Source organism: Rhinolophus ferrumequinum, chromosome 5 (assembly GCF_004115265.2).
Source record: "Rhinolophus ferrumequinum isolate MPI-CBG mRhiFer1 chromosome 5, mRhiFer1_v1.p, whole genome shotgun sequence".
Classification (NCBI taxonomy): domain Eukaryota; kingdom Metazoa; phylum Chordata; class Mammalia; order Chiroptera; family Rhinolophidae; genus Rhinolophus; species Rhinolophus ferrumequinum.
In genome coordinates, this window is record NC_046288.1 from 18397665 (window position 1) to 18469753 (window position 72089).

Sequence of the window (72089 nt, forward strand, 5' to 3'; positions counted from 1 at the left end):
GAGGTGTTTTTGGGTTTACCTTATACTTGGACAGATGACTTATTCTTTAACATTTCTAGTCCCTTCTTTTGAAAATAAACACATCACTGAAACTGTACCACTTCTACTCTGCTCTACCATACCGTCATGGCCGTGAAAATTAGCTGAAAGCACTCCTCAGGGATTGAGAGAGGTTCCCGCCACTTTTTTTTTTAACCTCTTAGTATAATAATGATTAAAAAAACAAACAAGAGGGGGGGTTGCCAAAAACTGGGTTATAAAAATGCTGATATATTGTATTTAAAAGATATCACATTTAACAACTTAATGCTGTAAATACACACACACCCACAAATACACTAAAACAGCACTACACAAAAAGCACTAATAGTTGTGTTCACAATATAATTACAGAATTTATAAAAATAATGACTTATAATGCACTTCAGCAGACATTATGCCCTGTCATGAGACACAAGTTGTAGACGACTGTATTTTTCTTTTAATACTGTCAATGCTTTTTTTGTGACTGTCTGTAGAACTTCATGTGGAGATAAAGTAAAAAAATAAATAAAATTGAGACTTCTCCCGAATGTTAAGATCGGAGCAAATGTCATTCTGGTGTCGCCCTATTCCATCGTTCTTATTGCTGTCTCGGTGACGGAGGGCCTTAGAAGAGTCCATCTTGGCATCCCCTCGGAGTATGATTAGGGGACAAAAGCATATGGAGAGCCTGTGCCAGGGAACCTAACAGACCTAGCTCAGGTGTCTAAGTGGCACTGTAACTAGACTGGACGTTGGTGCATTCTAGCCCAGAGCCTCGGCAACCTAAAGCATGCGAAAGTACTCGCCCTTGACTCAGGAAACAGCTGGTTACCCGTCTCCGAGGACACGCCTCTCTGGCTCCTCCTTCTCTGCCCACCTGTGAGTCCCTGGAGAGCGTCTCGTTGCCTTGGCAACCGGAGACTGTGCAGGGAGGGGACTGGGGCGGGGCTTGTCCCGTCCGGGCTATGTCCCGCGGGGCAGAGGGCGGGCTAGAGCCAGTGCGGGGGAACCTCCATCCCCCTCCCATCGTGCAGAAGGCCACTAGCTCCCTGGCGGCCCGCAGCGCGGGTCGGCGCCCCACGCAGCCGGAGTTTTCCGGGCACCCATGGAGAGCCAAGAGTGTTGGGGTTCATCCCTGCTGTCCGATTTTCACGACACGACAGAAAGATCCGCTTACCCCAAAGCCCTCCACAAGCCCTTGGTAGTCAGGATCTACAACGTGCACAAGCCTGAGGAGGAGCCTGACGAAGCCGAAGAACATGGCCAGCGAGACGAGTGCGAGGGAACCCGGGAGCTCCACGAAGCCTATGAGCCCCACAAACCCTCCGAGCCCCGCACTCATACGCCCCAGGAGCCCTACGCACCCTAGCCCCAAGCCCCCCAGCGAGCCGCACAAGCTTCATGCGTCGCGTGAGCCCCAGGTGCCCCATGCTGCCCACAAGGCCCACAAGGCCCACAAAGCCAAGCTGCTTCCCCACGCCGTGGTCCTCTCCCCATCTCTGATGACCAGATTTCTGCCACGGATTCCTCAGTGTTCCCTGAGCGGTAGGTGTTGGGGCCCCTCCGAGGCACCGAGTAACCCCGCCCCACCTAAAACTGGGGACCTAATGTGAAGGTTTGTATGCAAGGGTTCACTTTGTTTTAAAGGAAGGTAACTCCTGTGTCATTTACCTGCTGCCTTACAGTCACCTGTCTTTGGACCGCAAGGGAGTCTGACGGGAAACTGAGATGCTAGTAATGAGAGAAATTGAATCTCTTCACTGTCTCCTCTCTCCACCCAGTGACCTCTCTGCCCTTGATTATTCACTGTCACTTCTTTCTGAAGCCCTTCTTCATTCTTCTCTGCAGTGAGTCCCTGCATTCCTCTGGGTTGCCACTTTGAACATCACCTCTGAACATTACAGCACTTAAGAGTTTGTATTTCATCGTCATGTTTCTCCCCAACTAAAGGGAGAGATCCTTGAAGGGGAGATATTTTGGTCAGTGTTTGGCACATGGTGGCACTCAAGAAATGCTAGCTGTTGTTCAAGTTGTAGCAGCAAAACACTCATTGAGCAAGTATTCATTTACATTTATTAAGTGCTTCCTACATGCTCCGTCCTCACCAGGTTCACAGGGTAACAGGGCTGATGGGACTTGAGTATGAACATCCTTTGCTCTGACTGCCCCTGCTCACATCTAACCCCTCATCGATGACCCCACCCCAAATAACAAGAGAAAAACAAACAACATATTGACTGGTTCTTAAATTCACAACCTTGAACTTCAAGTGGGCTCTCAGTGCTGCTTAGCAATCGTACTAAATTTCCTTAGTCAACTCATTTTCCAACATGGAAGCTACCAAACTACTTTCATCTCTCTCTCTCTCTCTCTGTCTCTGATCTACCTTTTCTCCTGTTAAAAATGAAAACTGTCCTTGTTCCTATTAAAGGCCATTCTTTCAACCTGTATGTTGGATCTCATCCCATCTAACTTTAAGCTCTTTGCTCTTAAAAATTAACCCTGTTTCTACTGCATCATTTTATTCCACTCTCTACTGATCATTCCCATCTGTACATGAACATGCAGCAATAATGTCTACCTTAAACAAACAAACAAACAAAATGTCCCTTAACTCCATGTACCCCTCCAGGTACCTCTCCTACTTCTCTGCTCCTTTTTATACAAAAATTCCTCAAAATAGTTGTCTATAAGTCATTATCTTCATATCTGTTCTTCCCATTCTCTTGAGAACCCACTGAAGCTTTCATCTCCTCTACTTAGCTGAAGTTGCTCTTGTTGAGGTCACAATGACCTCTATCTTGCCAAATTCAATGGTTAATTCTTCACCCTCATCTTACTCATTTGACACACTCCTTTCCTGGAAGTCTTTCTTCACTTGACTACTGGGACATGTCATCCTACCTCATCAATTGTTCCTGACTCATTTCCCTTTTCTAGATCCTACTTCTCTTCTCAGCCTCTAGGTTGAAGTGAGTGATGGCTCAGTTCTCTCAGATTCTTCAGAACTTTCTTTGTTCCCTGGGTCATATTCAGCAGATCCATGGCTTTAATTGTATGCTGGTAACTTCCCAAATTGTCTATAGCCTGAAGTTCTCCCTTAAGTTCCAGAGTTTTGTAACCAACTATCTATTAAATATCTCTACCTGAACATCTAGTAGGCATGTAAAATATATGTGTCTTTAGGTGAACTCTTACTTCCGCACACAAACTTGTTCTACTCTCGTTGGTCCCCATTTCAGCAAATGTCATTCATTTATCCAGATGCTCAGGTCAAAAGACTTGAAGTCATTCTTGACACTTGTTTTTTTTTCTTCCACACTGCCTCCAAACCATTAGCAAACCCTAATTTTGAAATATATTACGACTATGGCTATTTCTTAACATCTAAACCTCCATCATCTTTGTAAGCCACTATCACCCTTTGCTTGGTACACTTTTAATAGCTCCCACTCTTGCTCCATTCCACATCCTGGCCCCCAGTTCATCATTCATATAGTCACAGGGATCCTTTAGCACATAAAGCATGTTCAACTCTCCTGCTCTCAACGCAACAGAGGGGGTTCTCATCTCACATAGTTTGTAGTCTAAAGTCCTTGGCAGGCCGACAAGGCCCCCACGTGACCTGGCCCCTGACTGCCTCCCCAGCGTCATGGCCTACCTCTCTCCCTACCATCGCAGCTCTCCAGCCACGTGGGCTTCCATCAGCCCACCTCACAAGCATTTCACTTGCTTTTCCCTCTGCCAAGATATTCTTCCTTCAAGTATTTGTCACCTCCTTATAAAGGTGTACCAGATCACTCTGTCAAAAAGAACACGCTTTGGCCTGCTCATGTTCTTTAAAGCGCTCGTCTAATTGACTGTATTACATATCCGTTTTTGAGTTTACTGTTTACATGAAGCTCTCAGAGGGCAGGACCTTTGTCTTCTCCACTATTTCATCCTCAATGCTGCAAGCAGTGCCTGGAACAAGTCAGGACTTAGCAATTATTATTGAGTAAAAGATTTCTTCCTTCAGCCTCTAAGTCACCAAATCCAGTGGTTCCTTCTCTACCTTAGGGTTGTAAAGATTAAATGCGTTACTATCTGTAAACCATTTAGAACAGATTGTGATATGTGATAAGTGCTGAGTAGATATTAGCCATTATTATATAGTGTTAGCATCACGGTCTTATGTGACCTCTTGGCAGCATTTGATACAATGGACCTTCTTGAAACATACACCTACTTTCTCTTGGCCTCTATGACACCACACTCTCCCAGTTTATCACCTACCTGACTGGCTGCTGCTTCTTCACCTCACTTGCTGAGTCCTCTCTGTTCTCCTGAACTCTGAAGAGTGGAATCCTGACCCTTTTTCATTTCTTTTTACACTTTCCCCCCCTAAGGTGGTCATATCTATACTCATGGCTTTAAATAGCATCTCTGTGCTGCTGCCTCCTAAACTTATATATTCTAGCTCTGCTCTTGGCTTCTGAGTCCTACACTCATATACTCAACTGCCTACGGGCCATCTCCATTGGAGATACCACAGGTCTCTCAAATATAATGTATTTTGAGATAGAAGTCTTGATTTTTCTTCCATTCTTATTTCTTCCTCAGTCTTCCAAGGGGATGCTTGCAGAAAATAGCATCCAATTACTTAAGCTAAAAAAAAAAATTCCGCTATTTCTCCCTGATTCCTCTTTCTTCACCCTCAAATCCAATGCATCCAATACAAGTTCTGTGTTTTTCTTTCCAGAACATTTCCTGAATTTATTCATTTCCCCTGTTAACAACCTCACCCCAATTAGGGTCGTGTCTCATTACGATTGATTACGACCTGGATTTCTACATTAGCTTCCTGAGTAGTCTCCCTGCTTCTACTCTTTTCCCCTGCAATCTCTTTGCTATTGCAGCCAGACTGGTTATTTTAAAAACTGAATCAGATCACATCTTTCCCTCACTGGATAGTCCTTCCTATGGCTTGCCATTGCTGTCAGGATAAACCTAAACTTTTTGCAGTGGTCTCTAGAGCTCTCTGACTTCACTTTTCACTACTTGTCCTTCTGCTCACTCGGCCCCACCCATAACTGGCTTCTTTTCTGTTCCTCTAAAAAGCCAATCCCATACTTCCCCCTGCTTCAGAATCTGCATGTGTGGTTTCCTCTCTCTAGATGCATTTTGTTTTCCCAGGATCAGTTCATGGTTAATTTCTGAGGTCATATTTTTAAAAGGTGGGAAAACCTACCATTTGGAGGGCCTTCTCTGTCATGCTGTCCCCCTGAAGTAGCTTGATGATGAGACGTTCTCTCAAAAGTTTTCAGACTCTGTTTTAGAAAATACCACTTGAAAGCTTCCTATCGTCCCAATTTTGTCTCCTAGATTTTCCTTGTTAAAAATTCCAAACACTCTAGCCTTTATGTTAATTGTCTTATTAAAGCTCAAATAAACATCAAGCGCATTTATATAATATTTACATAAGACAGTGTGAACATGAAACAATAGTTAGTCATCATGTCACCGGCCTCTGCTCACTCAATAAAGATTTCTTCACCCAACAAACATTTTCTGAGCATCTACTAAGGCACTCTTCTGTGTCCTCTGGGGGTGTAAAGACGACTGAGACATGGCAGTTTGGTTGTGTGCAAGTTTTAAACATTTATATTATAGAATAGGTCCCATCATTCTATCACCTTACCAATGTATCATCCATTACCTCTTCATCACTGTCACTGTTAGATTTTGTTGAGCACTTACTATGTTCAGGTTGTAGACCCTGAGCTGTAGGTGAGGAAGACGTAGATCCCATCCTGCAAGGGCTGTCAGTGTGGTTGGGGAGGCTGAACACTTCCATACCAATAACACATCCACTGCATGTGAAGTAAAGTGGACTGAGGTACCTGACAAGACATTTACTTCATTTTTCTGAGTTAAATGGGAACACCAACCTTTTTTTTTTTTAAAGGGAAGAAAGGCTAAGAAAAAAATATATATACCCAAAGTACTCGTTAAAGCTACTTACCTAAAATAGACTGAAATAGAGCTTAAATATTTCATCTCAACTATACAGAGTCCAGAATACTTAATCTGGATTTATAAGGAATTAGGAAAGTGATGTAAAAGAAATAGGATCTCTGGCAAGTGTGGGAGTAGGGAGAGAAATCATATTGAGTGAAATTTTTTAAAAGTTAAAAACTTTTTGTAATTTCTAAGATATTCACATGATTAAAAAATCAAAACAATATTAAAAGACTACAAGGAAATGTCTCAGTTCCCACCCTGTCCCCTCTCTTGCCTTTTACGGGAAACCGCTTTTATTTGTTTCTATGTATCTTTATATAAATACAAGAAACTATCGGACAAGCTTATGTGTGATCCCCCTTTCTTACTCAAAGTGTAGTAGCATACACTATACTGTTCTTCACTCTTTCTATTTGACAGTATATCTTTCTGTATAAACATATACTGAGTTCCCTCCTTTTTAAAAACAACAGCTGCCTCATGTTCCATTATATAATTGTCCCACTCCGGATTTAATACCTCTTGTTTGTTTCCAGGATGTTGCTATAACAAGAAATGCATGTATAGGTAAACCTATACATCGTGTCACTTAGTACACGTGCCAGTATCTCCGTAGAACAAATTTCCACAAGTGGAATTACCAGAGGGTAAATGCATTCATAACTTCGGTTTAGCAAAACTGCCCTCCATGGGAGTTAATTTTGTGTGCTCACCAGCAACTGAAGTTTCTAATTCTTTATAGCCTCACCATTGGAGTGTGTGGTCAAACTTTTGGCTTTTTGAAAATCTAACACCTGACATACTACTAGTTTTTCATGTAAGTTTTAATTTGCATTTATCTTATAAGTGATATTAAGCATCTTTTTCAATATACATTTTTTCATGCCCTTTGCCTGTTTTCCTTTTGACCTGCTAGGTTTTTTTCTTATTTAGAGGGAGATTTCCCCTTTGTCTGGGATATGATGACATATTTTTCCAGTTGGTTAGTGGTCTCTTTGTTTTTGCTTATCTTTTTGTTGTTGTTGTTTTACTATAAAAACATTTTATAGTAAAATGTATCAATCATTTCTTTTATGGCTTCTTACTGGATCAGAATTAGAAAGGCCTTTTTCTACTTCTAGGTTATGAAGGATTTCACCCATGTGTGTTCTTTCATGATATTTTTTTCAATATTTAAATCTTGGATCTATTTGGAATTTATCCTGTTGTATGGTGTGAGTCATAAATCCACCTTTCTTAGTGGCTACTCAGTTGCCAGTGCCATCTTCATACAGATGAAATTGGATGAAAATAAAAATGAAAAATGGATTTGAAATTAGAAAAACAAAAAAAGAAAAAAGGCACAAAGGTGCATACTCCGGGGTGTCACAGGAGGCACAGCTTAATAGTTAGCTTGAAGATGTGGTATTTTTGAGGTTTAGTTTGTTGTTTAACCAGATGGAAGGGCTTGCCCTTTCCTGCCTCTGACTTCTCACCCACATGCAAAACCCTTCCCCACACTCTCCCATCTCTTGCCCCTGTGACCCTAAACTAAGGCTGTGGAGAGCGCAGTGCTAGGTAGCTATGTCTAGGAGAGGAGCCAGCGAGAATAAATAGTATAATAGTATCCGATCATACAGCAGAATACGTCCTATCGAAGACCATCCTAATGTTTGTTTACATAGTCATACCCAATATAGAACTGAGCTGCTTTACGACCAGCCTTCCAAACAATACTGCACCTAAAACAATGCATTTTACTTCAAAAAGCCTCGAAAAGGAACCCAGGTCTTACTGAAGTGTCTTCAAGGAAATTATACCGTCTAACTCAGAGCAAACCCTGCTAACAACGTTCTTCGGGCACTTTCCTTCCCCAGGCCCTGACACCCTGACAGTTACTCCCCGCAAATGCCTTTCCTATTTCAAGTCCCGGCTTGCTTCTCTTTTAACCCTCTCCTCCTGTGCCCCCTAGATCTGTTCTGAGAGGTGTTCCCTGCCTTTTTCTTGTAGGTCAGCGGTACCCCATTCGGTACAACCCAGGACTGGAGGCTCCTTAGGAGGCAGGGCAGAGGGCCAGGTGGAGAAGAGTTAGTTATACTTTGATATTCCTATCATGTTACAAAACGCTTTCTTTCTTTAAATACAAAGAAAGTATTTTTATTTGTATAACAAAGACTAAGCAATGATGACATAATAAAGTCAACGGAGTTGATGTCAAAACACAACTAGGTTTGAAAAGCTGTAGGTAAAATGCTTTAATTTCCACTTGCCACGGAACTCCCAGGGTGGGAGAGCCTTATCACCATCGGGGCCCAGCAGCTTTCCCATCACGCTGTCTCCCAGCAGATGGCAGCCTTCTCCATCCTTGGAGCACAGGCTCCCTCATCCCATTTGTTAGCTGGAGACAAGGCAAAATGAGCAATGTGGTGATGTGTTATAGAATAAAATACAAACACGTAAAGGGCATGATAGAGCCATGTGTTCGGATTATCTCTTAGAGGGAGATGCTATTCATCATTTTGCTCAAAATCCTTTAGGGGCTTCTTCCTGTTATTTATTTTACTAAATACTTAAGTTTCCCTAATTGTCTCAAAATGTATTTTTTACAGTTGGTTAATTTGAATTAGGCATCAAACAAGGGCCACACATTGCATTTCAGAGTTATGTCTTTTCTGTTATTCTTCACCACTAACCTTTATCTTCTCTTCCTTTTTAAAACACCATTTGTTCGTTAGAAAAATTGGGTAAAATATCCCATATTCTGAATTTGATTTGTTTTTCATGATGTCTTTAAGTTGTTCTTCTAGCTCCTCTATTTCTTGCAAACTATATAGATTAAAAGAAGTCCTGCTTAGATTCAGAGCAAATCGTTTAGTACAAGAATTTTTCATAGGTGGTGCGTGCAGTTCTTCTTACATCACGATTCGAGGCACATGTTGTCTGGCTCTCCCATTTGTCCCATTTCTAAGATTGATGAGTGGGTCCGGGTTAGGTCAGCTTGATCCCTCTGTTAGAAAGTTCCCCATCCAACTTTCATCACGTGATTTTAGCAGGCAGTCTCATTCATTGCCTAGATTCCATTATTTTATTAGGGGTAAGCTAGGGCCTCTTTTGAACCTACGTTTGATGCTGTCACTGGAAATTATGTTACAAGCCATCAGAACCCATTCATGTAATATAACAGTAAGTACTTGTTTAAAAAATTTCATGCTGTATGTGTACTTTTGTCTTCACAATACAATCATTTTTGTTTTGTTTTGTATTTCTTTTTTGCTTTTTGAAATGATGTTCAAAGCTTGTTTACAGCAACATCCGACACTTGGGATTATACAATCATATCCCCCATAATTACTAAACCTGTTATAATTTTTTTCACCTCTCCCCTCTACTTAAATACTAATTTTTGTAGGGAGAGCTCTATAATTATTTTATTCTAACATTTTTTAAACTTTGTTTCAAGCTAATATGTTTTCCTTGACTAGTTCTTTGTTGGGAAAATCAAGTAATTGAGAAAATGCCTCATAAGATGAATTCTTGTAAGAACTTGTACAGAAGGTAACCTCCTTTTTTCTGAGGAATAATTTTTGGGGAAAATTTTGCCTTATATTCAGTCATTTGTGGTACGTTACTGGAAACTTTCTTATTATTTTTTAAATTTAACTTGGTTTTATGAGATATATATCAAGAGTAAAGTTTGAAAAAGGAAAAAAAGTAAGAAAATAGGATTCTCTTCACCCTTCCATTATCAAGTCTGATAATTTATTTTATGCCTGTATAACACCACTGAGACTTCACAAGAAATTTCTTTCAGATTTCAATATTAGGGAAAGTTGGTGATTTTTGCTTTCAATAATAGAATGCTCAGATACAACTGTACTGGGCTTTATTATACATTTTTCTTTGTTTCATTTTATTTTTCTTTCCCTCCTCTCTCCACTATTTTTCTACTTCTGTCTTTGAATTTTTCATCTTCAAACAGATAATACCCTATTGCAGTGTATGTGTTTATGTAAGGAAACAAATATTTTTTTAGAAATGATGGGAGGGTATAAATACATAAATAAACCAATGAAAATACATATGAGTACGTGTTTACAATTGAGTTCTCATTTCACTAACTTTCATAGTTGGAACCCTTAGTAGTTAATGCTTCCTTAATAATTGCTTAAACTTAACAGTTATGTAAACAAATGTTTTCTTCTTCAAAAAATTTAAGCAGAATCTTAATTCTTGAATTTCTAGGATTAATACTAGCCAGCATGTATTGTGTATGTCCTATGTTTGGGGCACTATGCAGCGTGCTTTCCATGTATTGTCTTATTTAACTTTCACACAACAACCTTTTGAGGTAAGACTATGAGAAAACTAAGACACAGAATACTCAGTAAACTTGCCCAAGATCAGAGGTTACAGCCAGGATTTGGTTCCAGGAGGTCTGATTCCATCCTTGTTGCCCATAGGAGAAACCTGATTGCTGTTTCCTACAGCACTGAATTGAAGCCATTGATACACTGAAGTTGTAACTACTAATTGTAATGCAATCATTCATATACCATTTGCATCTACTACATGCAAGGTGTTTTACAGATACATCACTATCTTTACAAACACCTACCTACCTGAGAAGGGGAAACTGAGTCACAGAAAAGTTAAGTAATTTGCCCAAGATTGTACAACTGAGTAAGTAACAAAACTGGGGTTCGAGCCATGTCTGTCTGATGCTAGAGCACAGCCATCTTTCCTTTACCCAAAACACTCCAGAGGGTAGAAAATATTTCAAAACTCTCAGATGTGATTAAAAACTCCTGAGAAGAAACTGTCAGGAACAATCTGTCATTAGGTGGCCTGTTATAATAGGCACTTGGATAAGTTGGCCTGTATGATCTCCTACATTTTCCCAAATTAAAAAAAAACTCCTTCTAAACATAATTTTTAATTGGCTTAACCATTTCTTCTCTTTGAGACCTTTCAGATGTACCCAGTTTTCCACTGTTAAAGATGAACATTTTTGTGCATAAATCTTCCAACACTTGGAATTATTTCTTTAGGGTACATTTCTAGAAGTAGAATTGTATTAAGGAATATAAGCATTGCTGTCTTATATTGCCAAACTATTTTTCATAAAGTGTACTAATTTAAAATTTTTTCACCCACAGTACATAAGAGTACTCATCTCATCTTACTCTTCCAGCATCATTTTTTGCAAAAAATGTTTGCTCATTTGATAGTTTACAAAATATCTCATTTTTATTTGCCTTGTTTTGATTACAAGCAAGTGTGAACTTTTTCTTATATTTATGAGCCTTTTATATGTATTCATATATGAACTCAGTTGCTATCCTTTGTCCATTTAACTTTTGATACCTATCTTAGTGTTTTTCTTATTCATCTATACTTTTACACTCTTCAAATATTAAGACTATTAAACCTTTATCATATTTGTTGCCAAATATTTTTCCAAATTTTTATTTCCTCTTCAAGTTTTAACTTTTGACACACAGAAGTTTGAAGTTTTAAATACTTTAATCTATTTATATTTTTCCTCTCTATCTTTTGTCACCTTTAACTCATTGATTAAGTAGATATTCTCTTATTTTTGCTCTAATTCAATTAAAAAATATATTTAACTACTCAGTTTACCTGTGGTTTATTTTGGTACATGGTGTGACATACTTGATTTAATTTGGTCATTCCCCTAAATAGTTATTTTTCCTAGCTCCTTTCTCCATTGATTTGTGATGCTACCTTTATCGTATCTTTGAATCTTACAGAATTTAATTTTTGCTTTTACTTTTCTTTTTGCAGATCCTGGTCCCTGTGACTTTGTAAGGAATTGGTAAGGCTATAGGTATAGTTCTACTCTACCTATAACTATAGGTAGTTATAGGTAAACTTTAACTAGTGGGCCAACCTCTCTGGATGGGGCAGACTCAATCTGGGGCATATAAAGTTACAGCCTATCTTGGGGGTTTTGAGAAGAATCCTGTGCTTTCCCTTTGTCATAGGCCCTTTTCTAATGGCAACTCCTGTGGGGAAAGGAAAGAAGTGAGAGAAAGTGATTAAGAAGTGAGAAGGGGAGGAAGATTGAGATGTAGGAGAACTCTCCTTATATTCACTCAGTGTTATACTTGTTTGCCTAGGTGTTACATACTAGGACTGAACCTTGGGATTCTGCATTGATGATCTCCTGTCATAGATTTTTGTGAATCTCCAGGTCAATGTATCCCAATCCCCCTTGCCTCTAATTCAAGCTAATGAATTTCAAGAAAGTTCCCTCTCTATATAAAAGAGTGTGTGTGTGTGTGTGTGTGTGTGTGTGTGTGTGTGTACATACAATATACAAAATAATGCCTTCTGAAAATAGATATTTACTCTTGGTTTGGCTAGGATATAGTTAGAAGACGTAACAGAACAGAATCATTAAAGAGAAATACCAAGGACTCATCATTTGTTCATATAGATGACAAATAATACCAGGTTTTATTAGTATCCATTCTTTTAATAAGTGGGTTAAAACCATTCATATTTATTGTTATTATTTAACATTTATATTAATTATTACTTAGACTTATTTTGCATTTCCTGTGTATTATGCTTTCTAGTTTGTTTGTTTTCCCCTTTCTTCTTTCAGGTAGTATATATTGCTACTTTATTTTTATGTAATGCTTTGCAGTTAAAATTTTTTTTCTCACAAGAATCCTGAGAGGTCGATATTGCATATATAATGAAATTGATTTTACTGAGAGAAAATACTCACTTTCTGAAGGCTGTATGGTAGCTGAGTAGATGACCTGGTAGAATTAACATTTTACTGAGCATTACTGAGAGTCCACTTAAAATACGGCATTACTTCAAATAAATGTATGCTGAGTGAGCAAACTCTCCTGTGGCTAAATAGACAGTGAAACAGTTTAAACCTAGTAAGCTTCGTACTTAAAAAAAAAAAAAAAAAAGACTGCGAGGAGTCTTTTTTGTTGTTGTTGTAGTTGTTATACTACTTCTTTTGTTTGGTTGTTAATTTGGTTTGATTCTATGAGGAAATGGTGCCCTGTTATCTATCCCTGTCCCAATACTCTAAAAAATTCTTGTCAAACAAATGTTCTGGGCCTGATTGTTAAGAAAGAAAATATTTTTTGAAGAAGCAAAATAGTTAAATGTAAAAGAATATTTGGCTGAAAGAGTTATTTGAATTACCCCATCAATTCAGACCTGAAATCATTTCCATAATTGTTGCCTTACAAATGTATATTTATTGCTCTGCACCCAAGATAAAGATTTCAAAAACTCTCTTAGCTATAGGCAAACTATAGGAGACTAATTAGCAATGAAAATATAGGACAGCAATGTAATCCTCATTTTTAAAATTCTACCTTCAAGAGTTAAATCCTTCAACCACATTCTTTTGTATTTGCCCAGGATCATGACTAGACGTTGTGAGGTAATGCAATACCCAAGAGAGAAGGGAAACCTGTGTAAGGTAAAGAGATGTAGGTTGGAGATGTAGCTATGGTGACATAATGCACAATAAGTGAATGAAAAGGAAAGGTGTTAGAGCTCCACACAGAATTAGCAAATGTTAATTAGATTATTTCCAATTGAAATAACAACCCAATTTAAGTACCTATAGGAATAAACTAGGAAAGTTTCAATGGTCTAGTATAAAATCATACATTAAAAAACATTATTTAGCCGGTGAAGAAAAGGTCATGAGGGAATCCTTGGCTTGGAGGTGATGATGGAAACCACAGTCTAACTTACTAGAAAGGATTAATATATAATAAGATGTTTTGTCTACACTATGGCTTTCTTTCTCCTCCACCTAGCCACCCTTCCTGGAAAGTTGGCTCAGGCTCTCAGCAGGGTTCATGCAGTACTTGCGTGGTAAAGCCATTCTTCTATTGAACAGGATGCAGATTTTTTTTTTTTTCTGGCAATGGACAGTATCTTTATTGTTTCTAGATATTAACAGTCATTGCTTGGGGTTGCGTCCTATCCATTACATAGCAGATCCCAAATGTTTCACAACCAAAGGATCTTTTGGTTATCTATACCCACTACCACAATCTCAGGTTTTGAAAGATTTTGTTGTTGTTGTTCACAAAACAGTGACATTTGTTCATTTGTTTTATAATCAAGGACACATACAGCTATTAATCTGTCTCCTGTCAGCATGAAGTAACATATGGTGATGATATACTTCAGAAACAAATTTGGTATCTTGGGTAGCCTCTACAGCTTGACTGTGGGTGGTCTAGGATTTCATTTGACTTTTTGAAATATTCTAAAGGTTTTGGCCTCCTATTATTATCTTCATAGATCCCTTAAGAATTTGGAAACTTTAGGCTGGGAACTCTTGAATTAAGCAGCAGAGTGCTCAGGGACAAAAATGCATATAGATTAGTTGCAACTGGAAAGGGGGCAGTTAGAAGAGTCCAGATGATATAAGGGGGGAAAGGGTGTGGAGGTGAAGTACCATTCTTCCTATCTTCAAACCTGTATTTTACCTAGCAACTTCCTTGAGCAGTAAAACAACTTAAACAATATTAACGTATCACTTTATCTGGTTTACTGATAGTTCCATGATTTTCCCTTATAAGACACTTAAACTAAGTTTATATTTTTAAACAAATAGCAGTTCAACTCAATTAGTGTTTACTGGACATTTACTACATACAAGCTATTGTACTAGGTGCTGCACGTGAGAAAGGAAAAAGGAACTCACATCATTGAGTACCTACTCCAAGGTTAGAATGTGCTAGGCACACAACCCTTTGAAGTGGATGCAGTTCTTTTCATTTATAGATGAAGCTATGCACACTGGCCTCCTGTTATTTTTCAAACATATAGGTATACTTCTTTACATTTGCTATTTCTGTTGGACTGGGTGATATTTCCCTGGAAATTTTGTATACGTAGTCATTGTTCAAATATAAATTGACAAGTAATGCTTTTTTTGACCACTCTGTTTAAAATTCCCACCCTTTCCCTAACACATATTCCTTGTACCCTTTACTTGCTGTATTTTTCTTTATAGCTCTTATTACCATCTAATATACTCTGTATTTATTTCATTTATTGTCTTCCTGTTTAAAATATTTTTTAGTTTTCAATTATAGTTGACGTACATTATATTAGTTTCATGTGTACAACAGTGATTTGGACATTTATATAACTTACGAAGTGATCACCCCAATAAATCTAGGGCCCAGCTGTCACTTTACATGGTTATTACAATATTATTGACTATGTCCCCTATGCTATACTTTACTTCCCTATGATGATTTTGTAACTACCAATTTGTACCTCTTAATCCCTTCCCCCCTTCACCCATCCTCCCAAATTCCCATATGGCAACCATCGTCTCTGTATCTATGAGTTTGCTTATGTTTTTTTATTCATTTCTTTTAGATTCCACATATAAGTGAAATCACATGGTATTCAAAAAGACATAGGCATCTATATGTTCATTGCAGCATTATTTACAATAGCCAAGGTATGGAAACAACCTGAGTGTCCATCAATAGATAAATGGATAAAGAAGTGGTACTATGTACAATGGAACATTACTCAGCCATAAGAAATTTGTTGAAAAATGACATCTTGCCATCTGCAACAACATAAATGGACCTAGAGGGTATTATGCTGTGTGAAATAACTCAGCATAGATAGACAAACACCATATGATTTCATTTATTGTCTTTCTGTCCTGACATGAGGGCAAGGATTTTTGTCTAGTTATTCACCAGTGTATTCTCAGCCTTAGAACACTACTTGGTACATAGTAAGTGCTCAATAAATATTTACTGAACAAATGACCTAAAGCTCAGATAATTAAATAACTTTATCAGGGATAAAAAAATAGCACTTCATTTTAAAATAATAAACCCATTCTTTCTCCCTTTTTCTCTCTGTCTCTCCCCCTCTCTCATTCCTGTATCTAAACATTAGTACAAATAAAAGTTTTAAAACAGAAAATAAAAAAACACCCTAGAATCTCCAATGTTAGTACTGGAGTAATAATCTCTTAGATGAGAATCATTGTTGGACCAAGTGTTCCATGTCCCTTAGATTGATTGTTACCCCCACCACAGTGACCCCAGGGGAGCTGCTTCCCCCCTAAACACTGTGGCCTGGTTGTGTGCACAGAATCCTTACTTGCATTACTCCCCTAGGACAGCTAAGGCAAGGTGTTAAGGGGCAACGAAGTCATTCCTGACGGCTGAGGGGCAATGCAAGTGAAATAAACAGAAACTAACATGGAAATAGATAATCTGATTGAAGAATTTGAGCTTGATCTTCAGGGTGGATGACTCAGTTTTGAGACTGTGCAATCCTGGGGGTTCCTATTAATCACCCCTTTTCTCTTCCCACTTTCTGAAAGGAGCTTCACTATTTAATTAGGAAGGCCATGTCTTCACATGAGAGTTTACATGTGCTGTGTCAGGTCTGAATCCTACCTGACACCAGGGCCAGGGCTTAGTCTAACATAAAGAGTGTAGACCCCAAATGGGTAACCACAATATTGCCATGGGGACATGAAAGACAATTTGGGGAATATAATCAATAACGTTGTAAAGATTTTGTAGGGTGTCAGATGGGCACTTGTCTTATTAGGGAGACTACTTCATGGAGACGGTGTAGATGCCTGACCACTGCAGTGTACACCTGAAGCTGAAGCTGAACAATACTGAATGTCAACTATAATTTAATATATATATATATATATGGTCACACAAGATGGAGTACAGCATAGGGAATAGAGTCAATGGAATTGTAACAGCTACATAGGATGTCAGAGGGGTAGTAGATGGGGGAGGAGGGTTATCACTTTGTGAGGGGTGTAAATGTCTAACTATTACATTGTTTTGTACACCTGAAACTAATGTAAAAAAATAAAAAAGAGTGTAGACCCTATTAAAGAGCTCAGACACAAAGGAAGAAAGAATTTACATTGGGGTAAAGACAGGCTATTTAATAAATGGTGCTGGGAAAATTGGACAGACACATGCAAAAAAGTTAAACTGGACCACCTTCTTACACCATATACAAGATTAAAGTCAAAATGGATTAAAGACTTAAATGTAAGAAACTTAAATTTTATGAAACCATAAAACTCGTAGAAGAAAATAAAGGAAGTAAACTTACAGATATTACCCTTAGTAATATTTTTACTGATATATCCCCTCAGGCAAGGGAAGCAATAAAGAACATAAACAAATGGGACCACATCAAACTACAAAGGTTTTTCACAGCAAAGGAAACCATCAACAAAACAAAAAGCTATCCTACTAAATGGGAGAAGATATTTGCCAATGATACATCTAATAAAGGGTTAATATCCAAAATTTATAAAAATCTCATGCAACTCAACACCAGAAAAACCCCAAAACAAACAACCCAATTAAAAAGTGGGGAGAGGACATGAAGAGACATTTCTCCAAAGAGGACATACAGATGGCCAATACACATATGAAAAGATGCTCCACGTCACTGATCATCAGAGAAATGCAAATAAAAACCACAATGACATACCACCTCACACCTGTCAGAATGACCATCATCAATAAATCAACAAAGAGTGTTGGCGAAGATGTGGAGAAAAGGGAACCCTCACGCACTGTTGGTGGGATTGCAAATTGGTGCAGCCACTATGAAAAACAGTATGGAGGTTCCTCAAAACATTAAAAATAGAAATACCTTATGACCCAGCAATTCCACTCCTGGGTATTTATCCAGAGAAATTGAAAACACTAATTCGAAAAAATATATGCACCCCTATGTTTATTGCAGCACTATTCACCAAAATATGGAAACAAATGAAATGCCCATCAATAGACAATTAGGTAAAGAAATTGTGGTACATTTATACAATGGAGTATTACTCTGCCATAAAAAAGAATGATATCTTATAATTTGCAACAACGTGGATGGACTTAGAGAATATTACACTAAGTGAAATAAGTCAGAGGGAGAAAGACAAATACTATATGATCTCACTTATATGTGGAATCTAAAGACCAGAATAAATGAGCAAACAAAACAGAAACAGACTCAGAGATACAGAGAACAAATTGATGATTGCTAAATGGGAAGGGGTTGGGGGATGGAGGAAAAGGTGAAGGGATTAGAAAGTACAAATTGGCAGTCACAAAATAATCATGGGGATGTGAAATACAGTAGTATGGGGTATATAATCAATAAGGTTGTAATGACTGTAGGATGCCAGATGGGTACTGGACTTATCGGGGAGATCACCTCATAGATTATGTAGAAGCCTGACCACTGCACTGTACACCTGAAGCTGATGTAGAATAATACTGAATGTCAGCTATAATTAAATGTGTATGTATGGTCACGGGATGTAAAGTACAGCATAGGGAATATAGTCAATGGTATAGTAACAGTTGTATACAATGTCAAAGGGGTAGTAGACTGGGAGGGGGGTTATCACTCTGTGAGGGGTGTAAATGTCTAATCCGTTGTTTTGCACACCTGAAACTAATAAAAGGAAACTTAAAAAAATAAAAAGAGTTCAGGTAAGTGTGAGAGAAAATACTTTTCCTGGTCACCTCCCTTTTTGTACATAGAAGTACTTTCTTGGAGTAATTCTCCTGGCCTCTTGCCTTATTCCTTAATTAGACTCCCCAGGGGTTAGAAGCGACATCTGTTTGATGGAATTGGAAGAAAGAACTGACCCCTTCTGGTCCCTCTCTCTTTGGGACCTGTCTATCTACAGTGATTGATCTTTGTGATCTGCTTTCTGTCGCATAGCAAACAGCCTCTACAGGGGGAGGCTTGCAGCTAGGGGGAAAAGTTCAATTCAGGCATGTCAGGGATCCACACTGTTCTCTTCAATATAGTTTTATCAGTAATAGAGAAAGTATTTTTATTCTATTCGTCTAACTCCTGTGCCTATTTTTCAGTTAGTTGTTAATTGTGGTGGGCAAAAAAGGGTTGGTATTTATTGGGTCCCTTAAACTTTAAGCAACTACATAAATAATTATAATATGAACTACAGTAATAGAAGTGGTGTATTAGTCTGCATAGGATAGGCAACGGTACAGTAACAAACTACACAACTCTCAAAGACTTAATGCTATAAAAGTCTATTTCTCCCTCATGTCACAGTCCAGTGTGAGTTGGCTGGCACCCCTCTGTCTTGTAGCTATGCTGTCTAGAATATATGGCTTCCAGGGTCACTGCAACAGGGAAAGAGAGAAATAGAGGTGACACATTAGCTCCTAAGTGCATTGCCCTGGAAGTGATACCCGACACTTCTGCTGAAGTTAGACATAACTAGGCACATGGCTCCAGACAACTGCAAGGAAGCCTGAGAAATGTAGAGAAACTCATGGATGTTTGGGGAACATGCACAGTCTTTTCTATAGGTGGATTCAGAACAATCAGGAAAGGTCCAAGGGAGCAGAGTAGGGAAGAAACGGGGGGTGAGAGGGACCAGAAATATATTTTGCCTATTTCATAGTTTTCCCAAAGCCACACATTCTGCCTGAATTTCATCTGTATAATCTCTTCAGAATCCAGTGTCATCAAGCCATTTACAAATTACCTTAGTATGCAAATGGAGGGGTTTTCCCACTAACAAGTGTGCATTTTACCTGTGATCTTCTGGTGACAATATGCTCTTGGTTTTATTGCATATTTACTGTCTTTGTTTCATTATGTACTATATATAAATGATTCTAGAAGTGAGAATTTGGGGTCCACAATATTTTTTAATACTTTGAGCTTTTCAGGACTCTTCCAAACCACATCAAATAGGGCACTGGTTTGTTTGGTTTTTTCTCCCTTCAGATGGGATTTCTTTGAGTAGGAGTCATTTAATGCAACCATATTTGTTAAGCATGCTCTTTGAATTAATCAGCTGGTATTTGTTAGTTTTTTTTCTAGGAAGAGACTGCAGGATCTTTCTAGGCCTAAAAAACAATGGGGAAACCCAGATAGGTAAGGCGATATCATATACGTGTATTTGTTTGTGATGATGTGTTCCTTACATTAAACAGGTAAGTATTCTCAGCTGACCAATAACCCTGCGTTCCATGTGCATCTACCTCTTCGCTCAACTGCATCCACTGAACCAATATTGTCATCGCAGCTGAGCCAACACATGGAAGCAATACCCTAGGTCAGTGGTTCTCAAATTTGTCTGCAAGTTGGAACCATCCGGAGACCTTTAAAATGGATGCTTGGGTCTCATCCCCAGAAATCCTGACTTACTTGGTCAGGGTGCAGCCTAAATTTCAGGACTATTAAAAGCTCCTGAGATGATTCTCATAGGCAGACAGGTCTGAGAACCACCATCCTACGGTGTTATTCTACACTCCTTTGCAACTTGTGTGTCCAGCCTCCAGGTGGCTGCTTCTAACCGCTGTTAGTGCTGTCCCTAAGCCCACCTGGAGCACACCTGTTCTCTGGATCCGCAGCCTGTTCGACCCATTGTCCTTCCACCGTTGGCCACAGAACTCCTCTTCTTCTTCCTGAGCTCTTAAGCAAAGCCTGAATTTTTCTGTCGTTGTTTTCTTCTACTCTACTATTGCTTTTTAAAAACAAAATTAATAGACTCTATTTTTAAAACAGTTTTAGGTTTATAGAAAAATTGAGTAAAAACACGAGAGTTTCTGTATGAACATCCACTCCTCTAGTGTCCAATATCATTAACATCTTTCATTAGTGTGGCACATTTGTTACAGTTGATGAACAAATATTGATACTATTATTATTAACTAAAGTCTATAATTTACATTAGGGTTCACTTTTTATGTTGCACTATTCTATGGGTTTTGACAAATGCATAATGTCGTGTATCCACCGTTACAGTATTATACAGAATGTTTCCCTGCCTTAAAAATTACCTGTGAGGGGGATCAAATGTATGGTGATGGAAGGGGAGCTGACTCTGGGTGGTGAACACACAGTGTGATTTATGGATGATGTGATACAGAATTGCACAACTGAAATCTATGTAATTCTACTAACAATTGTCACCCCAATAAATTAAAAATAAATTAAAAAAAAAAATTACCTGTGCTCCACCTATTCATTTCTTTCCTTCTCCCCCTCTCCAAACCCCTGCCAACTACTGATCTTTTTTACTGTATGTATCATTTTGCCTTTTCCAGAATGTCATATAGTAGGAATCATACAGTGTGTAATCTTTTCTGACTGGCTTCTTTCACTTAGAAAGGCATTAAAGTTTCCTCCGTGCCTTTTTATCTTGAGTTCATTTCTTTTTATTGCTGAATAATATTCCATTATCTGGATCTACCACAGATTACTTATCCATTCATCTATCGAAGGACATGTTGATTGCTTCTAATTTTGGGCAATTATAAATAAAGCTGCTATAAACATTTGTGGCAGGATTTTGTGTAGATATAAGTTTTCTACTCACTTGGTAAATACCTAGGAGTACAATTGCTGGATCATCTGATAAGAATATATTTAGCTTTGTAACAAACTGCTGTCTTCCAATGTCTCTGTACCATTTCCACCAGCAATTAATGAGAGTTCCTGTTGCTCCATATCTTCACTAGCATTTGGTGTTGTCAGCCTTTTGTATTTCAGCCATTCTAATATGTATGTACGGTATCTCATTGTTTTAATTTGCAGCTGCCTAATGACATGATGTTAGGATATTTCATATGCTTATTTGCCATCTTTATATCTTCTTTGGTAAAGTGTCTGTTCTGATCTTTTGCTCACTTTCTAATTGGGTTGTTTATTTTTTTTATTGAATGTTAAGAGTTCTTTGTATATTTTGGATACCATTCCTTTATCAGATGATAACGACTGAATGTTTATGCTCCCTCAAAATGCATGTTTTGACATCTAACGCCCAGTGTGATGGTAATGGAGGTGGGACCTTTGGGAGATGATTAGATCATGAAGGTGGAGCCCTCATGAATAGGATTCATGCCCTTATAAAAGATCCCAGAGGCTCCCTCACCCCTTCCACCACGTGAGGACACAAACTTCTGCTTTAGCTTCTTATTCTCCCGTAAGTCATTCCCTCCTCTCTAATCTCTGCTTTACATCACCATCAGATGAGTCCCCAGTTTTCACCGTTTGTTCATTCATCAAACCACGATTGAGCACTGGCTGTGTACAGCACTAAACTATGCAAGGGGAGATCTCCAAAAGCGTAAGACACAATCTCTCACTTAGACGAATACATAGGCTGGAGAGGCAGGTGGTCTTTGTCAAAATTGTGGAGGGCCCTGTAAGCCACAGTGAGGAGTTGGGAATGGAAACCTTTGAAGTGTCTTAAGCCAGGGAATGATTTCATCAGACTGGAGTTTAGCAAGATCACTCCGGCAGTGGTATAGAGAAAAGCGTGTGGATGATGGGACCTGGGCAAGGGAGATAGCAACGGGGCTGGTGAGAAATCAGCAGATTTGAGTCATAGTTAGAAAAATGAATCAGCAGAATGTAGGGGGTGAGGACACTGGATTGATTAATAAACATTCTAATAGTGACTTGCTGATGCTTACGAAGTAGAAACAGAAAGATTAGATACAAAAATATAGACAGAATAAAAAAAAAAACAACAAACACCTGGGGCATTTTAAAGGGATAAGCTCAATCAGCTGGCAGACACAGCCATGTACAAGGTCAGGTTACTGAGGTGCCTTTTTCTGACTCCTCCGCCAGGCCTTCCAGGCCTTCTTCTGTCTTCCCCACCCATGCCAGCAATCTTACTTAATTACTCCCAACATGACTTTCTGCTTCTGCCCAAACATGCCTGGCACAATGTTTGGTTATTCTCATTTCTCATGGTTACCCCAACGTGGAATGGGCCTCATTTCTGGCATTCTGCGCCTTCTACTGTCTTCCATGAAGCCTTTGAAGGTGAATCCTAGACTGTTTCCTCCTTTTCTCTTCAGCCCCTGCACAGTAATCATCCCTACTTTACAGGGCTGTGCAGACTAACTAATCTGATGTCTCTAAAGCACTTAGCCCAGAGCCTGGCCCACAGTACGTCTTCCACAAATGGTAACTACTACTATTACTCTTCTATTCTCTGACCACCTGGTACAGTGCATCACCCAAAGTGAGAGCACAGTGTAGAGAGGTGACATGCCCATTTTACGTTGACCTGACTATAAATTATAGTGTCGATTACATAATTGGCAGAAACAGAACTATCCCTAGTAGGTTCATTTTTGGTAACCACATTTTAAGACAGTAAATTTTATTCTAACTTGTGTAAGTAGTTTATCTGCTTCTGATGCCTGAAAATTGTAAAATTCTGTAATAGAGATAGTTCTTAAACTGAAGTAAAATCAGTAGAGGAGTCATCAAGAGCCATTTCTAAGATGTCCATTAACAGTGAATTTCTTACCATTTTATTTTTTCTGCTTTTAAACAGAGGACTGTGTTGGGGAAATCAAGATCCTATTCGCCCTATTTCCCAGAGTGTTTTGAAGGCTCAGCTGAACAAAAGATTAGAGAACCTTGCCAAGCCCAAGGAAGTCTACCAATATGTACCTAACAGGTTAATGTTGTATGTTATTAGGTTACTTTTTCGGGAGTCTCTAGGGAAAATGAACACAGAACCCAGCCCTTTTATCTAAAAGCCATAAATAGCCCTATAATTAAAATTTATTGAGGATTAGGGATTCTGTATCTGTTTCCCATCTGATGCTATCGTCAAACTTTTCCAGAGCAAGATCTGGATATATTTAGCTATTGCAGACTTGTTTTATATTTTATAATTTTTTTTTGACTTACCAGTATTCCCACTATTTTTTTTAATAAAGTACGAGTATTATGCAAGGGTATGTACCATATATAGCACTGTTGTGGATCAACTTATTTGTGCATGAAACTTTATGAATTTTGTATACCACCCCTGAGCTTGATTACCATGAGTTAATTAGGGCATCTAAAAGCATTTGGTGTCCATTGCCAATTTGTTTTTAGCACATGTTTTTTGACTAGGCTTTCTGCTGGTTGGCTCTTTGAGGAAAGACTTTGGGGGTGGGGTGGACAGGGGACAGGTACAGGCAGAGAGGGAGATCAAAGTAAAGAAAAACGTAAAAATACTATTATTTATCTGAAGTTTGGTTTCCAGGATAATTGAGGTGGCTATTTCTATCTCTTTCAATATACAACTTAAGTCAAAAGCCAATACTTTTTCTGGAAGGGGCCAGATACAAAGTTGTCCACAAAAATCTCTGTTGCAACTACCCAACTCTGCCATTAAATTGGAAAGCCGCCATAGACATATGTAAACAGATATTGGCCTGTAGTTTTCTTGCAATGTCTTTGTGGTAGTGCTGTCCTTATGGAAGGAACTGGAAAAATGTATAGAATTGGCATGTATTTCTTCTTTATATATCTGATAGAATTCTACCAATGAAGTCATCTAGGCCTGGAGTTTTTTGGTGGGAAGGATTTCAACTATAAATTCAATTTATTTAATACATATAAAGCTGTTACGAATTTGTCAAATTAACACTTGTGAAGTGGAGCACAGGGTGCCCGATGGTGAAGTGCAGTTCAATGATAGACCATAAAGGGAAGTGAAATAGACAAGTTTATTATTCACAGGTCCTAGGGGAAGCACCTAGCATGCCTCAAGGGTAGGTTAAAGCAGAGTTTCAGACAGAGAGAGGCAGAACCTGGGACACAGGCTTTTATTAAGGCCTGTGGGTAGAGTGCTTTGGAGTTTCTGGGCTAAGGCCAGGTTGGTCAATTCAAACCAAAAGAGTGGATTTTAGATTAGCTCTTCAGGGGTCTTAGTTAAGGGCTGCATAAGGGGAGAGCATTGGGAGTCAAGGGAGATTGCTAGTCCAAGGGCTGTTGGGTGCTCATATCAGGAACTTGTATTTACTTGTGACTTGGCGAGCTGCTATTTAGGGCATGTGCTTGTAAGAGGGACTAGAGTCAGTTTGTCACTGTGGGCCACTTGGCCAAACAAAATGGATGCCAAAGTGGCAGTACTACGGAATAGCTTAGCTAAACTCTTGACAGGGGCTATTCAGATTATTTCTTTCTGAATGAGTAGAGGTAGTGAGTGTCTTTCAAAGAATTTATCCATTTCATCTAAGTTTTAAAACTTGTGGGCATAAAATTGTCCACACATTCTCTTATTTTCTTCTTAATATCTGTCCAATCTCTAGTGATGATTCCCCTCTCATTCCTGATATCGGCAAGTTGTACCTTCTCTCTTTTTGGCTAATCATTCTGGCTAGAGGTTTATCAATTTTGGGTTTCATTAATTTTCTCTATGCTTTTGCTGCTTACCATTTCTTTGATTTCTGCTCTGATCTTTATCATTTCCTTTCTTCTGATTACTTTGGGTTTCATTTGCTCTACTTTTTCTAGTTTCTTTAGGTGGAAACAGAGACTACCCGCTACCTTAATGGAATTGTGAGACTTGGGTGTGTGGATGACTGTAGCAGGGAAGAATCATATAAAGACGGCATCCATACATTCTATGAATATGTAATATCCATAAACAGAAACATACGTAAACATAAAATTTCAAATTAATATATAAATTGGTTAATAATACAATCTTATTTGAATACTGCTTTTTAATTTGTAAAATGACTTAGACATCTCTTATTTAATCTTCATAACAACCATAAAATATATTATTTTCTCCATCTCACTCATGTACTTCTAGGTGTTGGCAGCATAAGGCGTAAGCATTATGGTCAGTACATATATTCATGGCATTTAGTGTTTGCCATTGCCACCCGAGAGAATGTCGCGTACCTGGTGTCCTCCCATCTTCTGTTTTGTACCTTTCACCTCCTGTCTGGGCCTCTACCTTTTGCCCTACTTTGCAACATATCTTGCCTTTGTGTGATGCTCACTGGCTGCTTAATCACCCCTTCCTCTCACTCACTGACCCCCCCCCTTATGTGAATCTGATCTCTCCAAAGTGCCCCATTGTACAAAATCACCTCTTCCTTCTCTATCTCTGCTTCCCAAACAGAACTGCCATTTCCTGAAAAGGGCTAATCCCAGGGAAGAATGAGAGATTCTCTACCTGTTGGAGGTTGCCTGTGTATGTGGGTGAGGGTGGCTGAGTCAGTCAGGCAATGAAACCTGGGCTGTGCAATCTCAAACCCCCTGCAAGCCGATGTGTGGTGTATGGCCGGGCCGCAAGGCTCAGTGTTTGAAAGCAAAGGAAATACAGGCTTAAACATAGACCCAGGCTTACATTAGCAACCAACAGACAGAGGCCTGGGCAGATGGATGCATATCCACATCCATGAACATTCTAACGGAGCAAAGGTCGTTTGGAAAATAATAGAAGCAGAAGTGGGACTGCAATCTGAGTTAACAGCGGGTCTGAAGTAGTCAATATCACTTTCTTTGCCACTGATGATATACTCTGATTAAGAAAAGATTGAAGTGATAAGAACAATATGATTTATCCTAAATAAAATCTTAGTTAACAAAACCCAATAATGATTAAGTAATCCACACACCATGATCAAGTAGAATTTATTCCTAAATTCTGAGTTCTTTTTCACAAAGGAAAGCATCAATGTAATTCATTCTATTAACTAAAAATATAGTGAAAATATTTTTTTAAATTTCTTTTGTGAAAATATTTATCTATATAGATGTTAAAGAAATTATTTGGTTTTAAAGCAGCAAATTTTCTCTTTCCATCAGTATATTTTTTGTTTAGAAAATGCAGTTTATCTATTGTGGAAAATTGTCTGTTTTGGAATAGGATATTAGAAGCTAGCTGAAAACTTGATGGCTGTAACCATTTCTAATTTCTTCCTATGTAGAAAGTAGCTCAGCAGTAAAGAGGTAAACTGTCATGCCCACTTCCCTAGACCTGGGGGGCAATGTTGGAAATTACTATGATAATTTGAATTCTGCTTGTTTCACTCCTTTTCTTTTCTACAATTTGCAGGGCTCAATATTATTACAGCTGTGGTAGAGAGTCTGTAATCTGGGAGATCCCTTCTCCTGTACTGCTTAGAAAACCTTCCCAAAGGATGCAGAAGCTGGCACAGCCCAACAGATTCAAGAAAGAGCATCTAATAGATAGGTAGAGTACCTTGAGACGCTCTATAAATTCTAATCTAATTTGGTTAAATGTGAGAGTATTTTTCATATTTTAGTATATACAGTTTCATAAGCTAAAAGTCCACTTGTGTTTCAACGGATCAGGCGAAAAAATCTAATATTTTAAGCAATTGTAGGTAATCAGAAGACCTTCACCAATAAATACGTTTGACTCAAATTATGGTGAAGCTAAAATTCACATTAAACTTACCATTGTCAGTCAATTTAAAGGAAATATGCAGGGCCGGCTAGGTGGCTCAGGCGGTTGGAGCTCCATGCTCCTAACTTCGAAGGCTGCCGGTTCAATTCCCACATGGGCCAGTGGGCTCTCAACCACAATGTTGCCAGTTCAATTCCTTGAGTCCCGCAAGGGATGGTGGGCTGCGCCCCCTGCAACTAGCAACGGCAACTGGACCTGGAGCTGAGCTGCGCCCTCCACAACTAAGACTGAAAGGACAACAACTTGACTTGGAAAAAAGTCCTGGAAGTATACACTGTTCCCCAATAAAGTCCTGTTCCCCTTCCCCAATAAAAAAATAATAATATAAAAAAGGAAATATGCAAATAAAAAATTATAGGTTTTTGCAATTCACAGAACTTGATGTTCATCTCTGTGGCTTTGCACATGATCTTGCTTTTGCTCTGAATGCTGAATTTCTCCTTGTCTTTAAAAGACAGCTTAGGAGATATCTTCTACAAGGGAGCTACAATTGTGATGCAGTTGTTGGAAAAATGTTAGATTGCATTAGTGGAATATGTACAGTGTACAATTACAGGAAGGTGATAAATACTACTGATAAAAGAGTAGTTTAGTCAGAACACCTTAGGTGTATGTCCATCTATGGAGGGTGTACCTTAAGAAACTGATAATAAATTTGAGACTATTCAGAAAGAGATGAATGAGATGGTGAGTTTTCTGGAAACTGTGTTATATAAAAAATAGGAGAAAGGACATATTTATCTTAGAGAAGAGACCAAGGAATCAATGATAGCTGTGTTCAAATGTTTAAAGGGTCAGCGTCTGAAAGAGGAAGTGGAGGTGGAAGTAAAATTACTTTATTGACCTTAGAACTGGAAGTAGACTAAGGAAGTTACAGAGCAGCAGATGACAGCTAAGTGTAGGAAAATCTTTCTGACTAGCTACCTATCCAGTAAAAGAAACATTTATCAGGAAAAGTCAACTGCCATCTCCAACCCAATTCCTGAAATTGTTCAAGCACAGACTGGCATGATGACTTTACATGGATTTTTAGTAAAGATTGCTACATTCAGAGAGAGGTTGAACTGAACAACTTAAATCTTTTCCATCTTAGAATCCAGCAAAAGAGACCCAATTTCTCCCATAAAATTTCTTCATTTGCTTATTTATCATAGATTCAACAAAATCTGCTAATTTACTTAAAATATACTTATAAATTTGGTATATATTTGATATATACTGGGGGTGCCAAAAACATATACATATATATGACTTGTATTAATCTTTTGTTATTGATATATATTAAGTATTACAATTTTAATAGCTTTCTCCTTTCTTAAAATGTGTATATATATTTTTTTGGCACTCTCTGTATATTTCAGGGAAATACTTTATTTATCTGTCACCACTTTTTGAGACACCTGAGTTTGATGTTTCATATAAGTGAAATGCCCTTGAGTGTTGAAACATTTTGTTGGGGGGAATATTCTCTAACCAGCCTCTTTTCTGATTTTTTGTGCACTGGAAACAGATAACCAAGCTTGTTAGAATTGTGTTGGGGGGTGGGGAATGCAAGAGGAATTAAGCTAGTGAAGACACACAGGGCTGCCCAATAAGTGTACTACATGAATTTTTTGGTATATAGTTTAACTGAGTCACTGCAAGGGCTCAAAAGCATATGTGAGCAATCAGAAGAAAGAATCCACCAACTTAAAAATAGGTTAATTGAGGTGATCAAGTCTGAGGAACAGAAAGAATGAAATAAAGTGAACAAAACCCTCATAGACCTGCGGGACATCTTCAAGAGTATCAACATATCCATGATGGGAATCCATAAAGAGGAGAAAGCTAAAAATGCGGAAGGAATATTTGAAGAAATAATGTCCAAAGTTTCCCAAATTAGATGAAAAACAATAATCTACACATCCAAGAAACTCAACAAAATCCAATATGATAAACTCAAAGAAATCTATAATCAAACTGTCTTCAGCCAAAGAGGAAGAATCTTGAAAGAAGCAAGAGAAGTAACTCATTACATACAAATGATCTGCAATAAGATTAACAGGTGATTTCTCATCAGAAACCATAGAGGCAAGAAGGCAGTGGGATAACATATTTAAAGCACTGAAAGAAAGAAAAAAAAAAACAACTGTTAGCCAAGAATACTCTGTCTAACAAAACTATCGAACAAAAATGGAGCAACGAAGACCTTTCCAGAAAAATTAAAAATTAAATTCATTGCCAGCAGATTTGCTTTACAATAAATACTAAAGGTAGTCATTCAGGTTAAAATGAAAGGACCCTAGGCAATAACTAAAATCCACATAAAGAAACAAAGGGCATCAATAGAATTAACTACTTAGGTAAATATAAAGGCAAAGAAGGACATTTTATAATAATAAAATGATCAATCCATTACGGAAATATAATAATTACAAATATGTATGCACCTAACAACAGAACCCCAAAATAGATGAAGCAAAACCTGATAGAGTTGAAGAAATAGGCAAGTAAACAATAATAGTTGGATTTTTCAATACCCCACTTTCAATAATGGGAAGAATAACAAGCAGAATATCAACAAGGAAATAGGAGGCATGAACAACATTATAAAGCAACTATACCTAACAGATATTTATAAAACATGCCACCCAACAATAGCAGAATATGCATTCTTCTCAAATGGAACATTCTCTATTATAGATCATATATTATGTCATAAAACAAGTCTCAATAAATTTTTAAAAAATTGAATTCATATAAAATCAGTTTGCTGACCACAATGGAATGAAATTAGAAACCAATAGAAAAAAATTAGTTTCATTCCACAATGGAATGAAATTAGAAACCAATAGAAGAAAATTTGGAAACTTAAAAAAAAGTATCTGAAATTAAATACATTCCTAAATAAAAATGGGCCAAAGAAGAAATCACTTTAATATTAATAAAAATGAAAACACAACATATGAAAACTTATGAATGCAGCTAAAGTAGTGGGAAATTTTAGCTGTAAATGCCTACATAAAAAGGAAAAGAGATATCAGATCATAACCTAATCTCCCATCTTAAGAAACTGCAAATAGAAAGGCGAACTAATTTAAAACAAACAGAAAGAAGGAAATAATAAAGATTAGAGTGGAAATAAATGAAATAGAAATTAGAAAAACAGAAAATCAATGTTAAATCAAAAGTTGGTTCTTTGAAAAGATCAACAAAACAAACCTTTGGCTAGACTGACCAAGACAAAAAGAAGACTCAAATTACTAAATTCAAGGAAGAAAGAGGGGCCCTTTCTAAGGGTCATTTATAAAAGAAGGCTCATTACTACTGACCTTATAGAAATAAAAATGAATGTAAGGGATTACTATGAGCAATTGTATGGCCAATAAATTAGATACTGTAAACAAAATGGACAAATTTCTAGAAAGACAAACTATTGAAATTGATTCAATAATAAAATCTTAACAGACCTATAACAAGTAAAGACATTGAATTAATAAATTTTGAAAACTTTCCATGAACTGCTCAGGACCAGGTGTCTTCATTGATGAATTCTATATGTTTAGAGAAGAACTAATGTCAATCTTTCAGACTTTTCAAAAAATGGGACTCATTCCATGAGGTCTATATTACCCTTGTAACAAAACTAGAAAAGGCCATTACAAGACAAGAGAATGAGACAATATCTCTTATGAATATATATGTAACATTCCATACCAAAATACTACCAAATCTAAATATACATGCAAAAATCCACACCAAAATACTACCAAACCAAATCCAACAACATATAAAAAATTATACACCATAACCAAGTTGGATTTATCCCAGGAATGCAATATATTGGGTTCAACATATTAAAATCAGTGTAATACACCAAATTACTAGGATGAAAATCACAAAACCACACGATCATCTCAATAAACTCAGAAGATGCATTTGACAAAATTCAACACACTTTCATAAAAATGCTCAACAAATTAGGTATAGAAGGAAACTTCCTCAGCTTGATAAAAGGCATCTACAAAAACCCCATGGCTAACATCATAATTAATGGTGAAAGACTAAATGCTTTCCTCCTAAGATCAGGCATAAGACAAGGATGTCAGCTCTCACGACTTCTATTCAACATCATACTAGGGATTCTAGTCAGGGAAATTAGGCAAGAAAAGAAAAGGCATTCAGGTTGGAAAGGAAGAAGTGAAGCTAACTCTACTCATAGATAACATGATTTTTTTATATATAGAAAATCTTAAGGAATCCACATAAAACTATTACAGCTAATAATAATGTTTTTTAAACTGCAGGTCTCAACCCATCAGTGGATCATGAAATCAATTCCAGTTTTTCTTTTAACGAAATTTTAAAAATCAGAATATATTACCTAAGGCAGGCATTGTTTCATGATAATTTTGTTTCAGATACACACACACAGACTTATATATACTGTATCACAATATAAAATGCCCTTACTATGGATCACAGTAAAAAATAATTTGAGAAACACCAGTCTGATAATTATGGGAAAAGATGTTTCTAAGATAGAAGCCATATATATAATATCATATATATATTTCTTTGGAGTTTGCTTATATAATAGCAATGGGAAAATGTAATCATTGTTCCTCCAATGATTATAATATTTTATGTTCCATTTGCATATAGGTCCTTCAGTGATCACTTAAAAGATTCTCTTCAAATCTTTGCTCCTTCTCCCCGGATATTACAACTCGCAAAAGCCAAAGGCACAAATCCAAACTATGTTCCTCCCAAAAGTGTAAGTAGATCCATGTGGAAGAAACAGTTCCTGATTGACTTTGTACCGTGTAACATGTTTGTAGCTATAACACGCTCCCCTCTTATTTCTAGGTGTGTGTTTTCCTTGCATTCCTGTTAATTTTCTCTTCTCATCAAATTAATTTTCTGACTACCTCCTCTGAGCCACATGTATCAGCCAGGATTTGATCAGAGAAGCAGAACCACTATGAGTAATATAGAATCAGACCTTAAGCAATTAGGGGAGCTGATGCAGAAGTCTATGGAGGGCTGTTATGGCACCTAGAACTGGGGTCTGGTTATAGATCTAGAAGCAATGAGACATATAGTAGGGGTAGGTCAGCCATTCTCTGCAAGGTATTTACTTCAAGGGAAGCCATTACAGTTTCTTCAAGCAAGGCGAGTCTAACCTCTTCAGACAGGGGAAGAAGAGCTGATTCAATTGGTAAGGCATTCTTAGTACTTAGGGGTTTAAAGTCCCCAGCTTCATTCGAATCTGCACGTATGTCTCCATTCTAATTTTCAAGGTCCCATTTCTTCCTGATCATTGCCCTAACTTTAATATAGGAGACCATACAAGTTTGGCAATTCAATCTGCACTGTAATTCACCCACTTGCAGAATTAGATTTTGGGTTTAGTTTTCAGAATTTTCAGCCCTGTAACCACAGAAGATAAGGGTTTCTTTTAGGTAAGTCACAAAAACTTTCTGGTCTCTTACCTACACCTGAAGGTGGGAATTTAAAGGCTGGAGCTGATCATGTCTTTCCTCAACTTCTCAAGTGCACTTAAAAGCCACCAACCAAGCCCTCTACACTTCTTCATTTTACTAAAATGTTCTCTGCTGCTTATCACCCAGTCTTGCTTTCTGTTTTGCCACCGCAGGCCACGGACCAGTGTCCTTTCTTTCTTTCTTTCTTTCTTTTTTTTTTTTTTTTGCCACCGCAGGCCATGGACCAGTGTCCTCTTTTTCTTTTTCTTTTTCTTTTTTTTTTTTTAACTGCTGGCCATATCATTAATACCTTTAGATCTAATCAGCTCAGAAAACAAATTCTAGATCATCTAAAACCAATACAGAGAACTCACCTTTGAAGTACTGATCTGGATATCTGTTGCTTCACAACCAAACCACCCCCAAACTTAGTGACATAAAACAACCACCATTTTATTATGCTCAAGGATTTTATGAGTCAGAAATTCTGACAGGGCAAGCAGGCTTGTCTCTGCTCCATGGTGCCTGGGGTCTCAGCTGGGATATTATTTCTAATGGCTCAAGTGTCTGAAGTGGTAGGGGGCTGGAATCATCTTAAGGCTCCTTTGTACCTGTCTTAGTCATCTCAGGCTGCTAACAAAACACCACAGACTGGGTGGCTTACACAACAGTGTGGAGTCTGAGAAATCCAAGGTCAAGGTGCCAGCATATTCTGTTCTTGACGAGGGCCCTATTCCCAGTTGTAGGCAGCCACCATCTTGCTGTGTGCTCACATAACCTCTGCTTTGTGTGCACGCAGAGAGAGTTCTGATCTCTCTTCCTCTTATAAGGAAACAATCCCATTAGGAGGGTTCCATCTTCATGACCTCATCTAAATCTAATTACCTCCCAAAGGCCCCACCTCCTAGTACCATCACATTGGGGGTTAGGGCTTCAACATATGGATTTTGGATGGGGGGGCATGAACATTCACTCATAACAATACCTATTTATGGTGCCTCAGCTGGGATGACTTGAAGGCTAGACTCAGTTGGGAATTTCTACAGGAGCACCTGTAGATGGCCTGTCCATGTGGCTTAGACGTCTCTCAGCATGGCAGCCGTATTCTGAAAAGTAATATCCTAAAATGGAGCTCCCAAGGATGAGCATTCTAAAAGAACCAGGTAGAAGCTCTATGTTATTTTATGATTTGGCCTTGGAAGTCACATAATGTCACTGCAGTCATAATCTGTGGATTGAAGCAGGTCCAAGTCTGCTTCAGATTCAAGGGGGCAGGTACACAAACTCCACCTTTTGATGAGAGAAGTGGCAAGGAATTTATAGCCACTTAAGAAAAAAAAGCTGCCACACCCAGTGATGTAAGCCTTTTGGTATCCGTGGGTGTGGTTTTTGAATGCAGAAAAGACTGCTCAGAGGTATGCTCTTGACTTAAATAACTAATAGTCAATTTTTAAAATTACAATTAAAAAAAAATCTATTTCTTTCTTAGACTTTAAATTTAAGTTTAGCTTGGAAGTTTTATTATTCTATTTCTAATTCTAGCAGTTCTTAACAATGATTTTTAAGAGTGCTGAATAATGTTTGATTTGGTTTTTCAAACAAATACCTTCAAGTACTTTAACCTGTATTTATAAATATATTAAATTTGATTTCTTTTTTAAGTATTTTACCTCAACCATGTACATTAACAAACAAAACGTTCTCAAATATTAGATAATTATTTAAAAATCTAATACATTAAACTTATACATATGGCAAACCTAAAGTTTTTTAATGTAAGAATGACATAGACTTAAGATTTCAACTTAATGTAATAATTCTAAGTCAATTACTCAGTTATACGTTTCATATTGCAATTGTAATGTTATTACTTTAATAGGCCAAATTCTCTTAAACATACTTTTGATTTTAATAGTATACATATACTTTTTGTTTTAATAATAATTTAAAATTTACTGAAAAGTTGCAAAAATTAACATTTTTTTCCATTGGCTTTATCATTCTCTCTTCTGTGTGTGTGTGTGTGTGTGTGTATTTATTTAATTTTTTTCCTGAATCCTGTATCATTTTTGAGAGTAAGTTACAGATATCATATACCCTTTTTTCCTAAATACTTTTGTATGCATTTTCTAAGAATAAGGACATTATCTTACATAACTACCATACTACTATCAAAATCAGAAAATTTAACATTGATGTAATACTTTATCTACTTCATGGTCCATATTCCAATCTTATCAATTCTTGCACGTACTTATATTTAACACAAATACTAATTCTATGATTTTGATTCTCTTAGCTTTTTTACAGTTAATTCTAAATCTTCCAAGAATTTTAAAATAACACATGCTCACAAAGAAAACCAGGTTACTACCACAAGTACTTGATATTATTTGCCACCAGAGTTAGGATAAACTGTGGGAAGTCTTTGTACCTCTCTGAATGTCATAAGGAGTCTCTTTTTATAGTAACTTTGTCAAGACTACAAAACTTAGAAAAGGAGTTGGTTTCATGGCTTACTTAGCCTCTACTTAACAGATGTCAGGAGCTCCCACTCAGTCAAAGTCCAAACTAACATACTGGTTTGGATTTTTTACCAATCTTTGACTTTTAAGACTCTCATTTTATATCTAACAGATACCTCTGAGTATTACCCACACGTGCTCTGGATGTGTCACGCGACTTTGTCTGACTTGCTGCGCTAATTTATGCGGTCATTCTACCCACATGTCTCTCCTCCATCATTCTCAATCTCTGATTATTTTCTGAGAATAAAAATTCTAGAAGTAAAATTACTGGATCAAGTGTGTGAACATTTTTGATGTGATTCATATAAAATCCCAAAATGTGTTCCAACAAAAGTGATTTTGATATTATTAGATATTATTTATTTTACGTAACATTAATTTTATAATAAAAATGTCTTATTAATGTTTTTATAATTTATTTTTCAAATAATTAATTCCTTAATCTCTTTGAAGTATATTTTTATATAAAATAGGGGTAAGAATCCCATTACCTCAGCCTTTATTTACTCACTGCTAGAGTTATTATGTACCATAATGTAATTTACACTAGGGAAATGGTTTCAAAAAATGTAGCCTAGCTATGTATACATACGGGTTGCCCAGATCTTTTTTAGTAATCTGCAGGCTCAAAATCATGCATCAGGAAGGTTCATTCAATGTGCAAAATAGACCAATGGATTTTAAATTAATAGAGTATGAAAAGTTCCTTGACATTGTTTTCAGATTGTACATTGCAACTAATATTTAAGAAACCACCATTTGTCAAGCTTCATTGCAATATCAGAGAAGAACATCCACAATTATGTGAAAAGACTGTTCTATGCGCATCTCTTTACAATTACTGTGTGAGGCTGGATTTTCTTCATATACTTCAACCAAAACAACAGTGTCCTCTTAAGTCAGATATTATGGAGATTTGCAAAAATGTAAAACACCAATTTTTTTGTTTTGAAAAATATAGCTATTTGTCATAAAAATATGTGTAGTAACATGTAATGGATTTATTTTTTTTAAGATTAAATGATACATTTTCTTAAATGTCTCAGTCTTTGGGACTCATCAGTTAACTTTTAAAGCGTGTAAAGGGGCTCCGGACCAAAAAAGACTGAGTCACTGTACTAGATTATATTTCTGAATTCTCCATTTGTTTATTTTGATCTATTCTTGTGCAAGTGTCGTTTTGCTTAAAGTATTGTAAAATTCCACAGTTAAGACTGTGTTTTATTTCTAGTTAATTATTATATTCATTCTCAAACACTTGTGATAAATTTTGAGTTTGGATACAAGTAATTTAAATAGAAGACCATGTAATTTGAACATATTTCCACAGTTAAGATACTGAGGAGTGACTTGGGGGACCAGGAGAATATTGTCTGTGGGGATATGTAGTTCTGCCTTTCTTCCTCTTGACTTTGGTTTCTTTTTCTTATGTGTTCAACTTAGAAGAGAGCCGCTAAAATAAACTTTAAACATGGGGATTTGCAATAGTGTGAGTCTCTACTTCCAAAGGGCAACAATAGTTAAGAAAAAGCAGAGTGTTATCCCCTCTAGTGCTCTCATGTGGTAGGGCTGAGCCTTCCCTCTTGGCTGAGTTTAATCACTCCATAAATCAGTGTTACCATTTATCTCTTCGACAACATGTAACATTGCCATTTCTTCCCCATCTTCAGTTTAATAGTAAGTTCCTGAAAAGTTAGGTTGGAATCCATACAACCTAGTTTGAGAAAGAAGGAAATTGATCCTTTCAGCTATGATTGTGGGTTACTACAAGAGTCTTTCTGCTGGATTTGCCGAGAAGTCTGGTCCAGAGGTCAGACCATACTCTCTAATCTTGGTGGATATGGTGTTTATAGTTTGATATTCATGGGTACTGTTTTATTTTTCTCCTCTAGGTTGAAACCAACATTCCAATTTCTGTCCTGAGTGCTGTTGCAACTCCAAGAATTATAGACCTTGCTCCTCCAAGGATCAAGATAGAGGGTCTGTGCTATCCAACAGAAATAAGTGAAAAACCCATCCGTCCTGTAAGCCATCACTGCCTTGGTATTCTTCAGCTCACTTGCTGGTTGTTCCTAGGGTGTTATTTTGCCCTTACAAAGCATTGGCCAGAGTCATTGGAAAAGGGAATCTTAAAAAAATGGTCTGTGGCAGGAAGAAAGACCTACATGTAAGATATGGAGAGAGACTTTGGGTAGAGGGTGAAGAGCATGAACTTTGGAGTCAGTAAGAGCTGGGTTCAAATTCCAGCCCTGGCATTCCAATTCTGTGATGTTGTGACAATGTTCCTTAAGCTTTATTCAGTCATCAAGTATTTGAATGCCTCCTGTGTGCCAGGGACCATTCCCAGTGAACAAGATGGAGGGAAACAAAAAATAAATAAGTAAACAGATATGATAATGTTAGGTAGTGATAAATACTATGAAGAAAATAAAATAGGAAATGAGTGACTATGGGAATAAGCTACTTTGCATATGGTAGTCAGGAAAAGCCTCTTTGAGGAAGGGATGTTTGAGCTGAAACCTGAATGATGAGATGGAATCAGTGACGACCTGAGAAGAGAATATTTTAGTAAAGGGAAGAGTACATGCCAAAGTCCTCAAGTTGGTATGACCTTGAAGTTGGGTGGAGCAAGGTGAACAAGGAGAATGTAAAGATAACAGTTCTCACTTGGAGGACTGTTATGACCTGTAACAACAGATAAGGCCCGGTGCTCAGCGCAGAACCTGGCACGTTCAATGGTTTCCCTTCTCTTTCTCCTTGACACTCCCCTTCATTCATTGCAGTGGCAACTTGGTGCCCAATCTCAGTTGAGTTTTCAATAAATTACTAATGATCATGTTGCCAAAGGAAGTCAGACCAATTTCACCCTCATTCTAGGAACCTGAGGATTTGATATGGAATTCTGTTCAGAAAGAAAACTAGTCTAGGAATCAAAAACCCTTGGGAGAGTATCTTAAGTTTGCTAAGGTGACTTGCCTTGTAATCCTTGAGTAAATTACTTTATTCTCAGGTTTGCTTGGGGTTTTTTGGTATGTAAAATGGGAATATAATTTTACTGTATATTGCTAGGATTGTTTGGGGGTTAAAAAATCTTTTAAAAAAATAATACCACTGTAGAAAACCATATTCTTAGAACTCAAAACAGATCTGTACCAATGCAATAAAAACACTTTCAGCGCTGCTGAGTAGTGTTTGTTGTTTGTCCTAATTCCTTTCAATGAACACTTAAGAGGGAATAGTGGCTATATGTCATCCTTCCTATAATAGACAGGCAAGTGGCATGTGTGATTTTCAAAGTAAGACCAAAAGGAGTGGTTGGTTGATCAGCCAGTCAGTCAACACATATTTATTCAGCACCAATTATATGCTAGAGCCTATTCTAGCTTTTGGCAAAGACGTACAGTAAGTCCTCACTTAACATCATCAATAGGTCCTGTGACTTTAAGCAAAATAGCATATAAGAAAACCAATTTTACTGTAGGCTGATTGATATAAACAGGAGTCAGGTGCCTAGGCATCTCATCAGTGTTATAATGAAACAACGTTGAATGAAATGACATTATTTGAGGACGTGCTATACTTCTCTCAAGCAGCTTATATTCTAAAGAGGAAAAGCAGATAATAAACATATCAACAATGAGATAAATCAACTAAGTCAGGTATTGGTAAGTGCTATGAGGAAGATTAGTACTGTGGAAGAGGATAATTAGAAAGGCCAATTTATCTTGGATGATCAGGGAAGAACTCCTCTGAGTCTGGAGACTTGAATGATGAAGAGGCAGCCATGACAAGATTGAAGAAGAGGATTTCAAGCAGAAGAACTAATAAGTGCAAAGGTCCTGAGAAAAAAAGAGCTAGGCTGGAGGGCCCTTGTGTGGCTAGGATCATGGTAACCAAGTTGGGGACAGGACGGAAGGAAGATGAGGTCGGAAGAGTGGGATAGCAGCCAGGTGATGCATGCCCGTCTAGGCCACAGTAAGGAGCTTAATTGTTGTTCTTAGCAAAATGGGAATCCGCTAGAGGTTTTAAACCCTGGGAGTGACATGATCTGACTTGGGCGTCAGAAAGTGCTTACTTCATAGAGTTGTTATGATGATTAAGTAGGAATGACATAGGTAAATCACTTTGAACACTGCCTGGCTCATGGAATGCGCTCATGAAAATGCTCCTTCTCTCCCTCAATAAGTGCTAGTATGTGAAGGCTAGATCGTACAGAGGCAACAATGGAAGCAGGGAGACAAGCTAGGAGTCTGTTGCAGTTAGCCAGGAAAACAATGATGGTGACTCGATTAGAGATATAGCTGTAAAGAGAGGGAGATGTGGTGAAATTTGGGATATATTTGTGTGTCTTTTTGTTTCCACCATAGGTTTCCCAAGCTGCCTTGCTAGCCAAACCTAGCCCTCGGATAATAGCTCTAGCTAAGGCCAAGTCTCTTCATCAAGATTATTTACCTGCTTGTGAACCCTACTGGCGAGTGTCTTCTGCTGCTATCCATTATAAAACATCTCCCAGAATTCAAGAACTAGCTAATCCAAACACAAGGTATGTCAATTTAAGACTAAGATGGGACAGGAAAGCCTGGGGCTGTTAGGGACCAAAAAAACTGACCTAATAAGGCTAGTGAAGAGAACTGTAGAAATACAAGAAATTTTCAAAAACATCTCGCTTATTTATTACATTTATTGTGACAAATCTATGGTCTTCTTACCATAAACACAAGGTTACAGTCAAAAGGTTAGTATATTAGTATTGAAACGTAGATCTAGGAGACAACTCTGTAAGTATGGATATGGTATCATTTATCTAACATATAGTAAGTGAAACAAGTTGCAGAACAAAGCACATAATAAAGAAAAAAACATGTAAGAAAAAAACATGTGCCATGTATTTGCTTGCATATGCCTACAATATCTCAGAAGAGTATACAAGAAGCTAGCAACAATGGTTACTTTTGGGGGCATAGGGAACTAGGATGGGAGGAAGACTTATTTTTCAATAAATAGGCTTTTGCATTTTTCAGCATTTTTGCGTCATGTACATGTATGACCTATTTCAAATACAGAAAAAAATACATTCAACAAAGAAGAAATTACCTCTAATTCCTGTTTATTTTTTAGAAGACCTCTCAACTTGCCTGAACCCCAATTCATTTTGTTACCTTCAAGGCATAATACCTGATTCCCCCCTTTAAACACCATCAGGAAAATCTGGAGGCTCAAGACTTCTACAACTTTTTCAGTTGTGTGTGTGTGTGTCTGTGTGTGTGTGTGTGTCTGTGTGTGTGTGTGTGTATATATATATATCCATATATACATACTTTATTTTTGCACATGTATACATATATACAAATTTTATTTTAAAAATTTTATAAGGTGTTTTTCCCTAAAAAAAATAAAGTTTAATATCAAATGAAATGAAGCTTATTCTCTGTTCATTGACAAAGGAAAGGGAAGAGTAAGATCAAGTGCTCAAGTTTCCATCCCAGTGACAAAGTTATTACTATTTGGTGGTAACATGCTAAGAGTGGAAACTTCAAAAATTCGATTTCTTTAAGTCTTAAACAAGCCAGAGGACTTTCTGGCTTGTTTTAACATTGTCAAATTATTGAGAAATTTCCAGAATTTACTTTCTGTGGAAAGAGCAAAGGCTTTGGAATCTGACAGATACACGAATCTGATTAGACCACAGATCCTTTTTATATTAGGTTGGTGCAAAAGTAATTGCAGTTTAAAATGTTAAAAACTATTGTAAAAACCACAGTTACTTTTGCAGTAACCTAATAACTTCCCCAAGCCTTCATTTCCTTATTTGTACAGTGGAGGTCATGATTCATGTTTCACAGGGTACTTATGAAAATCTTAATGGGATAATATCATTGTCCTGAACACATAGTAGATACTTGAGAAATGTTAGTTCTATTTTCTGTTCATCTTATTTCAGGTTGAATTCTTTTTTTCCTTTTCCCTCTTTTCAGGACTCCTGTGCATATTCTATACTACGATCCAGAGGTCTTTAACGTCAAGCCAGCTGCTTTGAAATCACAATGTTCTCAGAGGATCCAGGAGTTGGCAGAACCTATTATTCGTTAAATACAGAAAGCCACATCAAACTCTAGTTATGTATCCAGAAGACATATTAGATATCTTAGTTCCCTACTCTGATACCGTCAGCTTGTATTCCTCCCCAAACTGCAAAAACATATGAGCCCTCCGGGGAACACACTGTGACCATCAGTGAGCTGCTGTTACCTGAATCATGTGTTCAGCAGGTGTGGGGACTCCAGCATGCAATAAAAGAGAAAAGATAGTCTGCCTTATCCTTACTATGTCTCACAAGCATCTTGGTGGTCGCAGTGCTGTGACTGACCTGAAGAAACACTCTTCCTGATATTTGCCAGTTTTGCTTTTCTTGTCCTGGTGAGATCCGTGCTCCCCAAGAGCTGCTCTTGCCCCAATCCCTTCCTTAATAAGTCCTGAGAATTGGAAACATTCTTTGTGTTACTTTTCCAACCTCCCCTCATTCCCAAGAAAGAACACTGAAATAGTGAAGCTGTTTTGGGTAAATTGAAAAGCTTTTTATAATCTCTAAACGAAATTTAAGGAACAGGTTCCCTTAAATGATCACACCTTCCATTCCTTCACTCACCCTCAATGTCATTTATTATGAATAACAGAAAAGGCCAGGCATTGGGTGAGCATTATAATTCTCTGTCAAATTTCATCTGCCCAGACTTTTCATTTAGTTTGTTTTATTCTCTCCATGGATAAATATTTTACAAATTAAACTAACTTTTATGGCATATCTAGATTTACATGAAAATGAACTTATTTGAAAACCAATTTTACAGACGAATGGCTCTATCTCTAAGGCTTTTGTGTTAAGGAGATAACTAGTGTTATGGAGAGACAATATCATACAGTAGTTTTGAACTTGAGTTTTGGAATCAGACAGACCTGGGTTTGTATCCCCCATGGATTATTTACTAAGTATGTGATTTTGAACAAATTCCCTAACTCCTTGTGCCTCAGTTTCTTTATGTGTAAAGTGGGTTCCTACTGCATTACTGTAGATTAAATCAGAACATTACCTAATAAAGTATGAATAGGAAAAAAATTGTTTAATTTTATCTGCTTTTGCCTTCTAAGGGGGGTGTGGCATCATTCATATCACTGGGAAAATAAATCCCTTTATGGCTTGATTCATACATTAAATGAACGCCTGTTGAGTGGTTTTGCTTTGCTCCTCGCTGTACTAGGCACTGGAGATACCACATGAAGCCAGACAGATATGGCTCTGCTCTAATGGACTTATTAAGCCAATTGGGAGAGATTATGTAATTCAAACATTAACACATAAAATTACAATAGTGAAAAGTGCTATGAGGGAGAGGTTATATTGCTAGGGAATAACAGGATAGAGAACTTTGACTCCCTTGGGAAGGTGAGGAAAGGCATCTTTAATGAAGGGACAGTTGGGCGGGAATCTAAAAATTGAATAGGGATGCTTAACAAAAGAACAGGCAGGAAGTCAATCCAGGTAGTGGGAACATGTGTTTAGTGGACATTTGTTGATTTGGGGGTACACCCTGCATCTAAGAGGTTCTTCCTGGTAAGATATCCCAATTTTCTTTTGGGGAATTACTTTCTCTTCATATTTAAAGCTTTATTGGGACTTTTGTTCAAGGTATCCTGGCCAAGGAATGGGCATGTGACTCAAGCCAGCCAAGCCCATTGAACTGTCCCCCAGGGCTTTGGATCTTAAGCACGTAGTGCAAGGGATCCAAGGGGGGGTAGCTGGAGCTGATTTCCCGGTAGCAGTGCCCTGTTGAGACTTCATTTTTCTCCTACTACCTGTGTCCCTGGAGTTACTCTGGCCCCAGCTGTAACCCTTCACCTATTCCTTTGATTCAGGAGTTAACTTTCAGCCTTATATTAATTCCCCTGTGACAAGTAGGCAGATGTTTCAGGGACTGAAAGAAGGCCATTGTTACCCAAACTGAAAGACAAAAGGGCTTGTGTGATACAAGCGAAGGCAGAAGGATGGGAGTCAGACCATGCAGGACCTTGAGGCCATGTTAAAAGATTTTAATCTTTATCTGAAAACCCATGGGAGTTGTTGATGTACTTTAAGCAAAGGGATAATGTAATCAGGATTGGCTTTTGAAAAAAATTACTTTAACAGATAAATTGGGGAGGAGATAGTGGAGGTAGATAGACCAAGTTAGGAAACTATTTAATAGATCAGGTGAAAGATTTCGAAAATAGTTTGGTGGTACCATGCTGAAGGTTGGAAAAAGTGACAGACTTGAGAGATATGTAGGGAGGTGAATTTTTACAGGATTCGGTGATGGATTGGATGTGGGGTGGGGGAGAGGGAAACATTCAAGATAATTATGGATTCCTAGCTAATGAACCAAGATAGCTTATGAATATACAGATGGCCAAGGACCAGGCCCTATATGACAACAGAACTGACTCTCAACCTTTGCAGCAACCAGGCCAGGAAGCCAAACCACAGCCTCTGCAGCAGGTCAGCCCCAAATGGTCAGGATCTGGTCATTGGTCCTTATTGGTGCCTATGTTTTGCCCTCAGTTCCAACAAAAACCCAAATATACTCCCTAAGCCAATCACATAAGATGCCCTGTTTCTAATGAAGTCATCTCCAAATTCCCCAGGACAACAGCCTCTAGCCAGAGCGTTCCAAATCCTTCCCTCTCTGCCTCCACTGTAGAGCTTTCCCCCTCCTCTGTCTGCCTTTGAGTCTCTGCCAGACGCAAGCGATGGTGGCTGACTCCTTACTATATCAAGCTCTGAATAAATAGTCTGGTGTGTTCTCATTTGGGTGATTGTTCTTTATTTTTACTCTAATCAGCCCTTCACTGATGCAGGGAATATTGGGAGAGAACCAGAAGAGGAGAGAGGAGACTCGTGTGTTCAGTTCTAGGCACTTAGATGAAAGGTCACCTTTGAGATATCTAACAGGCGATGTCAGAGGCAGGGCTGCATTATGACTCTCACGGACTCTAGGCATTTTTGCCTTTCTGGATCGTTTCTTCCTTGAAATGATATTAAAAATTATATTTTGTGACTGCATTGGTATAAAGGTGGGCATATTCATATTATATATTAAAACGTCTTTAAAATGTTGCTTTTTCCTTCTCATTTAAAAAGAACTAGAATTTTTTGAGAGCTCCAAAAACATCGTGGGCTGTAGGCACTGCGTCTGCTGTGTCCAATGGGCGGTTGGCCCTGCTCAGGTAGGCAGTAGTTACATGGGTCACAGCGATGAGACCCGAGATCTGTGGGAGATACGTGAATGCAAGTCATCTTCATCAGGTGTGACTGAACCCCGAGTGGGAGAGTGTGAAGCCTGACTTGACATTTGCTGAGGAATTGCTATTAATTATATTTAGGAGAGAGGGTATTGGCATGGTGGCTGTGCTTTTAAAACCAGTTCTTTTAGAAACGGATGCTGAACATTTGTGGACGAAGTGATATTGGGAGTTTCCTTGGCATTAATCCCGACAGGGCTATGGATCAGGCTACAGATGAAACGACTTATTGTTGTGAGTTAGTGATTGTTGAAACTAAGTGATGGCAACATAGGGTTCATTTTGATATTCTCTCTTCTATTTATGAAGTTTTACGTAATGAAGTGCAAAGAGGGAACAGAGTGAGGATGAACAGTTAGTTACAGATCTCCGAAGAGGCATGAGGGGCTTGAACAAAGCAAAACTCCAACACTCGGCACCTTCAGTCAGAACTGCTTTATTCCCAAATGTGTGGTGTGAGGGCTATTGAAGGGGGACATCAAGGCAATGGGTCTTTATTACATGCCTAGGGACAGTGTGGAGGAGAAACAGCACACACAAGATGCTGAGATAATTTTTAATTCGGTGGAAGTAGGATTGTGGAGTTACAATCCATTAAAAATAAGGTAAAATAAAATGAACTGGTCCTCCCACCCCCAAATCCAGGGGAATGGGAAGGACTCAGGCAAGGGGTTTCAAATAAATTCTAATTGAATTTTCAAAAGTCACGAAGCCTCTGCTGACCTCTGGGTACCAGTGCTTGACATGTAATAGATGAGGAATACGTGGGAAGAGAGAGAGTGTTAAAGAGTTGTTTGTTTACCTCAATTTAGTTGAAGGAAGGAAAATGGTGACATAAATGTGAAATGGCTTAACACTGCTCCCAGGGGAAGGAGGAAATTGGAGTGGGTAAGGGCGAAAGGCAGGAAGTTCTTCTCTAGGGAATTCTGCCTCAGCACATGGAAACGGGAGCAAAGGGAAATAAACGTGCTTCCCGTAACCTACCTCACTGGGTTCTTGACAATCATTGTGGAGTACTTAGCACACGATCCAGGACAGAGCAAGTGGGTTTTGTCTGTTCGTCTTTATGGTGGATGTTAAGAAGCTTCCCACATCTTTCTAGATAATGGAGTTTACTTCCTCTGCTGATAGCAGTTATAGTCCCACTGAAAACACAATGCTTCTGTCAAGAGGTAGAGCCGACTTTCCCTCTCCTTCAGTCTGGGCTGGGCTGCGACTTGCTTAGACCAGGGCAATGAGATGGAAGTGACATTGTCTGACCTCCCAGCGGAGGCCTCCAGAAGCCTTGCGGCTTCTGCCTTTGCGTTCTCGGAATGCTGCTACCAGGCTGCATGGGAACAAACCCAGCCTCCTTGAGAGACCATGTGGAAAAAGGGGCCCAGCCCTCCCAGCCGTCACCTCTGAGCCCAGCCTCCAGTTCACCCTCTGCTGAATGCATCCACACGAGAAAGCCAGCACAACCAGCCAAAGGATTACCCACCGAATTGTCAGAAAAAAACGGCTATTTTGTAAGCTACTAGGTTTTGGGTTGGTTTGTTATGCAGCCATAGTTAACGGAAACAGGTAATAAATTAGGGGAGCAATAGACTGAAGCCCAGTGGCGTGGGGCGGAAAGGGGAGCAAAAAGGTGATGGTCCTGACTTCAGCGGGCTGATTTCCACAGGCGTGTGAGCATGTCCCTGGTTTGGGTTTGCTAAATAAGCAGGTAGATACTTCTCCTTCAATTAGGTGTTTGAAGCCCCTTGATCAACTTGTGTGAACCAATCCGCAACAGATCTAAACTTAAGTGACCGACTGTTGGCTAGTAAGAACCTGCATGAATCGAGGCAGAGGGGTGTGTTGATGCCTTCAGATCGTTTTGCTTCCTAAGGACCTATGAGGAGAGGTCTTGGCCCATGGCCACCCTTGGCAGCAAAGACATGCGACAGGCAGTAAGAACAGGGCGCCTGAAGACACACGTTCTTTCATCATTTGTGTTGATTTTTCTTTTCCATCTGGAGGGGTTGCCAGATGGCAAATCTTCCCCACCCATAGCAGCGTGCATCTGCCTGCCTGCCTGCCTCTCCTCTGTTGCCAAGGTGTGGTATGCTAAAACGTCAAGGGTGTTGGGCATCCAGAGTTGGATTACAAAATAGAACAGGTATGAAGCTGGGGACTAAGAAAGGTGGCAGCTGTGGGGAGTGGAGGAGCAGAGAGCAGCAGCTAACCTTCTGTGTGAAGTGAGAAGCGAAGTCACCCGGGGAAACCTGGGGCGCAGTGGTTGTGGGCAGGCAGCTGCACTGTGAAAAGGGCGAGGGTGGATAGGGCTCAGGCAGGTGGACATCAAAGGAAAGCAATAACAGATACCAGGTAACATATCTCTTTTATGTAATGATCTAAGAGGGCAGGAGTGCCCTGGGGCTTAGATGGTTTGAAAGTACTACCATCCTGGCTTCAGCAACCTTAAAGCACAGCCCTGGGCAGAGAGCCATTTCAAGTTCCGGCTTCTCTGGGATTATTGCCCTGTTGTTGACCATCGGTGGAGAAAGAACAAGTGACAGTATTGTATGCGTTCAAATGTATAGTGAGGCAGTGTAGACCTGTGGCTGGGCTTGTACTCCCTAGAATCAGAATGGCAAGATTTGAACCCTAGACTGACCACTTAGCATTAATAGCTCTGTGTCTTTGGATAAATTAACTAATCTCTCTGGGACTCCATTTCCTCACTTGTAAAATGGAGGTAAGGATCGTACAGTCAAATGCTGCTCCTCAAATAGCTATGGACAAAGCAAAGCTGAGTTCATAGCTTACAGATAAGGGAGCTCTCTAGCTCGACAGAGTCTTAGCAGCATCTAGTAAAAGGAGGGCAGTGGTGGGGGGTTTATGAGTTTGGGCTTGATTAAGATTGGGTAAGGGACCGATAGACACAGCAAGGCAAGGATTTCCAAAGAGGTCTTTGAGAATTGATTGATGGCAGAAGAATAGTAAAAGTCATGTTAATGTAGACAGTAAAAAACTGTAGGTGTAGATGGTTTGGGTTCAAGTTCTTCCAACTTACCTCCAGCATTGCTATGAAGATTAAATGAGATAATGAATGACGTGTTCTAAGTACAGGCATGGTATGTGGTAAATACGCAATGATTACCATTATTAGTAGTAGTATTTTCCAGTCCAGCCCCCAGCTCTCCAGCCAGTTTGCTAATGCATAAAATTCCACCTCCAGAATTCTTTTCTTATAACCTAAGGCTTTATCTGTTTTTGAAATGCAGACACAAGCAGGAATGGTACCTCATTAAACCTAATCAGGCATTTACACGTCAGCATGGAGGAGTCTGTAAAACCCTAAAGAGGGAGCCTGGAAACTGAGAATATAAGTTTACTAACCCCTTAGGATGAATGGCACCATACACCTTTAAGCTATTCTGGAGGGGCCTTGCACATGCCCAGTTCCCTGCAAGACAAAAGGACAACAGACCTAGATCCAGAACCACTGAATTTCTCTCAACCTGGTGGGTCAAGCTGCTCCAATCTATTAAGATGTTTTTATCTCCTTGACATTCGGGCTTGCCCAGTATATCAGTCAGAGTTCTCCAGAAAAACAGAACTAGTAGGAGACTATCTAGCTCTCTGTCTATCTATCATCTATCTGTCACCTATATCTTTCTAAATGAGATTTATTATAAGGAATTATCTCATGTGATTATGGTGGCTGAGAAGTCCCACAATCTGCTGTCTGTAAGGTGGAGACCCAAGAAAGCCAATGGTGGAATACAGTCAGAATCAATGGCCTAAGAACCAGGAGAGCCACTGGTATAAATCCCAGTCCTAGGGCCAGAGAAGGTGAGATGAGATGTCCCACCTCAGGCAGTGAGGCAGAAAATAAAGAAAGGGTAAATTCCTCCATCTCCCACCTTTTATTCCATGCAGTCCTTCAGAGGACGGGATGATACCCACCCACGTGGAGAGGGCCATCTACTGATTCCACAGATTCAAATGGCTGACCTCGTCTGGACACACTCTCACAGACACGCCCAGAACTAATGCTGAATCTCAGCACCCCATGCCACAGAATAGTGAACACAGAATACTAACCATCACACCCAGTCACAGAAGGAAGCTGGGGATTTGCAGGTAAAAGAAAGGATGCTTCATTATCTCTAGAGAAGGAGTCCAGTTTGTTCTTGAAGTCACGTACTACCAGCGAAGCTCCTTAGGTTAGGGAATTAGGAAACTGCCTTTGTTCACAGCAAAGTACCTGCAATCAGTCGTCTCTCCTGCAGGTTTCTACATTAAGCAAACAGGCTCCAGACCTGGGGATCTCAACTCTGGCTGTACCGTAGAGTCAACAGGGGAGCTTTAAAAAAATACCTATGCTGGCTCTGCCCTTGCTACCCTGACCATCCAACACTCAACCAACTGAATCAAAATGTCAAGGTGAGGCCCAGGCACTGCTCTTTTTCAACAGTTACCCAGGAGATGCTAACGTGCAGTTTGACAACCACTGCTCTAGATCAATGCTACTCAAATGTTAGCGGCACAAGAATCAGTCAAAGGACTTGTTAAAACACAGATTCTGGGGTTTTACCTCCCCGCCCCCCCAAAAAAAATTCTAATTCAGCAGGAATGGGTTGGGGTTTGAGAATGAGCATTTCTAAGATGCTTCCAGGTGATGTCCATGCTATATATTACTTGCTAGGGCTGCCACAACAAAGTACCACAGACTGGGTGGCTGAAACAACAGAAATGTATTGTCTCACAATTCTGGAGGCTAGAAGTCCAAGATCAAGGTGTTGGCAGGGCTGGTTTCTTCTGAGGACTCACTCTTTGGCTAATAGATGTCAGCCTTCTCCATGTATCTTCACATAGTCTCCCCTCTATGCATGTCTGTGTCCAAATTTCCTCTTTGTAAAAGGACAACAGTCATATAGGATGGCCAGCTACCCTAAGGAACTCATTAACTTCATTCTCTCTTTAAAAACCCTGTCTCCAAATACAGTCACCGTCAGAGGTACTGGGGTTTAGGACTTCAACAGATGAGTTTTGAAGGAACACGATTCAGCCCCTAACATTCTGCCTGCTGGGTATGTGGACCCCGCCACTTTGAGCAGCGAGGCTCTAGATTCCACAGATCAATGAACCAGTATGAGCTCACCTTTTAACCGTCCTTTATAAGAAGTATGATCTATTATGGCTTCTTTTGTATATTCCTTTGATATTAATGAGATCCCTGAGCTCCCTTTGCCCTTCCCTCTGAAGCAGATTGGAGAGAGGGATAAAGAGGTAGACAGAGGTAGCAGAGGTCTGAGGTCAGAGAAATAGCCAGGCGCCAGGGCTCTGTAGACTGTCGTGAGGACTTCTCAGGCAAGAAGCTGGTGAGGACCCTCTATCTTCAGACCCTCTGCTGAATATTCTGAGATGTGGAAGGTCTTCATATTTCAAGATCTTCCTTTACTGGCCTTCATTAGCCAACTGATACGTTCAGTGGCAACGTGTTGTATTTTTCTTTGCTCATTTCCCTGTTTCAGTCTGTATAGTTTTTTTAAACAAATATTTTATTTTGGTAAGAACCCTTAACATGAGATCTACCCTCTTAAAACATGTTTTTGTGGACGGCACATTATTGTTGGCTATAGGTACAATGTGGTACATCAGATCTCTAGAGCGTACTTACCTTCTTTGACTGAAAACATATGCCTGTTATTAATACCTCCTATTTCTCCCTCCCCTCGGCCCCTGGCAAACAGTATTCCTCTTCAGCTTTACAAATTTGACTATTTTACATACCTCATATAAGTGGAAATATTTGCAGTGCTTTTCTTTCTGCGATTGGCCTATTTCCCTTCGCATGAAGTCGTCAGAGTTTATGTACATGACATAATTTCTCTTTTGAAAAAGGCTGAATAGTATTCCACTGTATGCATAGACCACATTTTCTTTATCCATTCATCTACTGATGAACACTTAGGTTGTTTCCACTTCTTGGCTATGTGACACCAAAAGCAGAGGCAACAGAAGCAAAAAATCGCAAGTGGAATTAAAAATCTACACAGCAGAGTGAAAGGCAATCTACAGAATGGGAGACAATATTTGCAATTCATATATCTAATAAGGGTTAATATCCAAAAACTATAAGGAACTCCTACAACTCCACAGCAGAGCAACAACAACAGCAGACCTAGTCAGCTTAGTTTTGATACCCGTGGATGGAGTGGCTGTTACAGGTAGGAGAGTCAGCAGGCTGCCTGGAGGGAAATTGTAGGCACCAATAGTACACACTGCAGAACCACAGCGAAAGCCAGCTGACTGGGATTCTGCAGCATCTACCTTTACCTAGAGGGATGTAAGAAGTTGGCTGAACAATGGCTATTTCAAAGCCTCTCACTAGGCCTTCTTTCTGCAACGAGGTTCTAAGTCCTGCACGGGGCATGGCCAAGTAACTTCTCAAGGAAAGGAAAGCCCAAGAAACAGACAGATTCTTGCACAGCCAGGATAAAACCTCTTTAAATTAGTTCGTGTTGTCCAGTTCCTTGAAAATTTTTCGTGTTGAAAAAAAAAAGAAAACCCCCAAGCTTACATTCCAAAACAAAAAAATATTTTGATGATAAGATAAAATGAGTTGCAGCTTAAAGAGGGGGAAAAAATCAAACTTCTAGTGTTTTTGAGGTATATGAAATACAGAGGGACAGGCTGCATTCATCTGTGGAAATGCATTGTAAGCAAATTTGATTTCTGTGAATTTGAAGTGTGAGGGAGGAAAAACATTAGTGTCTGGGTATTGCAGAGATAAACCAGCGAAGGATAGATTGACAGGAGAGTAAGGTCTATTTGTATTGCATGTAGAAGCCAACAAAAGAAGTAGCTGGCTCTTTAAATGATTCAAGTTAGAGACTTGTAGACCTATCTGTGTAGGGACAAGGGAGGGAGGAGAAAGACTCTATGGGAAGAACAAATCCTTTCTTTAGGAAAGACAAGTAGGATTTTAGGGGAACAAATGGGAGATACTATGTGAGTTTGTGATAATGTTTGTTTATGCAGGTGCAGTGGTCTTTCTACATTCCTCAGGGCCGTGAAACTCCCGCAGAGTGGGCATTGAGGGCAGCCTCGTTTCCCACAAGTTGCTGCACTTAGTCAGATCAGAGAAGCTCTGAGAGGACTTCTTTCTGCCTCTGTTGAATTTCAAATGTCTTCAGCTCAAAATAATCTTATCAACTCTGGGTCCCACAGAAGTAGTGTGATATAGAAATATTAAAGTCTTGCTGGATAAGGAAGTGACTTGTAAATTGTCATCTATTGCTGCCTAGCACCTGGCAATGGCCGTTTCACTGGCAAACTGTAATTCTCTTCCTTCTCAGTATCAGGAGCACAATCATTATTTAAAGACATCTGAAATTCTTTGAGTGATTTTAGCATTTATTACATTGTTATTCTAATATTTAGTATTACTATAATTTACAATATTTTATAAATCCTATAAAAATATTATTCAAGTGATGACATTGCTAAAACTAGGGCTTCAAAATTGTAACCATAAACCAGAAAGTTCAGAATAAAAATTAGATATGATAAAAATGGTATAAATGAAGGCCAAGCAACCAAATTAAGAGTGTGCTATTGACTTAGGATACAGCCCCTAAATGTTGTCCAAAAATTTAAAATAGCTTTAAAAATCAATAGCAACATTAAAGTAAAACTGTGCTCTATTCAATAGTTACAGATTTTTGAGCTCCAGGAATGCATCCCTCATATTCTTTATTTGTTCCTAAAGGGAAATGAGCCTTGAATTATGAGAGATCTCCGAAAATTTGTTCCTTGAGTAAAATATGACCCTCTGTAGAAGAGAGCGGATGAAAGCTAGACAATATTTAGTTTACAAGTAAAGAATCAAACTGCAATTCAATAGCCATTTTTTTATGTAGAGGAACTAGAACTTGAATAAACATCTCAAAACTAGGGCAATTCATCCTGCAAGATTATGGCAACTATAAGGCAATCTATCTTTAAAAATTATGGCACAGTTAGATTTCATACGTATGTGGACTCTGCTTATACATGGAAATAGGTCTGTGAAATAACGTGGATTGAAAACAATTAGAATTCCAAACAGTACACACAGTTATTACAGTTATGGAAAAAATATAAGCGTATCTACTAATAAAGATGGGCACTTAATTTAAACTGATAAATAGTGCTTATGTTCATTTTCTCCAGAGTTGTTTGAAGAATAAAAGCAAATTGGAATGGTTGTCAGGTTTGGGAGGGGAAGGGAGAAGGACTAAATTGGTGGAGTACAGGAGATTTTTAGGGCAATGAAATTATTCTGCATGATACTGTAATGGTGGATATGTGTCATACATTTGTCAAAGCCCATGGACTGTACAACACAAAGAATGAAGCCTAATGTAAACTATGGACTTTAGTTAATAATAATATATTAGTATTGGCTCATCAATTAAAACAATTGTACCACACGAGAGCAAGATATTAGTAAATAGGGGAAATTGGGTAAGGGTGGGGTATGGAGGTGAGAAGGTATATGGAAACTCTCAATTTTTATGAAAAGCTAAAACTGCTAAAAAAATAATAAAGTCTATTAATTAAAGAAAAAAGTAAATTAGTGAAAAAGGAGACTGCTGCATGATACATTCTTGGGGAAACCTGATTTGAGTCATCCAACACAAATCAGGCTAAAACATGCTTTTGGGTCCTTGTTTATTTTTGCATTAAGGTGTATTGTTTATTTTGCAATGCCATAACAATTAAGAACAAAATAAGAACAATAAAAAGCCTTGTACCCACGGCCAAAATAAGCCTTTTCATTTGGTTGACTATCATGCACTCAGAGGAATAAATCAATCTACTCAGAGGAATAAATTTCACCTTCCATAGGAATAATTCCAAATCTCCCTCAGTTTATTTAGTAAGTAAACACTGTATCTTAGCAATTCTCACTACAGGATTCACCACATCAGCAAACATATAAGAAGGTGTTTAACAAAGAGCTTTAGTGTTAGCATCTTGTCGATACGAATCACACAGCTGTTGCTCAGGCAGAGAACCGGGTCTTTAACTCCCTCTCTTCCTTGGAAGTTTGGTAATCCAGGAAGATTCAAACTCACTCTCTACAACCACGACCCAATCTACTCCTGGAACCACTTTCATCCTTCTCCCTCTTATCACTCACCACCTTCTCTGCCTTGACTCGTGGGCATAAACTCAGGTCTATGGAAAACAAGCCTTTGTTCTCTATAACTCAGCTTGCTTTTTGACCTTGAGCCAGTGGAAAAGCAGCCTCACACCTTTCTGGGATTCCAGGAGCCTCCTGCGTGCCAAAATGTTGAGTGGTGGGGCTTAGGGGTGGGGTGGGGAAGATCCGCTGGGCCTTGGTCCACACAGGTTACTGCTGAGACATGTTATCTCTCTCCACATGTTCCCTGCGCCAGCTTTCTGCTACTTTTCTGTTGGAATATGGGAGTCTTTGGTAGGGCAGCCTTTGATGCTATCTGCCCAGATATGGCCATTTTCTCTCTGGTATTTTCTTTCCTTAGTAGTGACCGTGTTGCAAAGCCAGACACAGATCTTTTCTGCTCCTGGAATCCATGACCTCTCATTTTTTCCTCCTTTCACTCCCACCTATGGAAAATGCTTTCCAGTCTGGTTACAACCCAAATTCTCTTTCTTTATTCTCCTTCACAATGTCCCACCCCCTAGGATTCCCTAAGAGCTTAAGCTTTTGGAACAAGGAGCAAAATTACTTTCAAACCATATCTGTTTTCTCCCATGCTACACCCTACCACAAGGCAACGAGGCCAGAGGCTGCTGGGAGAGAAAGGAGCCCTACAGAGAGAAAAAGGAAGAAATCTACACTTCAAAATATTATTTGGCCAAATATTTTATTCGTAGTAGGTCTGATGTCCCCTAGTATACATATTTTAAGCTGCCTGGTACCTGTGGAAGATGTGTATCCCCTGACAACCTCTGGTTGTTGTCCCTTAAGCCTTGGCCTACTTTGAGGAAAGCTTTGGAACTATCCTGTGGGTCACGATGTTCACATCCCTACTGCTAAATCATAAGACTTCTCTTTCCAGTCATTGCCAACTATTTCAATTTTAGGCACCTTTGGTGACATTGGATACCTCTGAACACATTTCACCAGAATGGATGGAATTTTTAAAGTATGTTGTGAAATGGAAAGATCTTGGTCCAAATCATTAAAGAGGGTGGTGAATTTCAATCATCATATTCCTGTGATGGGGGGAGAAGGTGTAGAAGCCTTAATATACTGAGTGTCCTACCCCCAAATGCCACAGTGCTTATCCAAAAGTCTGACACCTGATACTCCTTTAAGCTGAGGCACTGAAGGCCCACACTAAAATGTCAACGTGCTATTTGGTGCTACTCTGAGATTACCTTGGTAGTTACTCAGCACAGAAAACAAACCCTGAAGGAATGAGACACAGGACAGGTAAGTTTTGATGGAAGAAAGTGGAGATGGGGAAAGGAAAAGGCCATAATCTCCCTGGGAGATTGGAATCAGAAATGGAATATGAAAGAGTCTCAGAAACCAATCCAAAAGTTTAGGCCCTGCTTCTGTGGAAAGGGGATGGTGTAAGCCTGTCAACTTCCTTTTTTGAGAGTTGTCCTACCAGAGCTTTATTCATTCTCCATTCAAAAACGGTTTCTGTTGTGTGGGCTGGAGTCCCAGGCCCCACGGTGGTGGCTCGCCACTGGGAGGCGCCATGCTGATGGAGAAGGGAGAAGAAGCTCTTTACTCCAACTGCCCAGTGTTGCTCTTCTGCTTGATTGCCCCGGGGCTAAAGGTGTTCTCCACAAACCAGCCCCACCACCACCTGCAGCCGGAAACCTTGTCAAGGCCATTAATTCGGTTATTCTAAACCTTTCTATTCCTCTAGGGTTTCCTCTCTAAAGAGAGGTTCAGAACTTACAGCTGGACCAAGACACGTTATTTCGGTGCCCAGCCTTTTGTTGCCTGCTGGGCATGGAGAATGAGATAGTTGCAGTGATCACTTTTCCCTCTCCAATCTCCATTTAAGTGGCTCTGATCCCAAAATGGGGTGGAAACCACCTAATGAGGCCCCGCTGGGATGTCTCACAACACGGTGAGCTTGTACACTTCTGTCTTTGCACATTTTAGAAGTCCATTGCGCTATCCATTGCACAACAGAGCCACCTTCCACATTTTAAAAGGAAGGCAAAGACCCTTATTCAAACCCCATCTACCTTAACCTGAGTTCAATTTTGAAGATGCATGCAGACTTGCGGGACAATTGTACTGTATGAGGCAGGAGTACCTGGCCCAACTGAAACGCTGAGGCTGGATGCTGAGCAATCGATTTAGGGAGAGCTGGTTTAGGCCTCGTTCACCCCTGCACTCCACTGCCCACCGCTGTGTCCACCACCTCTGACCACTCAGTCAATATTTACCATATTGACATGAAACTGCACTTAGTCCACATTACGAAGTTTTTCTCTTTTTCTTGAATTTTTGTAAGAGTTTATTTGAGCCAAACTGATGACCTATGGAGGGGAGCAAGATCTCAAATGCTCCCTCCAAGTTTTTTCAATATCCCCAAATAACTCTCAGGCTTAAAAAAATGATAAATTAATTTAGTAAGTGACTCAGGAGAGTCTAATTCTTTGTTTTTGCTTTTCTTATTACTGTCCATACCATCCCACCCCCCACACAAGCATTAAGAAGTGCAGAGTGTAAAGGAGTAAAAAGTGAAGGGAACAGCCCTTTCTTATTGTCAGACCAGACACTCATGTGCTTTTATGGAATAAGTATTTTGTACCAGGACTGGACAACATAGCAGATTCCTTATGAGAGAAGATGAAAGGAATGACAGCGTTGGCCAGGGCAGGAATACCAAAGGTTCTCTTTTCTCTCTGGCCAGCTGCTCAGCTCCTCAGAGCAAAACAACCCTCTGTCTGGGATTTGTGTTAGACTTGACCCTACTGTGGCTTTCCCCTCAGACAGTGTCAGGCAAGATCCTTGATTATTATCCTTGTTTAAATTCAGCTAAATCCATAAATAGGACGTCTTAGGTTGCTGCTACTATTGTTTTGGAACTTTTCTTAGCTTCAGAGAAGGGCTACAACTTATTTATTAATTGCAGAATTCTAAACTCTTGGTAAGGTTTTCATTTATTAACCCCCCACAACTCCCAATTGTTGGCACAAATGGAATAACCTAGTTGAAATGGAATTGGATTATCTAAACCTACAAAATATTCTAAATGGTACTGTTTGACTCAGTGGTATATATGTGGTAACCCTGTTTTCTGAACCCCAAACAGGACACATTTGGACTATGAGAAATAAGATCTGAAGTCAAGATGGTCCTGGGAGCAAGTCATATGGTCACTTTACGTATATTGTATATTATATAGATAACTAAGTCATTTTCCTAACTTTGTTTTGCTTAGACTGACATTATAATTACTTGTGTATTCTGTAACCTTGAAGGTAGTGCAAACCACTGTGGGAGAGGGGAAGAAGGGAAGAGAGAACTGGTTCAGATGTTCTGAATGAATGTTTCAGAGACACAGGTGCTATTGACCTATAATATATAATAGCTTATTATATTATTTCTATTATTAAAAATATATAAATATATTATACAATATATATATTATACTAAGTATATTAATATATAATATGTTATATTAAATATATATTATATATGTATTTAATTGGAAATCCCTTTAGTAAATTAATTAATTTGTGCTGTGATGGCTCAGTGAATACCATTTGGTTAACCAGCTAAATTCTAGTTGTCTTACCTTTAGAGCCAAGAATGCTTTGCTGCCAAGGCTTTATTTAGTTTAGCTTATTTTTCCTTTGCAAGAAGTCATTGTATAAGTTATCTGTTGCTTTGTAAGAAACTACCCTACAACTCAGTGGCTTAAAATAATAAGTGTTTATTATTTCAGTTTCTGTGGGTCTGGAATCAGGGTACAGCTTAGGTGGGTGCTTTAGCTCCTTGCTGGCTGTTGGCCAGAGGATTCCCTCAGTTGGTTGGCATGTGGGCCTCTCCATAGGACAGTTCACAATGTGGAGGCAGCCTCCCTCAAGTAAGAGAGTGAGCAAGAGAGTTAGACAGAAGTTGTAGTCTTGTGTAACCTGATCTTGGAATTGAAATCCCATCACTTTAGTCATAGGGTTTAGCCCACAGTTAAGGGGAGAGGATTCTACAAAAGCGTGAACATCAGGTGGTAGGGATCATTGGAGCTATCTTAGATGCCGCCTATCACAGCTAAAGAGCCAAAAGTGACCATTTTATTTGTTATCAAAATTAGTATGACCCAGATATGACACCAAATATACAAGCAGTCAAAGAAAAATAGGTAAATTGTACTTCATCAAAATTAAGACTTTAATGTATCAAGGGATACTAGCAAGAAAGTGAAAAAACAAGTCATAGAATTGGAGAAGAAAAATGCAAACCATATATGTGATAAGGTCTAGTATCCAGAATATATAAAGAGCTCTTGCAACTCAATGATAAGACAAATAACCCAACTTAAAAATAAGCAAAGGATTTAAATACACATTTCTCTAAAGAGGTATACAAATGAAAAGATGCTCAACATCATTAATCATTAGGAAAATGCAAATCAAAACCACAATGAGTAACGATCCAAGATGGTGGAGAATATAACCACTGTGCTTGCCTCACCCCGTGAATACATCAAAATTACAACTAAATTATAGAACTATCAACCTGGAGAACCATCTGAAGTCTAGCTGATCAGGAGTTTTATAACTAAGCATATGAAAAAGCCATGTCAAGACAGCAGGAGGGGTGGAGACGCAAAACGGGCTCACCCCAAACCTCCATGTGGCGGACGAAATTTGGGAGGGATATCTTGGCCATGGAGGAGCAAGAAATCCTAGCCTCACACCAGGCTCCCCAGCCAGAAGTACTGGTGCCGGGAAGAGGAGCCCCCACAGTATCTGGCTGTGAAAAATGGTGGGATTCTGACCATCCAGGTGGGATACGGGAAATGGGATACGGGAAACCCAGACATCCTTTTAAAGGGCCGGCACAGACTCGCTCGCAGGCACTCACCCTGGTCTCCAGAAGAAGGACAGCGACACGAGGGCGTTAGAAGTGTACAGCAGACAGGCTGGCCTCGGGGGAGAGGGGGGGCAGCCCGGAGGATACGGTATTTTCCCTGTGTGGAGTCACCCTCCCATGCAGCTGGCAGGTGGGTGCCATCTTTCCTGTGTTGAGCCTGCCCCTTACGCTTACGGCCAAATCTGAATCTGATTGGCTTAGTGAGCTCTGCAACTCCAATCTGCTGACTCACTGTGACCCCTCCACACCCTACTGTATACTGCAGGAGGCTTTATCAGCAGCTTAACCTTACCAGAGTTGGGAGCCGGCAACCGGCAACCAGCAGCAGGTGGGACCAGGCTTTGGTATGTCCTGGCTTTTTGCAGAGCTTCCCCAGGCCCGGTACTAGTGACAGATATCCTGAGTAAACAGCGTGACCTCTCTCACATGCCTCCAGGTGCAGCACAGGCAGCAAATGTGGATCACTTTGTAGTTCCTACCAGGTAGTCCCCAACTGGTCAAGGGCAGTGGCTGACCTGAACCTGCACCGGAGCCCCTCCTAAGAGGCCCCAGAACCAACATACTTGTAAATTGGCTTCATACCACAGCAGAGCACCACCCAATTAGCCACACAAGCAGCACACACAAAGGGCAGTCTCAACAGGCACTAGAGCCTGCTGGGGTGAATCCCACTCAGTGGGGTAAGCTCCTTCCCACTGTGCACAGCAGCCCATAAGCTGTAGACGTGGCCAAACCCCTCAGCCAATCAGTCGGTAGGTTAATCCCATCCACTGACGTGCCAATAGCAATCAAGGCTCAACTATAACAGGAGGGAACACACAACCTGCACAAAGGACACTCCTGGAGCACCCAGTGCAGGTGACCAGGGAGACTGTGCCACTGGGCCCCACAGGGCACCTACTACATAAGGCTACCTAGCAAGAAATGAAGCAGATCTACCTAATACTTAGAAACAAACAGAGAGGCAGCCAAAATGAGGAAACAAAGAAATGCATCCCAAAGAAAAGAACAGGAGAAAACTCTAGAAAAAGAACTAAATGAAATGGAGGCAAGCAACCTACCAGAGACAGAGTTCAAAACACCGGTATAAGGATGCTCAAGAAACTTAGTGAGAACTTCAATAAAGAGATAGCAAGCATAGAAAAAGACATAGAAACCATAGGGAAAAAAACCAGTCAGAAGTGAAGAATACAATAACTGAAATGAAGAATGCACTAGAAGGAATCACTAACAGACTAGATGAAGCAGAGGATCAAATAAGCAATTTGGAAGACAACATAGCAGAAAACACCCAATCAGAACAGCAAAAGGAAAAAAGAATTTTAAAAAATGAGGATAGTTTAAGAGATCTCTGGGACAACATCAAGCATAACAATATTCACATCATAGTGGTAACAGAAGGAGAAAAGAGAAAGCAAGAGATTGAGAACCTATTTGAAGAAATAATGACTGAAAACTTTCCTAACTTGGCAAAGGAAATAGACATACTAGCCCAGAGAGTGCAGAGAGTCCCAAACAAGATGAACCAAAACAGGCCCACACCAAGACATACTATAATTAAAATGACAAATGTTAAAGACAAAGAGAGAATCCTAAAAGCAGCAAGAGAAAGGCAACTAGTAAATTATAAGGGAGTTCCCATAACATTGTCAGCTGATTTCTCAACAGAAACTTTGCAAGATAGAAGGGATTGGCAAGAAATATTCAAAGTGATGAAAAGTAAAGATCTACAACCAAGACAACTCTTCCCAGCAAGGCTGTCATTTAAAATCGAAGGACAGATAAAGAGCTTCCCAGACACAAAAAAGCTAAAGGAGTTCATCACCACCAAACCAGTATTACAAAAAATGCTAGAGGGACTTCTTGAAGATGGAAAAAAATATCAAAAATATGAATAATAAAATGGCAATAACTACATATCTATCATCAATAATTGCTTTCAATGTAAATGGATTAAATGTTTCAATCAAAAACATAAGGTGGCAGAATGGAAAAGAAAACAAAACTCTACAGATGTTGCCTACAGAAGACTCACTTCAGATTGGAAGACACACAGACTGAAAGTAAAGGGATGGAAAAAGATATTGCATGAAAATGGAAATGGAAAAAAAAAAAAAGCTGAGATAGCAATACTTATACCAGACAAAATAGACTTTAAAACAAAGGCTATAACAAGAGACAAAGAAGGACCCAGTAATCCCACTTCTGGGTATTTATCTGAAGAAACCCAAAACACTACTTTGAGGGGACATGTGCATCTATATGTTCATTGCAGCATTGTTTACAGTGACCAACATGTAGAGGCAGCCTGGGTGTCCATCAATAGAAGAATGGGTAAAGAGGAGGTGGTACATATATACACTTGCTGATGTAAAATGGTGCAGCCATTAGGAAAGAGTTTGGCAGTCCTCAAAAAGTTAAAAATAGCACATGGCCCAGAAATGCCATTCCTATATACCCAAGAAAAATGAAATTATACATTTACAAAAAAGCTTGTATGAGAATGTTCATAGCCACATTATTCATAATAGCCAACTTGCTCAGCCAGGGAAGGGAATGGGTTCTTGTCATCTGTGGTGGCATGGATGGACCTGGAGGGTATTGTGCTGAGTGAAGTATGTCAGACAGAGAGAGACAGATGCAAAGACAGATTTCACTTATATATGGAATCTAAAGAACAAAACAAACAAACAAAACAAAAACAAACTCATAGATGCAGAGAATGTTTTGATGGTTGCCAGATGGGAAGGGATTAGAGGTTATGGGTGAAAAACAGGAAGGGATTAAGAAGTACAAATTGGTTGTTACAAAACAGTCATGGGAATGTTGGGTATAGCAAAAGGAATATAATCAATAATATTTTAATAACTATGTATGGTGTCAGATGGGTAGTAGATTTATCGGGGTGATAGATGGGAGGGAGTTTGGGGGACAGGGTATAAAAAGTGAAGGGATTAAGTACAAATTGGTAGTTACAAAATAGTCACAGGGATGTAAAGTAAAGCATAGGGAACATAGTCAAGAATATGGTAATAACTATGTATGCCAGGTGGGTACTAGACTAGTCAGGGGGATCACTTCTTAAATTATACGAATGCCTAACCACTATGCTGTACACCTGAAATTAATACAAAATGATACTAAATGTTAAGCGTAATTGAAAAATTTAAAAAGGGGGCAGAAAGGTGAGGGGAAATAAGAGGTTCAAATTTCCAGGTATACAACAAATAAATCATGGGGATGTAACATACAGCATGAGTAATATAGTCAATAATATTGTGGTAGCATAGTATGGTGTCAAACGGTTACTGGACTTATCATGGTGATCACTTCTTTAGGTATATAAATGTTGAACAACAATGGTGTACACCTGAAACTGATATAATATTGTATGTTAGCTATATTTTTAATAAAAATCTTTAAATCTTTAAATAAATCTTTAAATAAATAAATAAAACACTGGAGGGAAAAACACAATGAGTACCAGTCCATACACACTATACTTAAAACAAATAAAAAATAATTTTTGACAAGAATATAGAAAAAATTGAAATCCTCAGACACTTGCTGATGTAAAATGGTGCAGCCATTAGGAAAGAGTTTGGCAGTCCTCAAAAAGTTAAAAATAGCACATGGCCCAGAAATGCCATTCTTATATACCCAAGAAAAATGAAATTATACATTTACAAAAAAGCTTGTATGAGAATGTTCATAGCCACATTATTCATAATAGCCAAAATGTGAAAATAATGCAAGTGTCCATCAAGTGATGAATGGAAAAACAAAATATGTGGTATTTTCATACAATGGAATATTATGCAGGCATAAAAAGGAATGAAGTACTGTTACATGCTACAAGATGGATGGACCTTGAAAACATTATGCTAAGTGAAAAAAGCCTGACACAAAAGGCCACGTATACTATGATTTCATTTATATGAAATGTCCAGAATCGGTAAATCCATAAAGACATGAAATAAATTAGCATTTGCCAGTGGCTTGGAGGAAGGAGGAATAGAGACTGGCTGTTAATAGTTATGGAGATTCTTTTTGGAGATGATGTAAAATTCTGGAATTACATAGTGGTGCTGGTTACACAACTATAAATATACTTAAAAAAACACTGAATTGTACACTTTAAAATGGTGAATTTTGTATGTCAATTATATCTCAATAAAAATCTTTTTCTAGATTACTATAACCTATAGCAACAAATATTTATTGAATGTTTGGGAACCTGCTAAGTATCCTGCTAGGTTCTAAAACCTCAATCGGTGGTTTTTAACCTTGGCTGCACGTTAAAATCACGTGAAAACTTAAAAAAAAAATGCTCATACCCAGGCCACATCCCAGACCAATTAAATCAGAATCTCTGGGGTGGGATCCAGACATCAGTGGTTTTTAAAGCTCCACACATAATTCCAATGTGCAGCTAAGGTTGAGAACCACTAGCCTAGAGCATCATGACTCCTTAGCAAGTTGGATTCATTCAAGAAGTAACCACTATCACTCCCTGTCTGTTTTCTTTCCATTAACAGTAACCAGCAAGGAAAGCTGTGTGGCCCCGAAGGCTCGAAGAATAGGCTACTCTTCCAAGTCAAGATGCTGCCTTAATTTCTCCTAATTCACTGCTGTTTTCTCTTCTGTGGGTGACTAGGAATGTTCAGTACTTTAAAGAGGGTATATTTTATGGTTTACAGTTTTTTTTTTCCTTTCTCTCATTTTGGATTAGGTTGCTGTGATTCAACTGTTGGCCGAGAATCATTTGTTCCACTTTGGAACAAAAGTTGGATTCTGTTCAAATGGGTTGGCACTTTTGCCCTGAAAAATCTGGAGTTTATAGTTTGTGAAGTTCTGAGCAAAAATAACTAAGATACAAGGAATTAGAAATGTGAGGACTTCTACTCTGGGCCTGCGCTCTCTCTTTTGTCTTTATCATCTAATTGTAACACTTGGGTTTATTATCCATGTTTGATTTTGCCCTTCCGAAGACGTGGCCTCTAAGGTTGTAAGCCCTTCATTTATAGCCGATCACCAAGCTGCTCTGGCACCACTCTTGTTGGCAAACCTATCAGGGCTTATGTCCCAAACCACAGTGGTCCTAATTAAATACACCAACCAAAGTATTAACTTTTTTTCATTCATTCCCAGAAGCTGGAGACAATTTGTGAAAACGACAGAAATGGGTGAAGAAATAGAAATTAGAAGACTTAAAAGAACCATAAAGAAAGGATTGGTAATGGCTGCATTAGATTACAGAAGAGCCAGGCCTGCGAGGTTCTAGCAAGGCACCCTCCGGGGTGGTAGGTGATGGGAGCAAACACGCAGGATCAGCTGTGGCCCCACTTACAGCAAGAGCAGTGAGGGAAAACTCTAGAAGGAAGACTAGGCAGAGACTGACAACTGCAGGAAACTTCTGGTAAGTAAAAACACAAAAAATTGCAGGGGCCTGTCGAGTAGAGGAAACCCAGACAAGAAAGGGAAGGGAAGTAACAAGCAGAGGCATATGGACCAGTAGCAACCAGCCATCTTTCTAGAATAAAATAAAATAGAATGCACAAGTCTTAAGTAGATAGCTCGATTAATTTTTATATGTATATACCTGTGAAACCACCAGCCAAATCAATACTTAGAACATTTCTATCTTCCCAGAAAATTATCTCATGCCATTTTCAGGTCAATAGCCCCCCTCGTCTCACTCAAAAGTAGCCTTGTTCTTATTTATGTCACTATAGATTAGTTTTGCCTGTTCTCAGACTTCATATGAATGAAGTCAAACAGCATATATTCATTTGTGTATGGGGTCTTTTGCATGGCATACTGTTTTTGAGGTCCATCCCTATTGTTATGTGTATCAATAGTTGATTCTCTTATTATTGCTGTGTAGTATTTCATGATATAAATATGCCATTATGCTTATCCATTGTCCTGTTAATGGACATTTGGGTTGTCTCAAGTTTGGGGCTATTATAAATAAAGCTGTTATGAACATTGCACACATGCCTTTTTGTGAAGATACATCTTCATTTTTTGTGAGGATAGATCTAAGAGTGACCTTGCTGGGTCACAAGTTAGGTGTATGTTTAACATTAGTAGATACTGCCGAACAGTTTTTCTGAAGTGATCGTATCATTTTACACTTAACACCAACAGTGAGAATTCCATTGGTCATTTTTGAGATAAAAAGGAAGTCAACAATGACCTTAACCTGGGCCAAGGTCCTAGCAGCACGAAATTTGCAAGGATCTGTAAGATAGGGAACCAGCAATGCTTTGCAGCTGAGTGATGAAAGAAAAACAATAAAAACAGAGGCCAGAGAGAGCACCTGTAACTGTCCCACACCAGTTAGTGCCAGCAGGAAGGAAAACCTGCTGCTATTTTTGGGTCGCTTCCTAACATAGATATTAGCTAGTTAATCCCCATTAGAGATTTGGTGGAATGGGAGATGTTAAATTGTTTCCAGTCAACTTACTAAAAAACAATAATACAAAGAAAAAGCAGGATAGATAGCAATGTTTCTCATAGTTCACTGAGCAGGAGAGCTGGTTAAAAATACAGATTTTGCTTTTTTTTTTTTTATTAGTTTCAGGTGCACAAGACAAAGTAATACTTAGACGTGTATCATTTATATCCCTCACACTGTGGACCCCCCTCCCCCCATCCACTATCTCTCTGACATCGCACCGAGCCATCCCATTTCCACTGTCTCCACTCCCAATGCTGTACTCTGCCTCTTGTAAGTGTATACATACATATATATACATATATATATATATATAATATTATAGTTGGCATTCATTATTGTTCAGCTTCAGGTGTACAGTGCAGTGATCAGGCATCTACATCTTCCCGGAGGTGGTCTCCCAAATGGGACACGTGTCCATCGGATACCCTACAAAAACTTTACAACATTATTGATTACGTTCCCCAGATTAATTTTCAAAACCCCGTGGCCATCTTGTGGTTACTGACTGTTTTCTAATCCCTTCCCCCTTAACCCCACCCATCTAGCAACCCTCAGTTTTCAGATTTTGCATTTTTAAAGAGATACCCCAGGTGATGTCACCGGTTTTCAAAAACCACTAAAAAGTTTAAGAAGTTCAGCAATGCTTGCACATGTGTACTGGGAGCAATAGCAAGAATATTCCTATCTCCCTTGACTTTACATCATAGCACCTTGTTGACACTGTCCTTTTTGACCTTTAAATGTTTAAAAAGTGAGAGGCAACTTTTTCCTTCCTTCTTTGTTGCCAAGGCGGATAATTACCACAGGGTACCCCTGCCTTCTTTTAAAGGGATTTACTGTTCATTTCAATGTTGAGCTACGAGGAGATATCAAAAATTACCAATATAGCATTACAAAGTTAAAGCTATTTTGGGACATAATAGGTACATGTTGAGAGAATTACACTTATTTCATTTAAAATGTATTCAGTGCCTATTATGTGACACTATGCTAGGACAAGGAATACCATGGTGAATAAGATAAAAGAGGCTTCTATTCTCAAGAGATTTTTATTCTAATGGGCAACAGTGTTAGAGTGGGATAACTGCTGTAACACACGCGCGCGCACACACACACACACACACACACACCTAATTCTCAGTGGCATAGCATAATAAAGAATGTGCTCTTCACACATTTCATCTCAATCTAATTCAGACTGGGAAGAGGACAGGTATTCTGCTCAAGGTAGTCATTTTGGGTCCCAGGCTCCTTCCACATTCTTTTCTGTCTACAAAGCCCTCCATTCAGCCAGAAGATTAAAAAGAGGGAGCTAGGATATTAGCTAGCCTTTAGGGCCCAGTCCAGAACTGGCATACGTCACTTTACCAACATTGCATTGACCAGACTCAATCAGATGGCCACACCTCACTGCAAAGGCAGTTGGGAAATGTGGCTCAGTACATGGAAGGAAAAGAAAACAGACTTCAGTGAGCACATAACAGTCTCTACTACAGGGGTGAAGAATAACCTGGTGTGGTAAATGCTATACTACCGAGAAGTAGAGAGTGCTTGATAATAGATTGACAGACACCTACCCAAGACTGGGTTTGGTCAGAAAGAGAATATCCTGAAGGAACTAATATTCTGCTGGGGCAGAAAAAAAAAAAGGTTCATTTCTCTTTAGAATATAGTAACTTGTCCACTACTGATATACCCCCTCGCATGAACAATTTGTTTAAATCCCAAAACATTTCTTTCCAAAGATACCATTAGAAAATAATAAGCCCTTACTTGGGTTGCTCTCATTCACTGCTTTAAGAAGCATAATGTGGCATACACTATGCACTGACTGCCCAACAGCCATTCCTTCCTTCTTCCTGGATAAGAAAATACCAATTTTCTTGAGCCATCAAGGGACATGTGTTCTAGGAAAATGGGTTCTAGGAAATGGACTGCAACCATGGTGATCCAATTCACCTTTTATTCATTCAACAAAAATTTAATGATCTCCTGCTCCGTGTCAGTCTGTTCTAAATGCTGATTACCTTTGCCAGTTCTAGGAATGGGGTGGGCCATGTGGCCTAATTCCAGACAATGAAGGGTGGGAGAAGGCTACCCGTGGCTTCTGGGAAAAGGGTTTCCTCCCTGATAAAATAAAATGAGAGTTGTCCGAAGAGAAAGCCAGGGCTTTTCCTTCCTGCATTTGAATGATGTTATGTGGGATGCGATATTTGAAACTGGAGCAGTCATCTTGCTACTGTAAGAAGACAGAGAAGACAATCTCAGTGAGGATAACCTAGAGCCGTGGCCTAGTTAGGTGGCTGAATTATCCAAGCCTGGAATCACCTACATTTGTTATCTGAGAAAATAGAAAGCCACTTTCAGTTGGGTATTCTGTCGCTTATAGCCAAAAGCATCCAAACACATACACATGCTTTTGTTGGCGCTGTTTATTTTGGATTTGGATGGGTGCATATTTTAATAAATGGATGAAGACTCTGATATTTTTCATTTTCTTCTCAGCTGTGTTGTTTGATCATAGAGGAATGCCTATCCCAGGTAGCTCTATGGATAAATATCATCTTCCATGGTCTTATTGGTTCCTCCTTTGGCCATTGCAGATCCCCCATAAGACGGTGATGTGTTTGAAAGCAAAAACATAGTTTCTTCTAGGTCTCCTACCTGGATATCCCTTGGGGAGAGCTCCCAATTGAAGGCTTTTTTTTTTTTTTTTGAGTTTGTTTTTAATGTAGAAGAGGAAGTTCTTCATTTGAAAAATCATCTTTCTTTCTACAAACGGATAGACAGGTTTATCTCTCCCTTCCTCTCCCCACCCACACCCTTCATTCTCTCTATTTTTTCCCTCTTTCACCGTGAAATGAGTTGAGCTGTAGGCTGTTCTCCTGATGGCCTGTGAAACTTCCGGAATCTTGTTCAAACAGAAACCTGGCAAACTCCATGTTTTAATTCAGAGCTTCCTGGCTGAAATCAATGGAACTCCAGCTAAGGAATTAAGTTGGTAAGCCAGTGATATTTGAAATGAATAATGGAGCTATTTGGGAATAAGCTTTAATTCTTGGATAATTATGTCAACTAACTTTTCCTGGAATGATTTGACATAAAGTCACAAATATTTAAGATGCCACTTGGCCTCTTATCATCTTGACAATGCCAATAAAGGGGATTTCTTTCCCATGCACTGTAAGATAATGCCCGTTTGCCAATGCCCGTTTGCTTTGATTATTACACTGTTGATTTAAAAGGTCATCATCATCCTTTTGGGGCTTTCACGTCTGCCCATTTCTTATGTCATTGGTTGTTTTGACTAAGAGCTGTAATTTGAGGGAGAAGTATTGTATTGCTCAGGGTATGACAGGAAAGAGATGGCAGAGGTAACTGAAGACAATTTAATGAAAGAACTCTACAAAGATGGGGGAAACGAACAAAGGGTAGAGAAACATTGGAGCTAATAACAGGCTCAGAATGGGTCAGAATGGGTCAAGCAAAGGGAAAGGTTATTGGAAGCTGGAGAGACCGATAGGTGTGCAGAGGTCCTGACTGAGGCTGTGGTCTTGGCTAGAAGAACATAATCACTGTCAAAGCGTGACATCTGTTTGGACATCAACAGGGAAAAAAACACCCCAACCTTGTTCTACTCTTATTCCCCAACCTCCTGCTAATGACTATTATTGGCTCAACGCAACCTGAAGTCAGAGGGCGAGGGAGTCTGGTTGAGGTAATCTGAAAATGTCACCTTCCTTGGCCCAGTGGAGGGTAGAAAAGGATGGAGAGTGGATATGGAAGGGCAAATGGGACTATCCATTTATGTGCCTTCATTTTCCTGGTGAATATTAAAAATAACTATAGAATCAGTTTGTAGGTAGGCAGGTCCTAGATCCATTCTTTTATCTAGATTCCTTTATTGCTCAGGATACAGGCTGGGCTCTAAATTAAGAGATCCCCAAACCCTGTGACTTAACCAAGATTGAAGTTCATTTCTCTATTGGGTATCTTCCTGGATAGAAGTCCAGGGCTGGTGTGATGACTTGATGGTGTGGAATGCTTTGGTAGAAATTAGTTCTGCTAAAAAAGTATTTCCAGTCTCCTTCCTCTGGGAATAAGGAAGGATTGTTCTTCTCTGTCCCCTTTGGGTTAGATAGGGTCATGCAACTTGGTTTGGCCAGAAATGTGAGTGGGAGGTGTGTCACAGAAGCATTTAGTGGCTAATACATGGCTGTCTGCTCTCACTTTCTCTTTCACTGAACTTTGTGGAAGCACTATTGATATGAAGGACATCCATCTTGAGAAATTTCTCAGAGCTGCAACAGACTTGTAGGAGTAAGAAATAAAGCATTGCTTAAAAGCCACTGAGATTACAGGTTGGTTGTTAGAGCAGCTAAACTTGGTATTTCCTGACCCTAAGGTGTTGTTATCATCTACATGATCTAAGACAGTTCACTGCCATAGTCACATTCCAGTTTAGGAGATGTGGGAAGAGAAACAAGAGAGCACACTTACTCTTTTTAGGGGCATGACCCAGAAGAGCAGCTCAGCTGGGTTGTTGTTTCAGTTATCTGAAGGCTGGGGCGGGAAGGGAGGTATTGGCAGAACTTTTCCTCACTGGCTGTTGTCAGGAGGCCTTGGTTCCTTGCCACATGGATCTCTTCATAGGGCTGTTCCACATGGCAGCTGATCTCCTCCAGAGCAACTCATTTCAGACACACACAGAGAGAAAAGCTGTAGTGTCTTTTAGAACCTAATCTCAGAAGTGACACACCATCATTTCTGTTTTTTTTGCTGGTCACACTGACCCACCCTAGTACAATGTGAGAAGGAACTATGAAAAGGTGTAAATACCAGGGGACAGAGAGGATTGGAGGCTGGCTAAAAAAAACCTAACTGTATGAGAGGTGAGAAAACTTAGTCTTTAGGGGGGCAGCAATCTTCTCAGATAAAACTACAGGAAGTAGGAGAGACTGACTAAGGGACAAACAGAATGCTCTGCTTCGGCTTTCCTCTCTGGCCATATAAACATACACGTGTACTTTCCTTCTCATATGTGAATACACATTCTGTATCCTGAAAAGATTCTAGGCTTTTTTTTTTTTAATTAAAGTTTATTGGAGTGACAACGGTTAGCAAAGTTACATAGGTTTAAGGTGCACAATTCTGTATTACATCATCTATTTATCACATTGTGTGTTCACCACCCAAATTCAGTTCTCCATCTATCACCATATATTTGATCCCGTTTACACTTATCTACCACCCCCTGCCCCTTTACCCTCTGGTAACCACTAAACTATTGTCTATGTCTATCAGTTTTTGTTTCTTTGTTTGTTTGTCTTGTTCCTTTGTTATTTTCAAACAACAAAGATTCTAGGCTTTTGATTCGAGTTCCTATGCCCCTGAGGATTCTTATCTTTAGGGTCACTGTCCCCAGTAATTTGCCTTCTTCACTCCCACACAATGCCAAATTCCCGTATAAAAAGCTTCTTTAAAAAGGAGTGAGGAGAGGGAGCTTTCATTTGAAAGAGAGAGGAAGAAAATCCTCTGTACTGCTGATCTGGAACTCTAAGGATGAGTCAGAACTATGAGTCAGTTTGTCATTGTATTTAAGTAGTTAGATGAGTTACATAAAACTGAGATTCAAACCCCAATGTTTCTTATGTTTTCCTAAGTGTAAGTGGTAAACTCTTATCAGAAGCCACATTGAAATTTAGGTGTACACAGGTGCAGCAGAGCTCAGGTATTTGTAAGGGTACAACTGATGATGGAGGTGAAAAAGAGAAGGTCTCTAGAAAACTTCGCGTCTTCATGCCTATAGTTTTTTTTTATTATAGACCACAATATCAATAGCACCAGGCTTCCTAAAACCAAACAATCTTATTCTCCTGCCTCGCCATCATAATCAGCGGCTGCTGTCCCAGATCCTTGCTTGACTTAGGTGTGTATTACTACCTCTGAGTATTTCCGCCATGGGAAAAGAAACTGAAGTTTCAAATTATTTTTCTTATTACCATTGTCATTGATAGTTACTTTGGCATTGAGTTTGGGCAGGGATATGTTTGAAACAGTTGGAATGAGGTTTTTTAATGACTTTTTAGTGGACAGTAGAATAATGTGGAACAAGATTTCTAAATGGAGATGGTAAGGGTGAAGAGAGGGTAACAAAATGTCCCCACAAAAGTGACAAACTCCTATCTACCACATATTTGCACTTAATTCAAAAAAGCATGCATTTGAGAATATTTGAGAGCTTGTATCCCGGCATATATCATCATGTTGGCTCAAATAAACTCTTATAAAGGAAAAAAAAGTATGTACTTAATGTCCATAAATTATCTACTTGTCATCTTTTCCTTTACTATGCAAAAATATTTTTTCTCAAGTTTCCATCTAGTAAGAAAAGTCTGGTTCTCTGGTTCTCTGCCCATCTATTTTCAAGGTTTGTTGGCTTATATATTCCTGGCTGTCTTTTACTCTGAATTTCTGCTTCTCCTGGATTCTTAATCACTCACTCCAGGGGCTGATATTCCTTCTTCCATACACTCATCTCTTCCTTTCTTCACTCTGCCATTAGTCAGGACTCTTTTCGCTGCAAATGATAGATATACACCATGAAGGGAATTCACTGGTTCACAGAGCCAGGAAGGCTGGGGTAGCCCAAGGGAAGAGTGAGAACCAGAGCCTCAGGACCTGGCCTCTGTGTCTTTTTGTCTCCAACTCCCATTTCTGCCTGGCTTCATTCTCTCACATTACAGAGTGGCCTTCTCTATGTTGGCTGGATGGATGGCTGCCTGCAACTCCCCTCCACGCAAGAAGGAAATAGAGAACTAACTCTCACTCCTCCAGGTACAACTGCAAAAACCCTGGTGAAGGACTTTGGCTCAGCTGAGGTCAAGGGCCCATACCTTGGTTCCGTCCCTGTGTGCAAAGGGATATGGCATTT

The 72089-nt window shown here is 39.1% G+C and overlaps 1 protein-coding gene and 1 pseudogene across 3 annotated transcripts; both read left to right on the forward strand.

Moving 5' to 3' along the window:
• The first annotated feature begins 992 nt into the window (after positions 1-992).
• Positions 993-42354, forward strand: THEGL (theg spermatid protein like). Of its 3 annotated transcripts, none has more exons than XM_033106348.1 (9): positions 993-1569; positions 11812-11842; positions 19903-19968; positions 23393-23527; positions 26912-27049; positions 31931-32042; positions 37172-37303; positions 39647-39822; positions 41255-42354. In XM_033106348.1, exons 1-9 carry the CDS (start codon positions 1284-1286, stop codon positions 41367-41369), a joined length of 1191 nt encoding a protein of 396 aa, XP_032962239.1. In that variant the 5' UTR covers positions 993-1283; the 3' UTR covers positions 41370-42354. The 3 variants fall into 3 exon arrangements, with proteins under 3 accessions (XP_032962239.1, XP_032962240.1, XP_032962241.1); XM_033106349.1 differs by having other exon boundaries at positions 23393-23518; XM_033106350.1 differs by lacking the exon at positions 23393-23527.
• A 28068-nt stretch (positions 42355-70422) lies between these two features.
• The window catches only part of LOC117022227 (40S ribosomal protein S12-like), a 4300-nt pseudogene continuing 2633 nt past the window's right edge, over positions 70423-72089 (forward strand).

Excerpts from the sequence above, each read along its gene's own strand:
- THEGL (XM_033106348.1), top strand. The coding sequence starts at position 1,284 with ATGGCCAGCGAGACGAGTGCGAGGGAACCCGGGAGCTCCACGAAGCCT. Across the intron at positions 11,843-19,902 it reads TGTGACTTTGTAAGGAATTG|TTTTTTTTCTAGGAAGAGAC; the intron begins GTAAGGCTATAG and ends GGTATTTGTTAG. Across the intron at positions 27,050-31,930 it reads AAAGAGCATCTAATAGATAG|GTCCTTCAGTGATCACTTAA; the intron begins GTAGAGTACCTT and ends ATTTGCATATAG.